At 41.7% G+C, this 72,089-nt stretch overlaps 1 long non-coding RNA gene across 1 annotated transcript; it reads right to left on the bottom strand.

The window, feature by feature from the left end:
- Positions 1-52,680: 52,680 nt before the first annotated feature.
- On the bottom strand, positions 52,681-65,959 carry LOC131517256 (uncharacterized). The gene is made up of 4 exons (XR_009264477.1): positions 65,710-65,959; positions 59,359-61,663; positions 55,660-55,776; positions 52,681-54,922 (listed from the first exon to the last, which is right to left on the bottom strand). It is a non-coding gene; the product is annotated as an uncharacterized LOC131517256 (long non-coding RNA).
- Between the last annotated feature and the right edge of the window lie 6,130 nt (positions 65,960-72,089).

Here is a 72,089-nt window from a genome sequence, read left to right as displayed (position 1 = left end):
TTTCCCTCATGATATAGGATGTGGAGCATTTTTTATATGCTTATTTACCATCACATATCTTCTTTGGTGAGGTATCTGTTAAGATCTGTGGTCCATTTTTAAATTGGGTGGTTTTATTTTCTTATTGTTGAGTTTTAAAAGTTCTTTGTATATTTTGAATAATGGTCCTTTTATCAGATGAGTCTTTTGCAAACATTGTCTCTGTCTGAGGTTTGTCTTCTCACCTTCTTGATACTGTCTGTCAAAAAGCAAAAGTTTTACTTTCAAGAAATGTCCAGCTTTTTAATTATTTCTTTCACGGACTGTGTCTTTACCACTATAGCTAAAAAAGCATGATCATACCCAAGGTCATCCGTGTTTCTCCTATATTGTCTTCTAAACATTTTATAGTTTTATATTTTACATTTAGGTTAGTGATCCATTTTTAGTTAAGGTTTTGAAGGGTAGAAGTTCTGTGTCTAGATTCATTTTTTTACATGTGGATGTCCATTTGTTCCAGCACCATTTATTGAAGAGACTGTCCTTGCTCCATTGTATTGCCTTTGCTACTTTGTCAAAGACCAGTTGACTGCATTTATGTGGGTCTCTTTCTAGACTGTATCTTGTTTCCTTGATCTGTTTCATTGTCTTTATTACAGCGTAAGAAGAAGGCATACAGTAGCTTTATGGGAAATCTTCAAGTTAGGTAACATTAGTCCTCCAACTTTGTTCTTCTCTCTCAATATTATGTTGACTATTCTGGGTCTTTTACCTCTTTGTATAAACTTTAGCATTAGTTTGTCAATACCCATAAAATAACTTGCTGGGATTTTGATTGGGATCTCATTGAATCTATAAATCAAGTTGGTAATAACTAATATTTTAACAATATTGAGTCTTATTTGAATATGGAATAGCTCTCCATTTATTTAGTTCTTTGATTTTGCTCATCAAAGTTTTGCAGTTTTCTTCCTATAAACTTTCTACATATTTTGTTCAATTTCCACCTAAGTATTTCATTTTGAGGGATGCTAATGTGAATGATATTGTTTTTAATCTATATGTATCTTTATATTTAAAGTGTGTTTCTTGTAGATGACATATAGTTGGGTCATGTTTTTTGATCCACTCTGATAATCTCTGTCTTTTAATTGGTTTGTTTGTTTATTTATTTTTAAAGTTTATTTATTTATTTTGAGAGAGACAGAAACAGAGTGAGCAGAGGAGGGGCAGAGAGAGGGAGAGGGAATCCCAAGCAAGCTCCGCACTGTCAGCCCAGAGCCTGACATGGGGCTCAAACTCACGAGCCGTGAGATCATGACTTGAGCTAAAACCAAGAGTCAGAGGCTTAACCTACTGAGCCACCTAGGCACCCCTAATTGGTATATTTAGAACTTTGACATTCAAAGTTGTTATTGATATAGTTGGATTAATGTCTGTTATAGTCATTACTATTTTCTATCTCCTTTGTTTTTATTTGTTGTTACTATTTTTGTTTCACTCTTTTTCCTTTTCTTGTTTTACTTGAGTATTTTATATAATTCCATTTTTCTCCTTTCTTAAAATATCAGTTATACTTCTTTTTTTCTTTCTTTTTTTTTTTTTTTAGTGGTTGTTCTATCCTTTTCATTAGTAATAGAAAACTCTCATTTTTAGTTACACACATTGCCATCTAGTCAAAAGAATATGCTCCTCAATTTCCTTGCAGCTGGATGTGGCCAGTGATTGAAAATAGCCAATGACATATAGAAAGAAATGTTATGTGTAATTAGGGGGAAGTGGCCTCAGAGGGAGGGGGTATACTCTTCTTTGATTCTTTTTTCTGCTTGGAAGGTGGACATGATGGCTGGAACATGAGCAGCCATGTTGAAACATGAGATGGCATATAAATGATGGTACAGCATCAAGTTAGAGAGTGCTTAGCAGCCATAAACTACTCTTGAGCAATACATCTGCTTTTTATAGCTCATTAGATTTCCATTATTGAGTTATACAAGTTTTCTTTTTCTTTTTTTAGGTGGGGAAAGCTAGGACAGATTTTCTCAGAGGCCTAGAACTTAGAAACTTGTTGGTACACTGACATATATCTAATAGCCCTCCTTTGCACAAAAATCTATGAAACAACAACAGCAAATACAATTGAATTTGACAGCTAAAGAAATTTAAAAATGAAAAGAGACCACCTAAATATAGATTTTTTTTCTGAAGGGGCAAATGATTTGCCAGTTTTAAATTCTCCTTCTCCCTATCATCAGTTCTCCGAAAGAGGAGCCCATTCTACTATCTTCTGATTCTTAGCAACAGAGGGTGCTAGCATTAATCCTAGTACTTTGATTCTTTTTTTTTTTCTTTTTTTTTTTTTTAAAGATTTTTTTTTTAACGTTTATTTATTTTTGAGACAGAAAGAGACAGAGCATGAATGGGGGAGGGTCAGAGAGAGAGGAAGACACAGAATCTGAAACAGGCTCCAGGCTCTGAGCAGTCAGCACAGAGCCTGACGCGGGGCTTGAACTCACGGACCGTGAGATCATGACCTGAGCCGAAGTCGGACGCCCAACCGACTGAGCCACCCAGGTGCCCCTTTTTTTCTTTAAATCAATGCAACTCAGGTGCCATTTCTTCTTGCACTAAGTGAACCAAAGCCCTCAGCTGGCACATATCACACTTTCAGATGTGTGAAAAACTGATATGCACAACATGAACCACCATTCCTTTCTCTTCTGAGACAAGGCAGGTGACTCAATGTCTGTCAGGAACATGCCAGCTCGTGTTAGGAAAACAATCCAACACTGTCTCCCAGACACCAGGTGCCATTCTTCAGAACATTCCTTAAAAGAAGGTTACATTTTCTTCAAGCAGATGGATGATTAAAGTAGTAAGTTGGCTAGCCCCTAAGAATGGGCTTTTCAAAAGAAATCCAACACAATTGTCAATGTCGTTGATATTTCTTTAGAAAGAAGATTAGTGAATAGGGTATTATTCTCCAGCGGAGAGTCCTGGGACAGGTCAGCAGGATGGGTGGGACCCAGTTTACTCCTCTAGAAGGCAAAGGTATCTCATCTAGATCATGAGTTGGTGGTTCTAGGGCTAGAAGAAGGGTTCTTTGGAGGACGAATTTTATAAGAAAACAAGTATACTTGGGCTTGATTCTGACAAAGAGTTAAAAAAAAAATAACTAGCAGTTAGAATGTTTGGTTTTTAATTTACGTTTATCTGTCTTTCTCTAGATCAGTCATGGTGAACATGTGGCACTTTTTTCTTTCTGTTTCCCTTTCATGCCCTTGGAAAACATTGTTGATTCTTTATACTCCTGCTTCCTGAGTCCAGAGGTAATTTCAGAATACTTGTCAACACAGCGGCTAAGCAGCTCCTACCAAGCCGTTAGCTCCTGCTCTGGATGCTTGCAAGCAGTGAATGTTATTTTATCTGACGCAGTTGGATGGGAGTCGAGGCCTTACGGTTGCATCTGAGTCTGCTGGTTTCATTTCTAGGGATGTAGACCTGGAACACACCTGGAGTGCCTCATCCGTGGTTTCCAGTTTCACTTTCTTTCAAGTGCAGTGGAAACATAAAGACACCTGTATAGCAACCTGTGTTCACAACCCTTTTTCATTTTGATAAACGTGACTTTGTTCTCACCTAGTACATCTGCCGTATTTTTTTTTAGGGCTCACCTTCATCGAGTTTTGCTAAGGTGTTCCGCTTGGTTTTCATAGAAACAACCGTTCTCTTCTTTGTGAGCTCACATTTCATCAGCTTACATAATGTTTAATTAAGTCACATAATTAAAATCGCCTGGTGTAAACAGGCTTGGGAACAATCCTAACTGATTCTCAGGAGGCAGACGACAAGCCAGTGGGAGCGGAATGCACAAGTATAGCTTTAGGACCTGAGCTTTCAGCTTTTCCAGAGCCGTGGTCAATATATTCTACAGCTGTAGCAGCGAAGTATCTGCTGACCCTCAGTCAGTTACCCAGAGGTCAGTTAGAGATTTCACTGTCAAACATATGCCCCTAACTCTAACTATAGATAACTATGGCATGTTTTCCTTTTTTATGCATGTTTTCTTTAAAAAGAGCAACCAACTCGCTCTGAATGTCCTCATCACTTTTTGGGAGGCATGGAGCGGGGGAGCAAATAATTTTTAATGGGGTGAGTGTTTTTGTTCTTTAACACATACACTGGAGAATCATGCAATATTGCCAGCCTTGGACACAATCCTGGGCCATAAGTCTGCACACACCTTTGTAACCGGCCCTCTGATGGCAGAAACTTTCATCTACCTTTATGGTTCGCTATTGTTTACTGGGGTCCCTGAGTGGTGGTCATAATAAAGGAACACACCATCTTTCTCCAGGATGACTTTTGTTGTTGAATTACTACTCTTGGCTGAACCTTCTTTCTGAGCTCTGGTTTGCCTTTCTTGACTGTGACCATCCCCACGTCACCCGCACCAGCAGCAGGAAGTCTGTTTGGCCATCCCTTGACCCCATTTCCCAGAAGTGACATACAGAATTTTGGCTCCTGTGTTGCCAGAACAGTCTGGCTCCTACCAGAAAATGGGAAAGAAATGGGGAGTTTTGCACTGGAGGATCTACCACATCCTGGCTTCTACATCTTGAACACAGAAAAGGCCACATTACTTTTTTTTTTTAATTGTAGTAAACCATATATAACATAAAATTGACCCTTCTAACCCTTTCTGGGTGTATAACCCAGTGGTTTTAAGTATACTTTCGTGTTGTGCAACCATCACCACTATCTATCTTCAGAACTTTTTCATCGCCCCCTAACAGAAACCCTTGTACCCATTAAACACCCATGCCCTCCTCCTCCAGCCCCTGGAAACCACTAGTCTACTTTCTGTCTCTACACATTTGATTAAACTCACCTCATATAAGCGGAATCACACAATGTCTGTCCTTTTGGGCCTGGCTTCTTTCACTTAGCCTCGTGTCCTCTATATTCATCCAAAGTTGTTTCATTGCTTTCCACATAGACCACACATCATAGTCTGGAGTCTTCTGTACGTTCCCATGAAGAACATTTTGAGGTTGCCTTTCTTTCATCTGCCTCCTGGAAAGTGGTAGTCACCTGCGCCACCCTCCCCCACCCCGTGAGTGCCAGCTGTGGGCTTTTTATGAAGACAGTCCTCCGGACATGGTGGCTGGGCCACATTTGTCCTTTCCAAGGTTCTAGGATTTTCAAATGCCTATTAAATCTTCTGCAACAATCAATTCAAATACACAAGTTTGGCTATTCAAATTACTTTTTCCAAAAGTACTTTAAAATGCATTAAGTTATTAATTGCCTGCTGGCACTTTAATCAAATGGGAAAATTGACATAGCCAGAGGCATGTATTTTTGCAGAAAGAAAATTTATTTAAGAAGAAACAGCAGCTCTTACTGCTTAATTTAAACTGAGAAAACTGTGGAAAATCAACTGCTATGGAAAATTAATAAAACATTTCCAGCTGCAAACAGTGACTAATTGTACAAGATGAAGACTGCCCGGAATTAATAACTTGCAGTCTTCTGTGTGAAGAACCCCCCACCACTTCAATTTACTGGGAGATTAAATTACTTCTAAGTTTGCCATATTAAAACAGAACATGAATAAAACGTTAGTGAATGCACATCTATTATTTACTGTCTGTGATATGGATATAATTATTTCCAAACAACTACAATGTGACGTGACCAGTAATATTTAAATGACTCTTTTAGCAAGAGAATCTCCTGCAACATTTTTTAACCAAAGGAAAAAAAAAATCCTGCTCTTCTAAAGTCATAAAATGATGACTAATGGCTTCTACTGATGGTATGTTCCTGCCCCAATAAACTGAAATGTGCCCAGTGTCCGAACCTATATGCTTCCCTTTCTGCATCAGATATGGCTTTGGGGGAGCATGTGGAGCAGAAAATCTTAGCAGCTCATTTATAAGCTCTGAGCTTAAATAGAAGCTGGCCCCACATCCCAGAGGAAACCAACGTAGATGCTTCAAGGCTTCTTCTCATGCCTGATGTGACCATGTGCACATGTGCCCAGCAGAATAGATTTCTTTATTGGAGGTGGAAGGGAAGGCCAGAACTATTCCCTGAGATAATGGGGTTTATAAGGGGTGTACACACCACGGACCCCCCCCCCCCCCCGCCAACACCTTGGGCATATCCTCCCACCTTGCTTAAAATGGTGCATTCTTTGTAGGCCTTGGTGATAGAATGAAGATTAAATAATATAAACAAAATTTGTCCCTTTTTCTATCTTTTGTTGCAGGATTGAATTATTTTCTTGCTTCAAAGAGCCACCTGTAAGGTCTGTCAATTTTCTTCGTGCGCTCAAACTCTGAGATCTTGAGAAATAAGATGGTGTGAGAGGACATCATTCAGTAACCAGGACAGATCTGTTCCGATGAGAAGGATAAAGAAAAGATGTTTAGAAAGTGAAGAATTCTATTTTTAGGGAGTGATGGGAACTTTTTAGGTTTTGTTTAGTTTGTTTTTAAAATTATAGACATTAGAAACAAGAAGCCAAGAAGGGAATGAGCCAATTTGATATGTGTGTTGAGAAGACGTATCAAAGATGGAGATTTTTCTCAGCCGAGAGGCATTGCCTCCTTGGGCTCTTTATCCTTTAAGCTCACACAGAGGGTACATTCAGCCTCTTGCCATTTGATATCGCTGGCAGGAAGGTCCGAGTATTGGCCTGGAGAGAATAAAGGCATGTTGTTTAGAAATGCAGAGGCTTAACCTGAAGCATAACTGGTTTGGGGTTTACCCCAGAAGTTATCTGGACATATCATTTGATTTCCAGGTTTTAAATGTAATTCTAAACACGATCTGGCCACACAGCTCTCTGCTGTGTGACATAGAGAGACTTTATCTACCACAAAATGCCATTCAGGCTTAATGCTGTAGCAGTGAATTGTATAAATTGGGGCATTCTTTGAGGCCTGAAAGCATTATGGCCCCTTAGAGGAGGAGAGATGAGGCCTGCGTCCTCCTCCTGGCCGCTCAGGCAAGACACTTTGGAGGTTGTTCCTCTCCTCGTATTTGGGTTCATTTTGGTTTTCCTTTTTTTTTTGGAAACACTTAAAACTTGCTTTAGCAGGCCAAGATTTATCTACAGGCCTGGCAGGCAGCTGCAGATAGCACTGGACTGGAGGTGTCGTGGGGAAGGTTCCTTAACCTGGGGAAGCCTGCCCTCCCTGCGGGCACATATGAGGCAATGAATTGATTTGTACTTCTGCCAGTGATAGCTTTCCAGCAGGGTTTGAAGGTGCAGACCACTAGATCCTGAAGCGGGAAGTGTTAGCAGGGAAGGCACCAGAAAGAAAGTAAGGACACAGAGTCAGACTGCCCGGGCCCGGATTAGCCAATCCCTTGAGAAGGGGAGGGGATGACCTACCCTCTCGCCTCACATATCATTTCATGTATGGTGTTGGCTCCAGCTTTGAAGTTAAACAGAATATTTTAAAAACCAATTTCCCCTAAAGAGTTGTCTATACTCAGTGTCCCCAACAACCCTCATTTTCCTTGAACCCACTTAAGTCATCCTTTGCTGCCCCTTCAGAACTGCCTTCGTCAAGGTCATCATGACCTTCACATTGTCAAATCCAGTGGCAATTCCTGGCCCTCGTGTTATTTGGGTGGCAGGATCACCCGATACCGTTGGTCTTCCTTTCCTCCTTAAAATATTTTTATACTTGGCTACCAGAAGGTTACACTCTTCTCATTTTCCTTATACCTGCTTGAGCACTCTTCAGTCTGCTTTTCTTGGTCTGTTTCCCTTCCTAAACCATGGCACTTATCACCACGTCATATATAACATATTCTACTCATTATTTGCTTATCATCTCTTTCTCCACAACTAGACTGTAACCTCTCTTGGGGCAGGGACTTTGTGTTTTGTTCATGTAACCCCTCAATGTGGTAGGCACTTACTAAATACTAACATAATGTCGAAGCAATAAAATGGTTTAGAATACTCCATTTAAATCAATGTAGTGATGTCCTTTTTTTGCAGGGCATGTGAAATTAATACAGTAGAATCATATCTGACATAGGGATTAGGCACTAAACTCAGCATCTAAGGAGAAAATCTCATACAATCAAAAACCTATCCTAAAAAAAATCTCTTGAGAAGGGCCGTGTTGGTTTCTCACACACTAATATCTGAATAAGCTCAACCCAGCCAGTCTCTCCCCTGGAAGTGGAAAAGGAATTACAACTTCCTTAGTTGGGCACCAGATGAAGTTGTTGGTTTGATTTCAGAGTTTTGAAGTACAAAAATGTACATATTTTAAACACTTGCTTCTCACACTCAGAGTGGCAATGTGTGCACACGCTGAGAGGCAGACGGCAATCATAGATGAGTGGATTCCTGGCTTCAGTCTCCTAGTCACACATGCTCCAGGGCTTATGCACATGGAGAAGCATAATGAAAGAAACTACCAAAACTCTTAAAATTGTTGTTTCTCTCTGAGTTCTTAGAGTTGCACTCACCTGTGTTAAGTTGCACATACAGACAAATCCACTGTGTAAAGACTTGGCAGTGTTTCTCGACTCTGGATAGACGCTGGAATCGTCTCTGGAACTTTCAAACTATTCAAGATCCCACTCTGGACTTACTCTTTCAGACTCTCCAGAGATAGAGCCCAAGTCTCTGTGTTTGTTTTTGAAGTTCCCTAGTAGAGTCCGATGCATAGCCAGGGTTGAGAGCCACTGCTAGGATACTTGATTCTATTTTGCATTATCACAAGTGGGTTTGAAACCATTAAAAAAATTTTTTTTAATGCGTATTTATTTTGAGGGAGAAAGAAGTAGAAAGAGAGGCAGAGAGAGAATCCCAGGCAGGCTCAGTGCTATCAGTGCTGAGCCTGATTCGGGGCTCGATCCTATGAACTGTGAGATCATCATCTGAGCCGAATGCTTAACCAACTGAGACACCCAGGTCCCCCTGAAACCTTTTAAATGTAATGATTTCTGAGCTCACTTATGTCTTAAGGCATTCTTGTTTTAGGAAACCTAGTTTAAATTCTTGCCGTGCATTACTGTGGGATCCAGGTAGTGCCACCAGGCAAAAATTATACAATAAGCATCCCTTCCCTATTAGGGTCCTTCTCCATGAGATCTCTCTCATCTCTATCCCCCCAGTACCTGAAGATTGCCTATAGACAGAGAGAGTCTACCAGAACAATATATATTCCAGAAGTATGCTGTTGGGTGAAAACCTGAACATTTCTTTCCCCTTCCTTCCCTCCAATTCCTACTTGCCTTTAACATTTCCTTCTAGCTAGTCGGAAATTATTCCTATAAATCAACATCATTATGGGCCGAATTGTCTTCCTCAGAAATTCATATGCTGAAGCCCCTAATCCTTTGTAATTCAGCATGCAGTTAGATTTGGGGATAGAGCCCTTAAAGAGATGATTAAGTTAAATGGAAGTCCTTATGGTGAGTCCTATTCCAATCTGACTGGTGTCCTTATGAGAAGAGGGCACACAAACAGCAACTAAGGCAGGGGTGCACACACCAAAAAAGACTTGTGAGGCTACCGTGAGACAGTGGCCGTCTGCAAGCCAAGGAGAGGGGCCTCAGAGGAAACCATAGCTGACAAAACCTTGGTCTTGGACTTCTGACCCCCAGAACTGTGAGAAAATTAATTTCTGCTATTTAGGCCATCCAGTCTGTGGTATTTTGTTATGACAGCCCTAGCAAACCGATATACTTGTCAAGATGCTAACTACCAATAAATTAGGTCCTAATCAAGTATTTGTCCCTGTAAATTATATTAAGGTAAAAAGTAAAAGACAGAAATGTCAGCCTCAAGAAGCTTGCCATGTGTTGCCCAGGTAGGAGTATTTACATTTTTCGGGATTATTCTGGTTATTTTCCATTTCCCTCTCTAGTTCCATCCCACATTGCCCTGTTCAATCCCCTGGGATGCCCATCCAGTGGATTACATTACGTGGGCTCCCTTGCCCTCTGGCTTCCAGTTGGGTTTGTCCAATGGAAATTAATAGCAGTAGATTGGAGGTAGACAAGAAAGGTAAGTTATCTATTGAGGGCCAGGTTTTGCCAATGTCTGAGTTCCTCCTGGGCTAGAGCTTTCTCTAGGTTCTGTTATCCCTGTTCCTTCTCTTTGTCCCTTTAGGCCTACAGGTGGTCATGGCTTCCTGCTTTGTCTAGTCCCCCCCGGGGCTTCCTCCTCTTGTCAATTTCCTTAACCTTACCCACACCTCTACAAAGAATTCTTTACTGAAGCCCTTATCAATGTTACCTCCTGGAGTATGCTGTTTGCCGTCTGTCAGAACTCTGACTGATACAGAAAGGCAGAATAGTATGGTGAGAAAAACCATCACTTGGTGTCAGACAGCCCTGAGTTTGTATGCCAATCCCATTCATAAACAGTTGTATGACTCTGAAAGTTTCTTTACCTCATTGATCCTCAGTTTCCCCATTTTTAACGTGGGAACAATGACACTTGTCTCATAGGGTTGTTGAGATTAAATAAGATAATATGTAGTGCCTGTCCAGTGGCAAGCGCTCAACAGTGGTATTAGAGAAGTAGATGTAGTCTTTGGTTTTATTGTACAAGACACTCTTAGAGATACAAAGCTTAAGCCCAAAGAAATGACTCTGTCATGAGAAAGTTTTATATACCGCAGCAATTTCAAAGACTAGATTGAGGTCCTGGCAGGTCCCCTGCAGTGGGCAGATTTCTAAAGTGGTATACAAGTTTCAGCCATTGGTGTGTACGCCCTTTCTCCCAGTTATTCAATCTAATACGAACATAGGTATTATTCTGAAGGGATTTCACAATTGTAATTAAGGTTCCACACCAATTAACCCCACGATAGGGAAATAATCCAGATGGGTCTTCCCCAGTCATAGGAGTACTTTAAAGTCAGAGAGTTTTCTGGGGCTGGTCACAGAAGGGGAAAGCAGAGAGTTGTGCTCTCACTGGGAGAAAAGAAAACCATCCCCACTGGAAACAGAACTGCAGGCAACCACTAGGAGCTGAGAGTGGTCCCTCACCCACAGCTAGCAGGAAAATGGGGACCTCAGTCCTACAACCACAAGGAAATGGATTCTGTCAACAAGAGGACCTCGGGCCCTGGATGAGAAATAACAGCCTCAGCTGACACTGATTTCAGCCCAGTGGTCCCCAACGTATAGAAATTATGAGATCATAAATGTGTGTTGTTTTAAACCACTGAGTCTGTGGTAAATTGTTTCATGGCAATGGAAAACTAATTCATTCCTAACCACTATGCCAGCATATTCCTCTCCTAACTATAAAGACAATGCATTCTGGTCCCAACTCAGTCCCTGAATTCCTTGGCTTTCCCATCAGCAAATGACACATGCTCCCCCTATATTTCCAGCTCACTTATCTTGAATGTTCACCCTCCAGGAGCAAGATTTCAAACAACGTTAAATAATAACAACCACACATCAAGCTTCTACCCATGCTGGGAAACAAAATCATCTGCACAGCTATTGGCCAAAGGGATAAACAAGTAAGGAGAAGCAGCACAGAAGAGGAGTTTTTTCTGACTTCAAGAGAAATTTTTAGTAGGCTCACTTCATTTTAAACATGATGATGGAGGATTTTAGAAAGTTTCACGGTTCAAAACCGGAAAAGGAAGGCTTACCAAAAGGTGAACATACTGCTACATAGGTTCTTGTCTGTGCTACCTGTTTCTTTAAGCTACTATGTGCTCTCTTTCTCAGGGGGCCGTAGAGCAAACACCAAAAATAGTTAAGAAACAACCAAGTGAAATAAAGCACATAGAGAACCTTGTTTATGTAATAGAGGTATGCCTGAAAAAAATTTAAATTTAAATGACTATCTTGGTAAAGCAGAGCAGATATTAGCCATAAGAATCAAGTCTACTGTTTAAGAAACTTTTTGAAGTCTGTACTTATAAGGGATTATAAACTCTAAGGGAAGAATCTTACTTTGGTGACACATATAAATCCATTTAATTAATCCATCATGTATTTTTTTTCTTTTCTCCTTGTAGTAAGGCACATATTTGAAAATGTATGCTTTGGGTAGATTTTCATGATTTGGATCAATGTTTTAAACATTTCGTTGAACATTTCAGGAAATCTAAATTATTTTCTGAATCTTTATTGTTTCTCTGTTGTTCTATGGAATAATGTGCAGGACTGAGCTTTGCAATACAGTGCTAAGGTCTTTGTTCTCTCATGGGGCTAATTATTACCATAGGTCATTATAAGATAAGAAGCCACAAATACTTTAGTAATGGCAAAGATCTAAGCAGCTAATATAGCGCACATGCTTGGATGGGAATATACTCTTGCAAAGATGTCTTTACATTTCAGTAATTAAGTGTGTCATATTAATTGCATGGCCCTTTCACAAAACCTTGCAAAACAAAAAAAAAAACACCAAGAACTTTTCCTCTTGATCTCAGATTAGAACTGATTGCATAATTACATTACCTGGATAATTAAATACAAATTTAGTAGCCTTAGAACTGTACAATATTGTGGTTTCATTTTCTAATAGAATTACCCTGTCTTTGGTGTAGAATTCTTGCTAAGCAATGGAGATCTAATTAGTTAGTGACATGACATTAACTCCTCAGGGACCTTTCCTTGGAGAAAAGGCTCAGATTAAAAATGATTCAGGGAACTTTCTCATTTCATTACTGGGATCCAAATCACAGGAATTAGGTATGTGAGAGATCTATTAAGCTTTCTTCTCTCTTATCCAGGGGGCAGGAGAAGAATGTTCATCACACATTGTGCTTCTGGGTTCGGTTAGGTCCAATTTAGATAACAAAGAACCACCTCTGGATGTAACACATTGTTGGGATGAGTCCCTCTGCCAGCCTCCGAAAGACACATAATTATTGTTACCTCTCAGATCCTGTAATGATGATCTGAGGACAGACTTGTTTGCCAAGGTACGAGGTGATAACACGGCTGTGTTGCTGACAGAATGATAATTACCTCATGTCGAAATGATTTTAGGCAGAGCTAACACAGAAATATTCTTTTGTGAGGGGTACCTTCAATAACTCAGAAAACTGTAAAATGTGAAGGCCATCATTGTTTGGTTTGATAAACACACCTTGAAGCCACTTCTGCAAGTCAGAGCCCAGATATTTTCATAGTTGTTTAAACTTACACCATCTTCAACTTTCTGAAAGTGTTTAAATCAGGGTGTGCAAAGAAATACCATCCATGGCTCTTACTAGTGGGAATGACCGGGTAGAGCATGTTTTCCATGTTTACAGTTTGTGTTAGTTTGTGTTTCTAGGTCATGCATCTGTGGCCATCTGGAAGTCAGTTAGGTATCTCTGCTGATCTTAGTTGGGCTTGGTCCCATGTCTGGAGCTAGCCTGGCTGTAGGTTAACTTAAGCTGGTGTGACTGAGGTTGACTCAGCTCTTTCCTGCAGCAGGCTAGCCTTGGCACATCCCCATGGTGTTGGCAGAAATGCAAAGGAAAGCCAACCGAATATACAAGCCCGTATCAAGCCTCTGCTTGCATCCTGTCTTCTAACGTTGCATTCACCAAAGCAAGCCACATGGTTAAGCCCAGTGTCACAGTATAGGATATTACCATAATGCTCATGATGGAGGGCTAAGACACATGACAAAGGGCATGGATACAGATAGGAACAAATAAATTGGGGCCATCATTGCTACTTACCACAAAGTTCCATCAGCAGCTATGAGATTCCTCTTTGGTTTAATCTGGAAAAGATTCCCTCTTTATTACGAAACTGTCTGTTAGATGATCTTTAATCCTGGAGTAGGTTTAGAAATGAGCCATTGCGTAGGACATTGTAGAGAAAAGTATGCAGTGTCTTCATTATCTCCGAGTCCTTCAGTCATTATTGAAATTGCTAATTAGAAAGATCAATCTTGGATACAATTGATATCTTACTTCTCTATCTTTATTAATCAGAAGGATTATTCCCTAGGTTTGACCATCTTGGTCTTCTCAGGCTGCTATAGCAAAATGCCATGTATTGAGCGGCTTGAACAACAGGAATTTACCTCTCACAGTTCTGGAGGCAGGGAAGTCCAAGTCACCTGGTGTCAGGTGGTGGAGTTTCCCAGTGAGGGCTCTTCCTGGCTCATAGAAAGCTGCCTCCTCACTGTACTTTGCCTTCTTTCAAATGGGAGAGAGAGGGAGAGGAGAGAGAGAAAGTGTCTTTCTAGTGTCTCTTTCTCATAAGGACACAAATCCCAACATGAGAGCCCCACCCTCATGACCTCATCTAACCCTAATCGCTCTCCAGAGGCTCCAGTTCCCATACCCTCACACTGGGCTTCAAAATAAGAAATTGGGGCGGGGCATAATTCACTCCACAGCAATAGTTATCACCCAAATCGATCCTTCATGAGGGAGCTCCGTGAAAGCTTTGTCTCTACTGTTTACAGTGAGATGTGGATTGTAACGGAAACAGGGGGAGGGCTGAGTTGCGACAGGATACTGAAGTGTGTAGGAAGGAGCAGACTTCACATTGTTCACTCCACGATTAGCACCCATCCAGAGGTGAGTTACATCATCTAAGATTTGGCAAGACAAACACTGCCTTTCCCTGTGATCCCAGGGAGATCACACTAGTGGTGGTAGTGGTGATGGTAGGGAAGGTAACAGAAAATGTCTTCACATTTCCAAAAAGACCCCACACATCATTATTTTATAATTGCGTCGGAAAAATGAAACATCATACTGTCATTACAGAGATGATTAAGACAGCAGTTGTTCATATATTTTGATTTTACAAATTAAATGTGAATTTCTTTTTCTAAGTGCAGAAGATACTCTTCAGAAGACAACTTTGGTTTTAAAACAATAAAATTGGATATGCTAAAATTACCAATTCAAAAACCCAGCTCTGCCATAAGCTTGTAGGTTTGGCTTACAAGTTTTATTTTTCTATTCATTAGCCTAGCAAATTTGAACAATCACATTTTAAGTTGGCCTTTTGAATAAACTTGTTTAATTAATACATTTAATTAAATATCTTAAAATACTTTCAATTATATTTATTAATTTATGTACTTGATTTCCTGTAAAAGTCCTTTAATTGTTTGATAAGCAAACTTCCCATACTCAAATTATTCTTATAAACCCAGTAAGTGAAACTAATATGTGGTGATTTTTTTTCTTGAGAGAGAGAGAGATTGTGAGCGTGTGTGCATGCAAATGAGGGAGAGGCAGACAGAGAGAGAGGGAGAGAGAGAGAGAGACAGAGGGAGAGAGAGAATCTTAAGCAGGCTCCACACTCAGTGCAGAGCCCAACTCAGGGCTTGATCCCATGACCCAGGGATCATGACCTGAGCTGAAATTAAGAGTCAGATGCTCAACCAGTAGAGACCCAATCATATATGGTGATTCTTCAACTCTCTTAGTCCAATGCTATTGATAAACTTAGATTTCAACTTAAAAATCACAAAAACTTAAAATCAATTACCGACTCACACATTTTAATACTGAAATTACAAGGCTCATCAGTTACTCTAGTAGGATAGATCTCTTAAGTATTACGAGTAGTAATAGATACCAAATACGAAGGTTCCCTTCCACTCAAATATATTGAAGCTACAAGTTTGAGCCTCTTAACACTTCTACATTTCATTCTGTCTTCTCAGAATTGAAAGACTGAATTAGCTCAAGCCAAGTTAAGAACTGAGATTGGCCAATGCCCAGGGGTTCCAGGTAGGACTAAGATTGGAGTCTTATCAACAGTCCTGATCGAATGTACTGCTTCTGCCTTATAGTCACTACATTTAAACTCTAAATGGGTGATCCCAGATAGGCCATTGCTCTGGGTTCGAATTATGTATTACCTAATTCTTCTGTAATCGCAGAGTCTAAACGCTGAACCCTCACCCTGGGAAAATCACTAGATTATGTTTGGTATATTTTTGGGCTCTTAATTGTATGTAAATTTACTTTCTCCCTAATTCTAAAGATCTTTAAACTTACCAGAAGTGTGCATTCTTTCCATATACATTTTATCTCTTAAGACCATGCCACTTTTTCAGATATAAAATAATACCCAGTTCAATTGTGGAGTTATCTTATGGCTTTGTTTGTCACAGCTTTCAAGGTCATTCTTTAAAAAAAAATTTTTTTATGTTTATTTATTTTTGAGAGAGAGAGAGACAGAGACAGAGTGCGAACAGGGGAGGGGCAGAGAGAGGGAGACACAGAATCTGAACCAGGCTCCAGGCTCCAGGCTCCGAGCTGTCAGCACAGAGCCTGATGGGGGCTCAAACTCACAGACTGTGAGATCATGACCTGAGCCAAAGTCAGCTGCTTAACTGACTGAGCCACCCAGATGGCCCTCAAGGTCATTATAATGACACAGCTGTTTTTCAGAAAATCAAGACCCAAATGCGATCAGGTTTCTTCATTTCAAACTGCTGATGGCATCTTCCAGATGCTGCATTTTTCACTGCACAGAAGATCACAATGTGATTTGAAGTTTTATGAAGTATTCAAATGTAAATGGCAAATAATGTTTTCAATGCCTAATTTGGACTCTGTGTATTGACCAAGAAATGTCAGTGCTTCATAAGCAAATTTTGAATATGTTCAAATGTTAAAGTTTTCTTACATTTGTGTCTTGTCTCAAATAGATTGTAAGGTCCTTCAGGAGAAGCACCTGGTTTTATATTTATTAGCTGGGAAATACTTGTTCACTAGATAATGAAGACTAATTATTTAATTGAGACCTGCACTCTTGCTTCATAACAAATGAGGAATAAATCAGATGCTCAGTCTGGTAGCAAGACAATAAATTCTGGGGACAAAGACACTGTTTAGCCTATGAAATTTATTTAGAATCCTTAAGTCGAGGACCAAGGACATATTCTTAGAGGATGTTGCATTCTCTATAGAAAGTTGTTGACTTTATGTAGAAAACTATCTTTGAAAAATGTCACATAATCAATATTCTGAATCATCTGAATAACACTTAATAGAATCCTGCCATGGAATTTCAGCACCAAAGTCTGTGATCATAGCATCATTTGAGCTCAGGAGTACTTTCCCTGTTTCAGGCTAATGAGTAATGAATACGGGCAAATTCAATACATAAATCACATATTAGGTTTTTATAGTTGCATCAGAAAAATGAAACAGAATATTTATTACAGTTGAAAAAATTATTATGCTAACAAGTATTCAAAGAAGTAATGCAAAAATCAGGATTAAATGGCATCATGGTGTTTGGTTTGAAAAATGCTTTCCAGGAGTTCCAATAGTCATACTGGCATGCCAAACTCCAAAGAACATGGGAGGGATGGGCAGCACCAAAATCATGTTATAAATGGTAATTTAGGGGCACCTGGGTGGCTCAGTTGGTTGAACGTTGGACTTCAGCTCAGGTCATGATCTCGCAGTTTGTGAGTTCAAGCCCCGAGTTGGGCTCTGTGCTGACAACTCAGAGCCTGGAGCATGCTTCACATTCTGTGTCTCCCCCTCTCTCTGCCCCTCACCCATTTGTGCTTTGTCTCTCTCTCTCTCAAAAATAAATAAACACTAAAAAATTTTTAAATAAAAAAAAATAGTATTTCAATTTCAAGAAGACATTATATGTCACATTAATTTAATGTTGTTAAATTGAATTTTACTGTTTTTGCAATTTGTAATTAGTGCACATACTTTAGTTTTATAATTGAATAAGAACTGCAACATAAGGAGCTCATAACTAGTTTTATGTTCATACATGTTTAAGTAATATTATTATAGACATAATTGAAATCAGCATCTGGGCATCAGTGGGAGTTTCTTTTTTTCTTTTAAAAAAAATCTGTGCAGCACTTAAGTTGAGAAACTTTGATGCAACATTTGCAAACTATTTCCATTTTCCACTTTCATCCCAGACAATTTAAGGTTATTTAAGTACAATAATTGATAAATACATAGATTTTATATACATATGTATGTGAGTGTATATATGGATATATCTTACCATAAACTACAAAATGCTTTAAACTCCTAGAAGATAAATTATGTTTACATATGTATTATTATAATAAAAGTTACTATAACACTGCATCAGGGTGTTGAAAATAAAACCCGATGTGGCTAATCCTGATCCTGGATTGTAAACCTATTCCGTGAGGTATGTTAATTCCTCTCATGGAGTAGAGTTATCTTTAACCCATTAGGATACTCTACTTTTTGTTTGCATTTGTCTCTTTGGGATTTTCACACCAAATGAAAGCACCACAACGGAGAGTTCAGTCTGTCTGCTCTGTTGAAGGGATCTAAACAGAACTCCCTATTTCACCTGCTCATTGTCACTATTACGTGTTTGAGTGATGGGGACCCGGGAGGTGCCCGAACACGAGTGTCATTTGATCAGGGAGATGCCCAGTGACTGGTCTTTAAAAACAAACAGGAAAAAGCCTTCTCAATCTGATCCTTTTAACCAGAAGTTCTTACCCTGGGGAGGACTCCAGGAGCTGGGGGGAAAAAGGAGAAGAAGGGGAAAAAGCCTCCCTCCACCATGGAGAGCAAATTGAAAGTCACAGAGGGGTGTGCCTCAAGGCAGTTTGTAAATCCACTTCCTTTGTCATAACAAGAACAAATCCCACCTTTGAAGTTTTTCCTTCTTGTTACAAGGGGAATGTCTTTTGTTTAATCCATTTTAGCCCTTAATGCCTGACCTGGATCAATCCTGTTGGTTAGATTACACAGCATTCATGCTGATTTTAAACTGGCCTGGGGTGGGGTGGTCGGGGCACCGGGTTCTGCCTCACTGGTGTGAGAATCTCAAGAAAAATCAACATGTATACGCAGACCACTTTTATTTTGGAAAACAAACTGTCCTTTTACACTTAAATGCATAATCATAATGACTATTGTTAAACAGATTTTGATGTGTTCTATAAATGGTGTGTTTTCAATGGGCCTTTAGAAACTTACTCTACTCACTCATTCAGAGTGGCGTGAAAGACTGATGTTCACCACATAGTACATAATGCCTTCAATTACAATTCAAGAACCATCTTCTCTCCCAGGCCCCACATCAACTGTGGGTTCAGGGGCACCTGGATGGCTCCGTTGGTTAAGTGTCTGACTCAGGCTCAGGTCATGATCTCTTGGTTGGTGAGTTCCAGTCTTGCATTGGACTTTGCACCAACAGTGTGGAGCCTGCTTGAGATTCTCTCTCCCTCTCTCTCTCTGCCCCTTCCTTGCTCTCACTCTTTCTCTCTCACTCTCTCAAAATAACTAAACAAACAAACAAACAAACAAACAAACTTAAAAAAAAACTGTGGGTGCAGTTTTGAGCACTAGGGGACACTTAGCTTCTTAATCCTAACCTCGGTGTCCTCTCTCTTTCTGATTATTGAATAAGAAAGAGAGAAAGCCTCTTTATAAAATGCAGTCCTATTTCCTCAATTTCTAAAGAGACTTTAGCTCCATCCCTTAAGAATTTTTCAAAGCCAGTGACAAGCAAAGGTGAGGAGTCCCCAGAGGAAGGCTCAAAAGGGTGAATTGCTAATTAGGTATTTTTCTAGGCATGTGGCCATTAACTGGTTCTTAACAATACACATTGTCACTCAAATCACTTCAGGTTGGCTGAGTGCAGAGGAATCTTCCTAGAAAGCCAAAAGGCTCAGTTCAGAGGAGGGGGGATGGGGCATGTTGCAATGACCCCTGGAACTTTCAGTGTCTTGAAGGAGCATGAGACTCACAACCACTGCTCCCCAACCTGGTGGGTTTTGGAAGAAGTCAACCATGTAGGAATGACCAGAAAATGGCCCAGTGAGTGGGAGCAGGAATGCACATTTGATATTTGGGTGCCACTGGTAAAAAAAAAAAAAACAAGACGGGTTGACTCCTTGTTTCTTCATTTTGGCTAGTTATGTTTGCTGTAATAGTCACCCAAACTTCCCAGGGGCAGAAACTGTGCATATCCCTCTCTCCAGCTACAAGTCACATCACTGGACTTGGGGCTTTGTAAAGTCTCAAAAGAGGTTCATGGGCAACTGAAGAAATTGATTTTGAAAGTGCATGGAGCGTGCCCCTCCAGAAGAAGGTGAAAACATTTGTTTTGTCACCAATAACCCCATCAAGTAACGAATGTGGTACATGCTACTTTTTTTCTGTTGCAGTCAGGAGAGAGAAGTACTATTTAAATTATGGTATTTGAGAACTGAAATGGCTCGTTGGGTGTCCTATTTATTCCTCTATTCCCATGATGCCTTTCCATCTCAGTCTCTCTCACTGGCAGGGAGAATGTACTGTTGCTTACAGAAGATAGTAATGATCCTGAGAGACAAAGCAGAGTGTCTTGAGTAGCAAGGATTAGATTTCAAAGTTACCGACTTACCAATTTATCTTTTAAGTTTATTTATTTTTGAGAGAGAGAGAGAGAGGGAGCACAGCAAAGAGAGAGAGGGAGAAAGAGAATCCTAAGCAGGCTCCGAGCTGTCAGTTCAGACAGAAATCGGTAAGTTGAACCTAAAATTCATATAAAAATGCAAAGACCTGGAATAGCCAATACAATGTTGCAAAAAAAGAACAAAGTTAAAAGACTCAAACCTCCCTATTTCAAAACATATCACAAAGCTACAATAATCAAGTGTGGCGGTGCTGGTATAAAGAGAGACATAGATTGCGATGGTCAGTTTTGTGTGTCTGTTTGGCTCGGCCCTAGTCCCCGTTATTTAGTCAAACTCTAATCTAGGTGTTGCTGTGAAGGTATTTTGTAAATGTGACTAAAGTCTATAATCAGTTTACTTTTAGGAAAGGAAGATTATCCTAGACAATCTGGATAGGACTTATTCAATCAGTTGACAGGCTGTAAGAGCAGAACTGAGGCTTCCCTGAAGAAGAGATTCCGCCTGTGGACAACTGCTTCAGCTTGTGCCTCCCCTTTCTGACAGCCAGCCCTGTGAATTTCAGAGTTGCCACAATCACATAGGCCAATTTATTGCAATAGATCGATCTCTATCTTTTTGTGTGTATGTATGTGGGTGTGTGTATATATATATATATATATATATATATATATATACACATATACATACATATATATCTATCTGTATATATGTATGTATATACATGTACATACATATATAGATATACAAATCTATATCTATATTTCTATCTATATCTATATATATCTCTATTTCTATATATCTCCTACTTGTTCTATTTCCCTGACTGATGCATACATCAACAGAATAGAATTGAGAATCCAGGAATAAGCCCTTATATTCTCACCTTTATGGTCCATTGATTTTTGACAAAGGTGCTGAGACAATTCAATGGAGAAAGAATAGTCTGTTCAATGAATGGTGCTGGGACAACTATACATTCATATGCTAAAGAATAGAACTGTACCCTTACCTCATAACATTTGGCAAAATTACCTGAAAATTAACGAAAGACCTAAGTATAACACCTAAAACATAAAAAAGTCTTAGAAAAAAACCTAGGAGTAAATTTTGTAATTTTGGATTAGGCAATGGTTTCTTAGATATGACTCCAAGACACACGAACAACAACAACAACAACAACAACAACAACAACAACAAAATAGATAGATTGGCCTTCATCAAAATTAGAAACTTTTGTACTTCAAAAGACACAACAAAGAAAGTGAAAGAGACAACACACAGAATGGGAGAAAATATTTGCAAATCATATATCAAATGAAAATTTAATACCCAGAATATATAAAGAATGATTACAACTCAACAATAAAAAGATAAATGGCCTAATTTAAAAATGGGCAAAAGATTTGAATAGGCATTTCTCAAAAAAAGATATTCAAATGGATAAGAAACTCGTGAAAAAGATGCTCAATATTTTTAGTCATTAGGGAAATGCAAGTGAAAACTTCCATGAAATACCACTTCACATTTACTAGGATGGCAGGAAAAAAAACAAGCAATAACAATTGTTGGTGAGGATGTGGAGAAACCAGAACTCTCAGACATTGCTGGTAAAAACGTAAATATAGCAGCCACTTTGAAAACAGCTTAGAAGTTCTTCAAAAGTTAAAAAAATTTTTTTAACACTTTATTTATTTTTGAGAGAGAGAGAGAGAGAGACAGAGCACAAGTCAGGGAGGGGCAAAGAGAGACAGAGACAGAATCTGAAGCAGGCTCCAGGCTCCAAGCTATCTGCACAGAGCCTGACATGGGGCTCAAACCCATGAACCATGAGATCATGACCTGAGCTGAAGTCAGATACTTAACCAACTGAGCCACCCAGGCACCCCCTCCCCTTTAAAAAAATTTTTTTAAGGGTTTCTCAAAAGTTTAAATACAGAGTTAGCATATGACCCAGTAATTCCACACCGAGGTATAGACCCAAAAGAAATGAAAGCGTATGTCCACACAAAAACCTGTACACAAGTGTTCGTTGTAGCATTTTCATAATCCCCCAAAAGTAGTGACAACTCAAATAGTTATCAAATAATGAATGTATAAACATCATGGGGCATAGCTATACAATGGAGTATTATTCAGCAATAAAAAGGAATGAAGTCCTATAACATGCTACAACATGAATAAAACTTGAAACAATTATACTAAGTGAAAGAAGCCAGACACAAAAGGCCACATATTGTACGATTCCATTTATATGAAATGTCCAGGATAAGCAAATTCATAGAAATAGGAAGGAGAATAGTAGTTCCCATGGACTGGGGCTCAAGGGTGGGGAAAGAGAATAGTGTGAGTGAGAGTTAATGGGGTTCAGGGTTTCTTTCTTGGGGTGATGAAAATTTTCTGGAGTTAGATCATGATAATAGTTATTCAACTCAGAATATACTAAAATCCATTGAATTGTACACTATAAATGGTAAGTTTTATGGTATGCAAATTATATCTCAGTGAACATATGAATAGGGGGTAATTATAAATTCTTTTACATTCATTTAGAATACACATGATCTTACCATAAATAATTCTTTGCACTTATATCAAGATTGGTATGTAAAACACACACTGATTTCTATGGGGTATTCTGTGACCTTTGCTTAAAACTAAAGATAGAATTATACTAGGTTTTTAAACTATACAGCTGTCTAGATATGTATATGAAATGGAGCTAAGAAATTTCCCAAATTCACTGTGTGATACAAAACTTCTCGGCTCTTAGGCTGTGAAATCATGTGCAAATAAGAGAACTTTGACCTAAGATACATTCATGAAAAAGGATATTTTTGGGGCGCCTGGGTGGCGCAGTCGGTTAAGCGTCCGACTTCAGCCAGGTCACGATCTCGCGGTCCGTGAGTTCGAGCCCCGCGTCAGGCTCTGGGCTGATGGCTCGGAGCCTGGAGCCTGTTTCCGATTCTGTGTCTCTCTCTCTCTCTGCCCCTCCCCCGTTCATGCTCTGTCTCTCTGTCCCAAAAATAAATAAATAAAAAAAAAAAGTTGAAAAAAAAAAATTTAAAAAAAAAAAAAAAGAAAAAGGATATTTTTAAAGCATCTACCACGTAGTGAGCAATTTACATGTGTTATGTCATTTGTCATAATAACCCTATGGAACTATTATTCTCATGCTCTAATAGTGAGCAAATGAGGTTAGTTAACAGGCCAAACATGTGTTGCTCTTTAGTAGAATGTAAGAATGGCTGAGCAGAGATTCAAACCTCTAAACCGCAGACTCTTCTCCGTGTGACACTGCCTTCCCAGAGATGGACCACGGATGAGCAGTCTTATTGCACCACATACATTTGGGGAGCTGAAGTAGATATGGGGATGGTGAGATGCCTGCTGGCACTAGAAGCCAGCAGTCAAAGGTAGAAAGACAGGATCATCTTCAATTTGAGACAGAGCCCTTCTTTCTTGAAAAGTATAGTCTACAACAATCCCAAATAATGAAGTTTCCTGTGTGTGCTTTATCCAGAAACACCATTTCTTAAGGGATTACAGCAAGTACAAAAACCTCTTTTGAGTCCTCATTGATACACTCTGTGCTCTGTCTTGGGAATATGAATATGACCTATATAAGTAGGACTTCTCATGGAGCCCAATCTGATGACAAACAAAGATAAGAAATAGTCACAGTTCATCATAATACACGGCAGGGTGAATTTGTTATGGTGGCAGGGATGGACATGTCTAACGCGGGGACATAGGTCCAGGAAAGGTCTCATGAAGATGATTCAGTAGGATCTTAAGGAAGAGCAGGAATTTACTAGAAATCTATCTGTCCATATAAGGAGAGGTTAGCTCAGAGGAGGGAGGGAAGGAGAAGAAGCTATGGGAACATGCACAGAGTGGCGGAGGCTACTGTATTTCCATCCCACACCACACTGAGTCTGACATAGCTCCATTTCATATACATATCTAGACAACACTCAGTTGTTTACCCAATAGCTCTTCTCCTTTGTTGGCAGTGGAACCCCAATGTTGTTTGTGCTAATAAAATGGCCCTGCCCTTGAAGATGAATCATGGCTGACCGAAACCAGTCACGACAGTCCTCTTCCTCTTAGACAGACATTTATTTCCCCGACTCCTGGCCTACAATAAGTAGTGGGAAAAGTTTCTTCTTTCCTGATGGAAGGGTCAGAAGTAACTGGCACCACATGAAGCAACAAATATCATCAGAGAAGCCAACATGCTAAGAATGAGGAATAGAAATGATGGAAATGACCGGTATCCTTGATGCATCGCAGAGAAGTTGTAACTACAAAATCCATCCACTTAGGACTTCTTGTCATGCAATAATATAATAAAGCCTTCATTATTTGGCTTGCTGTAAGTAGCAATCAAAAACATGTCTAGAGGACTTCCAACTAAATCCTTTAGCAAGGTTTTCTCCCCACCCATCACCAGCTTTTCTTAATTTGGTGCATGGACTTCATCTCTGATTGATCACTATGTATGGAGAAATGCTGAGCTCTGTGGGTGTCCTTCCTAATATTGATTCATTTCTAACTCCATTCGCTCAGGAAAATTACAAGAAGAACATGACCATTCTGCCTTGGCATATTCATGATAATGGAGCACCAATGGCAGCCATCATATAGTCTGAAGTCCCTGGGGCCATGGCAGATAGCAAATGGCTATGGTGGAGATGGTCCATGATCCTGGGGACATGCACATGTCAGGTTGCAATTACCAGAAAGATTTCAGCTTTAGCTCCTGGCAGAGAACCTTGTTTATCTTTGTCATTGGCACCATTGCTTCCATCTCTAGGCCAAAAGCTTATTAGCCACTGGAAGTTGGCATAGAAATACAGACCAGGGCAACTGACTGTGACATGAAGAACTGATATTCTTGCAGACTTAACAGTGTCTCCACTGCTGCTTCCCACTGGCCACATTTATGATGACTCACCTCGAACAAGGCTATACTTAGTCATGTGTGTCAAATCCAACTGCAGTCCAAAAGTCAGAAATAATTTAATACTAGACTTGTATGGATTCTTTCAGTTTTGTACTTCATGTTCAATGTAAGAAAAACCTACAAGAAAAACAGCCCCAAATGACTTTTACCCCCAAGTTGAAGCCACGTAAATTTTATACATCAGTGAAAGCTCTGAGAAATGACAGCCTTGTGAAAATATACATGCTATTTTCCTGTGAGTACTGGAGACTTGGTTAGGTATGATCTTCTTTAGGAAATTGTAGGCTCAGCAAAGGCAGAAGCAAGCCTTTTATTTTAGCACCTCCCATAATTCAGTGTGCTCTCCTCATTACTTCCATTTGTGTTGATTCTTTTCCTCACTCTGTCACTCTTCTCTATAGCCTTCCTCATCCCACCTTCTGGATCTTTCCTTCTCTTGGAGTTTCCATGTTCTTACATATGGAGATTGGTTTAGCTCATGTAGGTTTCTCCACCTCTGCATCTCCACCCGTTACCCTCAATTACAACATAGGTGCCTAGCCAAGTAGTGCAAACAGGGTTTCTCCTTAAAGGATGAGGGAAGACAAATGCTGTGAATGTTTCTATCCATGTAATTCCCATAAATTATAATACTGACAAACTTACTCTCCCCCATAAAAAACCTCTGCCTCTCTCTTTGCCTACCAAATAAGCTCCATCTTGTTCTTCTGACAGTTGATGTCCTCCATTACCAAGACCAACCTTCCTTAAAAACAGGGTTACCTAATATCGGCACTGTTGACATTTTGGGCTGGACGAGTTTTGTTGTGGGGGCCTGTCCCATACGTTGCAGCATCCCTGGCTTCTACCCATTAGATGCCAGTAGCATACCCCCATACAGTTGTGACAACCAAAAATGTCTCCAGATGTTGGTAATGTCCCCTGAATGGAAAAAATCTCTCTGGGCTGAGAAATATTGTTTTAAAGCCTTATCACCTACTACTTCCCATACTTTGGCTGTACTCTGTCTATAGCCAGCACATTCTGCATTATTTCACATTTACATCTCTGCTTACTCTATCTCTTCGGTTTTGGAGTGCCCTCCCTTTCATCACACAACTCCATCAAACTAAAATCCTACTCATCCTTTAAGACCAAAATCATTACTCTGTAAAATATTGTTTTGTTTCCTCTTACTTGAAACTTTAAGTGTTTTTCCTTTGAATCGTCTGTAGTATTTTGTCCGTATCTCTCATAACTTAATTCTTCATTTCTGTTTGACTCCTTGAGTATAGTACCTATTTTGTGTGTGCTCAACAAATGAGTGTTTTCCAAATGGATATATGAATGCATCTTTTGTGGTGGGAAATTAGAACATGGGAATAGAAGATAACAGTCTCTCCTCTGTGAAGGAGGCCACATGAAAACTCATTCGCATGCTTTTTGAATCCTTCTTACTGAGTTAGTGGCAATAGAGTAGCACAGATCTGAGGATTCAATCCATCCTGTCCTACTCAAAAGAATGTAAAGAAAGAAACCAGCAAGCTGATCTTGAATATTTCCTCCCTCCAACACAGATGATGGGTGCCCTAAACTACTTTCATTGTTGCTAAGTGGCTAGAAAAATCTAGGCCAGTCCCCTCCTGCAGTGGATCCCTGGAAAGGCCTTGTCTGACCAACCCTGGCTCTCACAGCCATTAGCACTCACACTTGGGAAGTCTTTTCTGCCAGTGTAAGTAACATCAACAACAATACAAAAATTAAGTTTTTCCTATACAGGCTTAGTCTTTTCCTCTATAAGTCATTAGTCACCTCCAGAGACAAGGCAAGTAGAAACTCAGTGAATTCCAGTACAGCCTTCCAGTTGTCATGGCTACCGACCCAACGTGGTTTTGAAAACTGTCCTTACAACCAACGGACCATTACAGGAGTCCTTCGCGGAATAGTTTGACCTTAGCAGGGGAAATTCATTTCAAGTATCTCTACACTGCCACCTTGAGTTCACCGAGAATAGTGTGTCCTTGTCACTGAGCAGACAGATAGCTGTGGGATTTGCACGTTCTCTGCGCCTTAAATGACAGGCACTACAGCAGGCTCAAGAAGCAAACCTTGTTCTTATCATTGGACTTTGGTCCCTCAAGCTGGGCAGACCTGTCAATGGAAACATCTGACGTCTTATTGGTTGATAGAATAACCTAAACATATCTAGGCATATGCTTTCTTTAAGAGATATTAGAAGTAAAAGCTCAGAATTAAATGGAATTAAATACAAAAATAGAAAAAAGAAAATCCCTTTCAGATTCTCTATTCCCAGGAGACTGACCAGGATTCAGACTTTTAAAAGCAAAAATAATAATAGGGACCAAGGAATGTGTGTGTGTGTGTGTGTGTGTGTGTGTGTGTGTGTGTGTGTGTAAAAGATGGAGAAAATATGGTATTGCTTAATTTCCTCCTGACTGTCCAAATAATTTCATATCACTGAAGTTAATATTTTCTCATTTTAATAACGAGATTTTTAAAAACCCGAATAACATCTTTAAACAGGAAGTCTATTTAAAATTAGTTCACTATTTGTAACCCTGGCATAAACTTTTTCTCCTGGGTTTGTACCTAATGGCTGGTTGGAAAATCTAGAGGATCTGTTTCTTCTTTCCTCACCCCATTTGTGGAGTGGGAGTGTTTTTCTTAAATTAATGTCTGTCACATTAATGATTAAATTCAATTAAGTTCATCTTGGAAGGTGATGTAAAAGACAGATTTCCTCATCCAATTAGGTGATTTATTGCCCTCTAGTGGTGTGAGATACTAAATATTGATGTAAAGCTAAAGCAGAATGAATTTGAATTAATTCACTCAATTATTTATTGAGTAGCTACTGTATGCCATGCATAGTTCTAGGCTCTGTGGCTATAGCAGCAAAGACGGTAAGCCAGAATCCTGACTTCAAGGTGCATATATTTTAATAGGAGAGACAGAAAGTTAAAGTTTAAATATGAGTGGATTCTTTAGATTGTAGTGTCTAGAATGGCCTCCCTAAGAAGATGATATTTGCCTTCAGGTGTGAATGCCAAGAAAACCAGACAGAGGAAGATCAGGAGACAGAACGCTCCAGGCAAAGAAGTAGCTAAAATAAGAATCTTAAAACAGCAATAAGCTTGGAGTATTCGAGGAACAGAAAGATTCATATTGGCTAGAGCATGGTAGATGGAGAGAATGGTGTAAGATGAAGGTGGCCAGATCTTACAGGGTCTTGAAAAACCAAGGAAAAGCAAGTTGAAGAACATCAATTAGGGGGAATAACCTAATCTGATTCACATTCTTTAAAAGCTCACTCTGGTTACTATGTGGAGAATCATAAATTGTAAATGAGCAAAGGAGGAAGCTGGGAGACAGTGAGGAAGCTTACATAGTAATCCTCTATCAGAAATGACTGTGTCTCACTCCCGTGTTACGGTGGTGGAAATGGAGAGCCCTAGAGTATCTGATATGTTTTTAAGGTAGAATGAGCAGGATTTGTTGAATGGCTTGGATGTAGGTGTGAGGGAAAGTGAGGGCGTGAGAATGACACCTCAGTTTTTAATTGAGTAACTGAGTGGAAGGAAATGGTATATACCAAGATGAGGAAGATTGCCTATGGGTTAGGTCTCAGAAGCAAATCAGGTCATGGCTTTCATGGCTTGGATACAAAATGCAGTACAATTTTTTAAAGAATGCGTAATAAAAAAAGGGGGGGGTGGAGGGGGGTGCACATGGGTGGCTCAGTCGGTTGTGTGTCAACTCTTGATTTTGGCCCAGGTCACGATCCCAGGGTCTTAGGATCGAGCCCCACGTTGGTCTCCACGCTGAGTGTGGAGCCTGCTTAAGATTTTCTCCTCTCTCTCTGAGCACCTAGGTGACTCAGTTGGTTAAGCTTCCTACTTAGGTTCAGGTCATGAAGCCATAGTTCATGGGCCTAAGCCCCGAATCAGGCTCTCTGCTGTCACCACACAGCCCACTTTGGATCCTTTGCCCCTCTCCTGCTCAATCTTTCTCTCTCTCTCAAAATAAATAAATAAACATATATATATGTTATATATAAATATATGTTATAAATGTTATAAATATATATATAAAGATTTTTTTCTCTCTCTCCTCCCTCCACCGTTCTCCCTCTGCCCCTCTCCCCTACTCTCCCTCTCAAATACATAAAAAAAGAATGTACTATACAAGGATGCCAGAACAATACATAAATATTTTTAAGTTTCAAGAGGTACAGGAGAGCTATAGAGTCTATCAAAGGAAATTAGGAAGTTCCCAGATGGCAGTGTGAGGCAACCCAAACAGGTAGTGAAAGAGAATTTAACACCATGGGACTAAGAGCCAAGAGCTGTGAAGCTTTCTGTGGGGAACTTCTCTCCCGGTTCCTTTCCTGTGATTTGGGGAGTGCCATTATGTACCACAAGAGAGTGTCATGAGAATCACAGAGTATGAGGTGAAAAAACTTGGAGAAAAACCAGTCTAACTCCTTTCTTTCACGAATAAAGGTGTTGAAGCCCAGACCCAAGTGGGTGGAAGGCACACCAGCGTCTGTGGCTCTCCCACAATGTACCATATACCATATGAAGAACTTTGTGTACTTTATCTCATCAATTCTTTGAACAATCTTGCAAAGTATGTATAAATCCCCACTTTCCAGCAAAGAAAACTGAGTCTTTGAGAATCCAAAGATCCTATAGATAGCTACTAGTCGAGATGGAACTAGAACTCTCAAGTTCCAGTGCTTTGGAATCCATGCAATGTGCTCTTCTAAAGAATATTTTTTGAGGGCTGATGGGAGGGTGGGAGGGAGGGGAGGGTGGGTGATGGGTATTGAAGAGGGCATCTTTTGGGATGAGCACTGGATGTTGTATGGAAACCAATTTGACAATAAATTTCATATATTAAAAAAAAAACAAGAGAAAACAACTGATACACTTACAACCATTCTGTTTTTCACTTTCAGTATTCAATAAATTACATGAAGTATTCAATACTTCATTATAAAATAAAAAATAAAAATAAAAAAAGTATATTTTTGAAAATGTGAAGAGAAAAATGAAATTAATTTGGATAACTCTTCTTAAAGTTTAACATCCCATTCTTCCACCCAAACATATGAGGGCAAGCCACATTACAAGGTTTCCATAGAGCAGCCAAGCAATTCTCCTGCCTGGCCCAGAACCAGACTTGGAGGTGTTGATGATGATGATGTAGCTGCCATTTTCCAAGTGCTTTCTAGGTCCCAGTGTTTCAAACATATTCTCTTGCTTAATCCTTGTAACAAATTTGCAATCAATTATCTTTATTTTAGAGATGAAACTAAGACGTGGAGAGGTTAAGTAATTAGCGCAAGGTCATATGACTACTGTACTCTGTGCAGAAGCTTGGATGTGGGCAGAGGGAAGATCTGTTTTCCTTCTAAGAAGTTTTGACAACTTCTCTTCCCTCAGGTCCTAGTGCAATGGCCCACATAGGCCTCTCCTCCTTTGCTGAGCTGAGGATGCGGGAAATGGGACCACTGAAAGGGCAACCTTTGACCACCATCAAACATCACGCACAGTATAGATCTTACCTCGCATTGTATTATGACCGTATAGGACAAAGTAGAAAGGGGAAAAAAAGCAAATGTGAGCCAGCAGAGGGTCTGTCTGTAAAACTGGGAGCTCTAAAGGCCCCTTGTGAGTCGGAGGAAGGACCCTGTGAAAGATAGCGGGCATCCCTACAGGCTTAGGAGAACCCCCCAGGGTTGTCCCGGAGAGCCAATTATACCCAGTTCAGTGAATAGGTGTACAGGCTATGAAGCTAAGAACAGAAAGCAGGCAAGGGTGTAGGCCTTTTCCAAATAGAAGTCTCTGCAGATTGTAAAGTAGATTCCATGGCTAGTCGAAGGAATGCCATAACAACCATGGCTAGTTGTTAATATGATTCAGAGATGCCTGAGTGACCATTGCTTGTTGTAGTTGTGTAGTTTGAGTGAACCTGGACATTGTTAGCCCTGAGAGTCTGAGAACCAAGTTCCTGAGTGTGTTGGGCCGTGCTGTGCTGTATAGTTATGCTATGTATTGCATGTCGCTGAGGTCGTTGCACTACATCAGACCCAGGAAGTGGTTGCTAGCCTTACTGCAGAATTGTTAGTGTGCAGAATTCTCCAATCTCGTAAAATTGGAGGAGGACATTTCATCCTCCTGGGATGCTTAGTCACAGGATATTTTTAGCCCAACTATGTACTCCCGTCCCTGGCCTTTTTAGGATTTGGGGATCGGAAAACTTGTACTTCTGCTTGCCCTAGATACTTCCATTGTTTATCCTGACTGCAACGCTACTTGCTTTATCCAAATGGTGTCTGAGTCTAGTTTTTTCACCCATCCAAGTTTGGTGTTGACATTTGTTCCTGCAGTCACCTTGCAGATCAGAGGCGGAGGCAGGGGTAATGACATTACTCCAAACCCAGGAGAGATGAAAGGACCAAGATGGTATCTGTGTTGATTGATCAACAGGGCATCAGCGATTTGAGATAGCTAGGGGCACAAGATGTGTAACAGGAAGAAACATGTGTGAAGCATGGCCTTTATCCCTCTGGATCTGGCCCCCTAACTTAAAACAGAGCAAGGCTTCCCCTGCACCCCCCCCCAACCCCCAAAGTAATCTAAAACTAGACATGCCATGGCTATTATTTGCTGCTCTGATGAAAATCACTGAGCCAATAGAGGGAGCTAAAGCAGCACAAATGGGACTTCTGGACACACACTCATTGCAAAGAAATGCCCAAATATTTGGAGAAGGGCTTAAAGTTACCCTTTTCTATGGCATTTGGAGGATGCAGCAGAAAAGAGGCAAAAGATCAATAAAAAATATCGCTACCAAGATTCTGTTGATAAGTGGTGATTGCTTCAATATCTACATATTTAATTCAAATGAATATCATGAGGGGCGCCTGGGTGGCTCGGTCGGTTAAGCATCTGACTTCGGCTCAGGTCATGATCTCACGGTCCGTGAGTTCAAGCCCCGCATCAGGGTCTGTGCTGACAGCTCAGAGCCTGGAGCCTGTTTCAGATTCTGTGTCTCCCTCTCTCTCTGCCCCTCCCCTGTTCATGCTCTGTCTCTCTCTGTCTCAAAAATAAACGTTAAAAAAATTAAAAAAAAAAAAGACAAATGAATATCATGAATGAGAAACTTCTTAACTGTCATCCAGGTGACTGGGTAAAAAAAAAAAATGTACCCGCTTTCCTATTTTCATTGGTTGTGCTAAATGGAAATCTCTGGATTTGCCAAAGCTGACAGGTGTGATAAATGTAAAATAGTGCAGACTTTCAAAAAACAATAGGAAATAGAATTTTTAATTTAAAGAACAGTGAATGCATAGGCATTAATAGACACTAACTTTACACATTTGCCCAATTTGGCCATGAAAACATCAAGTGGGACCTATTAATTTACTCCAGGATGAGCTCCATAGTTGTAATAAAGAAAGTTCAGCAAGGTGGAGAACAGGATGCAATGACTGACCTTTATATTGCCTTGATGGTGCCTTCTTCTCTACCCTGAAATAGAGGACAAGAAGGAACTATTTGCTTTTACATGGAACAGAATACAGTATACTTTTACTGTACTGTCTTAGGACTATATTAATTCTATTTTTGCTAATACAGTAAGAAGAGATCTTCCCATGATAATCACAATCTATCTTTTTTTAATAAGAGCTTACTATTTTGAAATCATTTAAGACTAACCATATTTTTTTTAATTGGTGATAATTAAGAAAAACATTCTTAGCCATAGGAGATAGACAATATTACATCAGCTTTTTGGCTGGTGAATACATCTAAATATAAGGATTCATAAAAGTCCTAAGCATATCTTAAGCATATCCTTAATTACAAAAATAAGCTGAGAAAATTTCTAATTCTACCCTGAGACGGGAGCAAATGGCCTGACAGAATAATTTGGATACTAGAGAAGTCGCCCCATACCCGGGTGTATTCTGGGATCTGTTTGCCAAATTTCACATTAGAATACTGCTTTTAAGTGAGGAGGAAGCCAGCAGATGCCACTGGGTCCTTATGAGCTTGTTGATTTTATAATATTGATCGTCTCCACAACAGAGACCTATCGCAATTTGAGACTGACAGAAACCTGGGGTAGCATTAGCCATGGGACTTTAGAACTTGACTTTAGAACCTAATGCAGCTGCCTATTGCTCCCCTTTTGAAACACTTTTAATTGTCTGCTATTGATCACTGGTTAAGATGCATCTTCTATAGAAGGACACCAAAAATAATTGTAAGATCAGAAATTCAAAACTGCTTGGGTAACATTTGAAAGATATTCAGATGTTAGAGGGAACACTCAAAAAATATAATTGATTAAACAGAAATGGTATAGTAAGGAATATACAAAAGGAAGTGAATTGATAGTGGTCCATAGGATCCACAATTGGCAGCTGTAGCCTAGATCCCAAATGGTCCTCACCATATTGTTAGGTATTATTAGGTACATGAGTATATGAATACAAAAGAACATGGCTGTGGCCAAGTTGATCACTGCCCAATTAACTCAGAAGGGTTATGGAAGGTGATGACCATCTACTCAGCCACCATAAAGACTCTGGTGGAAGACAAGTATAAGTCTGGTTCAATGGGCTACGTAGAAAGTATTTTGGTTGACTCTTACACACCTCTCAACACAAGAACTCTCATATTACTGTTTAATTTTTATGTAAACTCATAGCTAGCAGCAAGGACCTTCTATAAGCTCTTGGGCTAGAATTTGTTTTGTCTGGCAAGTATTAGGGTACCATAATTCAAAGACAAGATTTATAGAAAAAGCTATGGGCTTTTAGATCTCAGATATGGCTTGCTCATTTGATGCCTATTTGTTACATATGGATGAGAAAGATGGTGATGATTGGAACATCAAGGAAGATCTATTGGTAAGGGTTTTAAAGGTAGTAACTGGGGTCCACAAGATGAATAGACCATGAGAGACCATGAACTATGAAACATTGGGTTCTACACGATGTATCCCCTTGATCTCATCTAAAACTGTTTCTGTCTCCCAGGATTGCTCAGGTAGACAATGACAAAAGACAAATCCACCTTGTTCAGAAGACAGAGCCCAAAGGGATGTGGGCCTCTATGTATCATCAGACTGACTATATTGAAACTTTACCTACAGCCCAGGTAGTTTTAAGTATATTGCCTGGTATTGACACTTTTTTCTGATTTAAACTTCATCCACCCTCAGCCTAGTCTACAATTAATGGACTGGAAATACAGACTTCCATTGATCCTGATGCTTAACTGACATATTAGCAGAAAAGAGAACACATCCTGTAGAATGAGGAGGGCAGGAATGGCTGAGAAATACAATACAAAGCAGTCTTTTCATTTTCATGTTCCTTAGGAAGTAACAGTGTGACCGAAAATTAGGATGGGCAATTGAAGCAATTGTTATACCAAGTGATGCCAGGGACATGATGGACCACGGGCTTTCTAGGCAAGGAGTAACTGAACACGCTAAGCCATAAAAGCAGGTCACTGGTTGAACTAATTTCAAAAGCATGGAATAAAAAATGAGCAAGTGGGAAACAATGAACGGTTTCATACCACTCATACCATTTTGTATGCTTTTGGAGGGGGCAATCCATAAGCAAGTCCTATTAATTTGGAAGGGTTTTTTGGCACCCCGGCTTTATACCACCATGGGCTGCTATATCCATCTGGCTACAGATACCGCCAAGACTACTACTGACAATATTAGTAACAAACACTTAGTGCTTATTACATGCCTGGCACTATCCAAAGCACTTTACATGTTCTTTATGTTAAATGTGGGATTAATTGACTCTGGCAAGTCACTGATTTCCAGAGAAAATTGGCTTCTTTTCTCAGACGTGTTTAGGCAAGTATCTTTACACAACTTTTCAAAGTGGGAGAGTGAGAGAAAATATGGGAGGAATCAGCGGATTATTAGCATGGTGTTAGTCAAAGTGTGTGGGTTACACAGCACAAAAACTTTGACTCAAAGAGCTTAGGTCAGAGAGAAAATGTATTGGCTTATGTAACTAGAAAGATCATGATATTGCTTGAAACAACTCAAACGTGGAAATAAATATCATTTAGACCCTTCCCTCACATTCAGTCCTTGCTTCTTTCTGAGTGACAACTTCATTCTCCCCTACCACAAATCGGTTTTCTCCTAGGCGCTAGTGTCACGGCCTCTGTTGCTTTCGGAGCTCACAAGTTTGCCATTCGAGAAGGAAGGGGTTTCCTGACTTCAGGTCCAATGTCAAAAATCCCAGAGAAGGGCTCTAATTGGACTAGCTTGCCTCACCTGCCCATATCCTGATCCAGACCCCATGACCAAGAGAATGGAGTCCAGGGGTCGGCAGCCCCCATTGGGACCACCTACTCTATCCATACAGGGCTCAGCTCCCTTAGTCAGCGAGACCGGGAGAAAGTGCAGCATGCCCAGTGGAGCCACAGCAGGTTCCCAGGGGACAAAGGATCTACTAGTGTGAGAGCAGCAGAAGCTGCTCCACACAATTCCAACCGCACATTTCATGGTACTCCATGTGAATGACGCCCTTCAGGCATGCGATGGCATAGCTACGGCAGAAGTCAGAGGAGAGTGGCAATGAACACAGCAAAAACCAGAAAATTGTAACTGGTCCCTTGGTGAGCCCATGGGGTGGTGGATTCTGAAAAGGAACGGAGAGACACTTGGCAGGGGTGAGGTTAGCATTTGGAGCCCTACTGGTCTTGCTGTGAAGATAGGGTCAACGTCTACTATGACTGGTGGACACGTCCTTATTTGCAGTCCTGGCTGGTGTGGCCAGGGGGAGCTGAAGTTTACATCTCTCTTCTGAGTCCTTGGGAATAGAAATCCTAAGGTCACTCAAGATGGCCACACTTGGAACGGATGCTACTGACAGAGGGAAAAAAGAGGACTAAAAAGTCCACTGGGTGAGGTTGACATTGTTCTCAACTACTTCCCAGCTACCTCCAAGAACAGAGGAAGCATAACCACACACAGCCTTTCACACGTGAAGCAGATGGAAAGACAATAGAGCAGACCCTAAGCTTCCCAGTGCAGCCAGGGTTTTTATTATACTTTAACATTATTACTACTACTATTACTATTTTAATGAGCATCTTCTTCTATTTTGTTTTAGGGCTGTCATCAGATGATATACCAAGGCCAAACAGTGCCAGTAGGCAGTCACCAGCCCTGTGCCTGCCAAGCATTTCGATGATTAATGTTCTTGGCCCAGAGAAAACAACATTCTCTCTCCAAATGCAGAATTTTTTTTTTTTGGCATATAATTTTGGAAGCTAGGCCTAAAATTCTGTGTGACCATTTTGTCTTTTCTAGCCTAGTCATAGGCTTCATGGTTAGTGTAGGACTTATTTTTACGACCAAGGAGAAATAGTAGAGTTCATCTATTCCAATCCATCCATCCTTCCTTACTTCTATCTTTTCCTCCTTCCTTCTTTCTTTCTTGTGAATTTACCAATATGTTTAATTTGAAATTACATTTTATCTGGTTATAAAAGTAAGCTACGTTAAGATAAAAAAAAGCTGGAAACAGAAAAATTCTGTTTCCAGAGATAAACACTGTGAACTGTTTTTTTGTATTCATTTTATGACTTAAACTCACTCCTTTCTTTTGCTCTTTTCCCAAACTTGACCTCCTTCACCAAGGAATGGTGGCCCTTAAACTTTTGATCAGACAGAAGCAGCTATTCAGTAGGAGGAGTCAGGAAGAACCATCCCAAAGATCTTGGGGACCTGAAGACCTATTAGAATGAACCTCTTTCATTTTCAAATGGAAAAATTGAGTCCCAGAGTCATTTGCCAAAAGCCAATGGCTCTATTAAAGCTTTTCTAATGTAGTAGATAATTACTTCAAAATTCACTGTACTCACTTTCAAGTGTGAAGTCCAGGAAAAAGACAGAACACATCATGTGAAAGGATGCCAGAGGGGTTCCCAGGTGGCTCAGATGGTTAAGCATCTGACTTTGGCTCAGGTCATGATCTCAGGGTTTGTGAGTTTTAGCCCCATGTTGGGCTCTGTGCTGACAGCTCAGAGCCTGGAGCCTGCTTCAGATTCTGTGTCTCCCTTTCTCTCTGCCCACCCTCCCCCCCCCCCCCCCGCTCATACTATGTCCCTCCCTCTCAAAAATAAATAAACATTAACAAAAATTAGGTTGCCAGAAAAGTTACTTAGTTTTCTTTTTTGAAGATATATGTCTCATCAGTGTGTGAAAACAATGCCATGGAAATATTCCATCATCAACTTTTAATTTACACTGCAGGTCATTTACTGACAGTTTATATGAATTAGTGTTGGAAGGTATTCTGAACCCATCGTGTATGATCTTTCCCTAATCCTTGTCTGTGTGGGAAGTTGACATCTGGGCTGGTGTTTTATCGAGAGTGGTGTTGGCTTTGTGCTGGCCCAGATGACCCTTGCCTGCTTCCAATTGCACCAGAGGCACAGGGTGGGGGGCTAGACAGTGCACTGATGTGATCTGCTGACCCCAAAGAGCCTTACTTGGCATTTGTCTTCTTATCAGGATGGGTTATCTCCCTGTCGTTCAAAACTGTCAACTGAGGACCCCTAGCATCAGCCTTGGGATCATCGGATGAGCTTGAAAGAAATTCAGAATCACATCTCACCCCAGAACTACTGAATCAGAACCTGAATTTTAACAAGGTCTGTGAGTGACTCATGAGAACATTAAAGTTTGAGAATCATTGGGCTAATTGATCTTTAAGAGTTACAGTGTTGGGGCGCCTGGGTGGCTTGGTCAGTTGAGCATCCGGCTTCCGCTCAGGTCATGATCTCGCAGTCTGTGATTTCAAGCCCCGTGTCGGGCTCTGTGCTGACAGCTCGGAGCCTGGAGCCTTCTTCGAATTCTGTGTCCCCCCTCTCTCTCTGCCCCTCCTCCACTCATGCTCTGTCTTTCTCTGTCTCAGAAATAAATATTAAAAAAAAAAAGAGTCACAGTGCATCTGTTCGCCCTCCTCTGTCTCCATTGCTCAAACAACACGTGTATATGCAAGCATGCAAACACACACACAATTCAGGTTTAAAATTAAAGGGAAGATACATAGGTCAATCATAGATTCCTAGTATTTAATCGCTGGATGCAAGGGTAGCCAGTAAAGGTCTTAAATAAACACATCTTGTACAGATTTAAGAGTTTTCAGGCATAGTTGGTTATGTGGGATGTGGTTATGGATCTATGTGTTTGCATTAGGTTGGAACTATGGTATTACTGCATTACTTTTTCAGCATTACTTTTTCCTGTTTGTTTTGTGGTCATGCCTTAATAGTCATTGAACCAAAGTTGTAAAGACAGTTGCAAGTACCAGTGCATAGTATTGTCTACAAGAGGATGGTTTATTGGCACCACAGTTCAGACATTCTTTAATTCAGGGAGCCTTTGACTAGCACAGACTACTTAATAGGTTTTTCCAGAACCATATTTCTCCTAATATAAGTTAAATTGCCTCCTACCATGCAAAGACAAAGACTCTCAGCCAGTCACCCAGTTATATTTATCTAATTCTTTTTAAAAAATGACTATATAAACTAGTTATAAAATAGAAAACATAATGTGTCAAATGGCCACCCCAGATTGTCCTCAATCAGAGGTAATCCACTATAAGGTTGTCCCCTGGGGAAAAGTCTGAAAGGATGGCACGCATGGGTCTGTGAGCAATATGTAGACTCATCTTATTTTTGTTTGTTAATAGTTGCTCATCACTGACACAATGGACGGGAGAACATCTGCCTCATGATGTGTTTATAATACTGACAAGAGCTCAATAAATCAAATATAAAGTCTAAAACTGATAAAATAATTTAAAAATCTAATGTAAACAATGTAAACATTTAAAAATGTTTTAAACACATGACAAAATATTTATAAACAATTCATATTGCTAGTTAGCTTGTTTTAATTTTTGCTGCATGAATAAATTATATCCCCCAATCTATCAAAGTCTCCTGTTTACACTGGGGTTCTCAATCTTGGCTGCATATTAAAATCACCTGGGAACTTTAAAAACTTTCCCCAAGCCCAGGGCAAATCCAAGAGATTATATCAGGACCTTTCTCTAGGGGTGGGACCTCTACATCAGTGTTTTCACCTTCATTTGGATGTAGGGAGATGTTTGGTTGGTCAACAGGTGTAATCTATTAACTAAGGGAGACAGACATTCATTCAAGATAAAAGGACACCAGATGTTTACCAGGCATTCCATTCCAAGAGCCATTAATTTCCATCTGAAACACATTTGCTTCCTCTGTTATTTCATGTCTCTTTTACCAAAGTCACCAAGAGGATTTAGTGCTCTCAAAATAGAGGGGCCCTCTTCTGAAAAGGGCTCTTCTGAAAAGTTAAACCTGAGTGAAATGAATAGTTCCTTGTCCTCTGCATAGAACTTCCATTTGGCTCATTATACTACACAAAGGTTTTTAAATAACCAGGTGATATCTTCAGCTGGTGTTTTGTAGCCATTAGTCTTCCCCAATGACCAGCCTGATGCAGGCAGTTCTCCCATTTGCCCTTGAGCTCAGAGACTTCGTTCCTGATCTGTCAGCACAGGAAATTGCTTGCAGGTATCTTCTTTCATGCATGAGGCAGGGAAAACAAAGAGGCCATAATGCTCTGCATTTTGAGGATGTGTTCAGTTGGGACTGGAAAATTTTCCCCCAAAGCAAAGCCGTTCCATCTCTGGTGAACCAGGCCACCCGTGTTAAGGACCACAGACAGCATTCGATTTTCAGAATGTTTCTGTGCAGAATTGAAAATGAGCAACGAGTTTAGTAAAATTAGTAAAAAGCACATGTGACATAGCTTCTAACATAAAATCATTCAAATTTCTAGTCACCGACTTTAGTTTTCTCAGTTGTATAACAGACTACACTTCAAAATATCATTTTTCTTGATATCCCTATTCCGAACTAATTGCTTAAAACTAGATTCTTAATGTTGGGTGTTTAGTATCACTAAATCACCATGAGCTGAACCATAGTGAAGAGAACAGAAAGGTGAGGCTTTGGCTGATCAAGGTCTCTTTAATTCAGTAGCCATTTGCCGGCAAACTCAAGTATGTATGAGGCATGTGTGTGAAATGAAATGGTTTCTCCTTCAGCTGCATCAGTTCCCTGTCATGCTCAGAAGGTTGATGCCAAGCTGATGAACAAACCTCTTCACTTCATGGTTTTTGTTTTCTTGGATTACTCAAAATCTTCACTTCCCTGAAACCCATTCTGCTATAGTGTTCTTCAAAGACTCCAAGGCATATCTATCAGTTTTTACGTAGTCTACCTAGTTTTTGAAAAATTTTTAATGTTTATTTATTTTTGAGACAGAGACAGAGCATGAATGGCTGGAGGGTCAGAGAGAGAGAGAGAGAGAGAGAGAGAGAGAGAGAGAGAGTGACAGAGACAGAATCCTTAGCAGGCTCCAGGCTCTGTGAGCTGTCAGCACAGAACCGATGCGGAGCTTGAACCAATGAACCGTGGGATCATGACTTGAACAGAATTTGAATGCTTAATTGACTGAGCCACCCAGGTGCCCCTAAGTAGTCTACCTATTGCTCAAATATCTATGCATGACATCCTTCTTGACTTTTCCTCAGGGAAAAATCCAATTTTTTTCCTCCTCTCCTTTGTATTGCTCCTTGGTTCTTATTTTCTATTCTCCAGCTTCAAATATACAAACTCTCTCTTTGGCATTACAGCTATTTCAAAGAGGACATATTTTCAAATTTGTAAAATTTCCAAAGGAATATAATTTTCAAATATGTATTTAAAAATGTGGTGGCTAGCTTTCTGAGAACCTGTCATAATGTTCTTACTACAGTCTTCACACAAAATATATGAGAGCAAAACAAAATATTCCTTGACATTCCTCGTTTCAGAAAAGATCCCTTAATATAGTTCGTAACAGTTTATGGAGTACTGTGGGAAATCCTAAGTGTAAAATACAATACAACCAGGGGTTTCTATTTTTATTGCAGAGACAAAATATGAAGCACTTAAAGTATATATATCTAAAAAAAGCATATATATCTACATATTATATAAGTTTAAATATTTATAAAATATATTAAGTAATATATCGAAAATATAAAATACATCTTGTTAAATATATAATATGTAATGTCAGTATGTATAGTAAGTTTAAAGGGTTGAGATAGCAACAAAAGTTTTGATAGGCTTTCCAGGAGAGAGGAAGAGAATAGGAGACAGGAAAAGAGGGAAAATCTTAGACTGAGTTTGGGGTGGGTTCTTTGTGCATGGGGAAGTCTTCTTTAGCTCATCTGCTCTTCAGGGGAAGGATCTTTATAATAATGCTTATGTTAATAAGAGCCAGTATTCATTGAGTGTCTGTGCCCCCCAGTTTTGACATAAAATAGTTGTTTGTGTACTGTTTACATAAATGTTCACATTACACACACACACACACACACACGCACGCGCGCACACACACACACACACACACCTTTTTAGGTATTTAGGATAGTGAGGAATGTGCAGATGTGGAAGTGGGAGGGTAGGAGATAGCTAGGCAAACAAATAAATGACCAAAGCTGTAATAGAAGCTATAAGAGGCACTGAGTGTGGCCATGCATTTCCTCTTAACTGGCAACATGTTCTTGAATTTTTAGATAGAAATAGAACTCAGTGGGGGGGACTTTTCATTGATGTCTCAGAACCTGAAGTAGAATGGGATGTGGTTTTCATCTCTGTGGTATTAACTTTGGTCAAAAGATGGCAGCAAAGCTCAGCTAGTTCTTCACAAGTCACTTCTCAACCACTAGGGGAGGAGAGCATGGCATGTTCAGATCTTCGAAAGGTTAATGGGTAAGTGGGAGAAAGATTATCTTGGCAATTACACATGGACTTTGTTTTCTGATCGTGTATCACAATATTTATTAAATATTAAAAATATCACAAGTCCAATATCAGCCAAGTTACAATATTAAAATCACATTTATTCATTCATTTGTTAATTTACAAATGTAAATATCCATTATTTTCCCAAATGTTTGAGAACCTGATGGGAGCTGGCTCTGTACTGAGGGCTGATGATACCTGCCAGCAAAAACAGAAGCAGTTCTAGCTCTCATTGTACACACTCAGTATGGGACAGAAATGAATTTATAATTATTCATAGGAATATGATTGCCATAGGATAGGAGCCCCACAGGAGGGGAGATTTTTGTCTGTCTAATTCTCTGGTGCATCACAAGTGCCTAGAACAGTCCCTGGCACAAAGTAGGTCATCAGTAAGGAGTTGCTGACTGAATGAAGGAGTGTAATTACAAATTTGAGATGCATGTGTCCAGAACATAATTCTATGTGAGTGTCTAGCAAAGAAATACAACCTGGGTTTGAGGAAATGATATTGGACACAAGGCCAGAAGGATAAGTAGGTGGTAGCCAGGTGGCTGGGCATATGCATGTGTATTGGGGGTGAGGCGGTCTCAGGTACAGAGAAGACCATAAGCAAAGGCCCTGTGACAGTAGTGGCTTTTGGGGGAAGGGAGGAAGGCTTTTGGGGGAAGGCTTTTGCCTCAAGGAGAGGCATGAACAACATGGCTTAATGAAAGGAACTAAAAGAGAGCCAATGTGGCCACAGCGTGGAGTAAGGGGTGGTCCAGGGATGCATGGTAGATCAGATGAGCGGTTTGAAGAGCCTCTGGTGTAAAGAATGAGTAAGAGAAGTACAGGAATAGATTTCAGGGGGAACTGTTGACTATTTGTCACAGGTCCACATGAGAGGTGAGGGAAGCTTAGACTGGGGAGGTGCTGATGGAGTGGAAGGAAGCTGTCAAGGCCACCAGATAGTCAGCAGGCAAAACCAGTAGGACTCGGTAGTGCATAGGTTCTAGAGGGTGAAGGAGACGAAGTTCCAAGCACGACTTCCGGATTCCTGACTTGTGCAGCAGGGAGGTGGGGTAGACAGGAAGTCTTGCAGGAAACCCGGTTTGGGGGAGAAGAGAAGATCAGGGGCTCTGTCTAGGATGGGTTGGGAATTTGAGACATCCTAATAGAAATATTAAATGCAGGGTTGGATTTAAGGGCCGGAGCTCAGAGAGGTCTGGGGTAGAAATGGATTTGGGAGTTATTGGCCTGTAGATGACATTTGAAGGAGACGGCATGGTTGAACCCTCCTAGGGAGAGAGAGCAGGAAAAGAAATGGGGCCTAAGACTAGCCTGGAGAGGTTCCCCCAGTCAGTGGTCAGGGAGAGAAGGATGGACCTACACACAAGACAGAAGGAGTGGCCAAAGGAGTCAGGAGGAAAATCAGAAGAGTGTTGTGTGCACAATGGACAGAGCTCTCCAGAAGCAGGAAGATCCTCCCTGTGTCCTGAGAAAGACAGGTCAACATGTCCTTCCCTTCAGTAAGCTCACTCGTTCACTTGTTTATCCATTACTCCTTCTAGGCCTTGGCTCCTGATAGAGCCAGACCCAGGATACACTCACGGTAGAGCCACCAGAACCACACAGCAGGGCAAACAGGACTAGGGAATAACGGCATGGACAAAAATACCAGTTAATCAGTGAAAGAAGTTAACTTACAGATACACAGAAAAGGAAAGACCCCTGGGCTAAGGGTCAGGAGACCTGAGATCCAGTCTGAGTTGACCACTGACTGCTTTGCCAGTTCTGGGATCTCCCTCACCAGGTTTGATTTCGGGGTGAGTATCATTAAATTTCAGGGGAGAGGACAGAGGGTGGGGAGGTAGGTGGAGAAAGAGGAGGGAAAGGGAAAATAATGGTCTGCATACCTTGTGGGATTTGTATGCAGATCTTATGAAATCAGGTGTGTGTGCTCTGGAAAACATATATCATCAGATATGTTTCTATATGGCATTAGGATTTTTTATTAGTCTTATAAAATACGGGGCGACTGGGTGGCTCAGTCAGTTAAGGGTCCGACTTCGGCTCAGGTTGTGATCTCGCGGTCCGTGAGTTCGAGCCCCGCGTCGGGCTCTGTGCTGACAGCTCAGAGCCTGGAGCCTGTTTCAGATTCTGTGTCTCCCTCTCTCTGACCCTCCCCCATTCATGCTCTGTCTCTCTCTGTCTCAAAAATAAATAAACATTAAAAAAATTAAAAAAAATAGAACCATATAATTTCTAAATCTGAAGCATTTCCAGGCGTTTATTCCTAAAAACCTGTGTGGATGCCATTGATTCCTTTCTAGCCTGCTGCCAGCAACGTATTCGTTTCTAACTAAAAATTTAAAAAAACAAAATAAAAGAAAGAAAACCTCTAAAATCTATTACTGATGCAAGGAAAAAGATAAATATAGAATTTTAACAAGACAGATTCAGGGCCGTTCACGCTAATGGATTTCAGGCCAAACAGTGAAAACAAAAGGATTACCACTAAATCCTCAAATCTGCTTTGAAAGCTGAGGAGAAGGGAGAGGGCTCATCCAACCATTACCTGGCAACCCCTGCCTATGTGTGGTGGCTATTTGGTGACCTCTCGTCGGGAGGGCCATCTGGTGCCTGGCTTTTTAATCAGCCTCCTTCGGAGGGGTGGTCCCGTGCCAATGATGGTGTGGCAAAGCCTTTTCTTATTTCAAGCAAATTATCTCTAGAGCAATGCCACATTGGCCAAAGTAATCGCTGCCTTGGAACAAGAACCCAGCTCTGGCACCTTCTGTCATAAACCCCTGTGTTTGAACTGCGCTGATAGGATTCAAGCTTTCCTTTTCTAAAGATAATGTTGACTTGAGAGGGTAGACGTCTCATTCATTTCCTTAAATCCTGCCTTAAAAGTACCTCCAGTCCAGAAGATGCTGTACCATAGATAAAGCTTCAGCTTCAGGCCTTTTCAACGGAGAAGCCTCTTCTCAGACCCTGTACCTTGTTTTGCCTTAGTAATTTGGTATTCTTTTCTTTAAAAAAAAAAATGTTTATTTTATTTATTTTTGAGAGAGAGGAGGGGAGGGGCAGAGAGAGAAAGAAAATCCCGAGCAGGCTCCACACTGTCAGCACAGAGCCAGACATGGGGCTCAAACCCACGAACCTGTGAGATCATGACCTGATCTGATATCAAGAGTCAGATGCTTAACTGACTGAGCCACTCAGGCACCCGTCTATTTCTTTTTTTTTTTTCCAATATATGAAGTTTATTGTCAAATTGGTTTCCATACAACACCCAGTGCTCATCCAAAAAGGTGCCGTCCTCAATACCCATCAACCACCCTCCCCTCCCTCCCACCCCCCATCAACCCTCAGTTCTCAGTTTTTAAGAGTCTCTTATGCTTTGGCTCTCTTCCACTCTAACCTCTTTTTTTTTTTTTCTTTCCCTCCCCCATGGGCCATCTATTTCTTAAAGAGCCAGTTCCCCAAAACCTGCTCCTCCCCTGCTCTCAACTAGCAAGAATATGCTAGACTTGCAAATTACCAAGACAGTAATGGGGTAAGTTTTGATGACTTCGATCCACTTTCATGGCACATTTCACTCCAGACTTTTAACGTATATTTATATAACCAGGATTCTCAAATTCTCTAGGATTCTGGGATCATTCCCTCTTTAAAAAAAATTTTTTTTAACATTTACTCATTTTTTTTGAGACACAGAGAGAGACAGTGTGAGCAGGGGAAGGACAGAGAGAGAGGGAGACACAGAATCCGAAGCAGTCTCCAGGTTTTGAGCTGTCAGCACAGAGCCTGACATGGGGACTCAAACTCACGAACTGTGGGATCATGCCCTGAGCCAAAGTTGGATGCTAAACCAACTGAGCCACCCAGAAGCCTCATTCCCTCTTATGTCAGAAAAATGTATTGAGCCTCTTTTTCAAATAAATATAGGGAATCCAGCATGCTTCCCCCATTTCTAAAGTTTCTTGGGAGCTGGGTAAAGAGGAGGAGAGGGGTGACTTTTTCCTCTTACCTCTCAGGCTGAATTCCTCCTCCTGGCCATCTCTGCTTCTGTGGCTGTGGTCCTCTCTTCTCATTACTTCTCACATATCAGCTCAGCTCCACCTCCTTCAGTCCCCCAAACGCTCCTTACACAAGACCATTGCTGAAGGTAACAGATTTCTACTGAAAGCCTGAGGGGACTGAGGGCCATTCTAGAATGGCTGGAAAAAATTGTAAGTCAAATACGGGACACAATTTTTCTTCAAGATGTTCTCTTTATGGAAGGTTCTGCCTTTGCGGTATCAGGACCTGTTCTCTCATGGAATCTGACCTCTCTTCCTCTAACTTCCCCAAGGTCCCTCAGGGGCCACACACTTTCTCCCTCTAGAGAAGCTACAAGGAAACTCTTGTACTTTATTATACAGACCAACTTCTCGCTCTTCATTTTAATCTTCTCCTCTGGTTCAGGCCCAAGGAGCTTTGCCTTTCACAACCAGAAAACCATTCAGTGATGCATCTCATCATGAGCCTCTAAGACAGAAGGAGTTTTGACTGTTCTTCCTGCTTTAAATATAAAAAGTTCCTTTCCATTATATTCAAAGCTACGTTGACCAGGCTACAGTTTTTGAGAGTATACAGCAGAGCTCACACCTTTTTGGGTTTGCGTTAGTAAGTCTTAGCAAACTGTCCCTCACATTCTGGGTAATTTAGTAAAGTAATTCTGGACAGAAGGGTCTTTGCACTGTGTTTTCCCATGCATCTCCCCTCTCCTGCCCGCACAACCATCTTTCCCTCTGAAAGTGAATTTAGAATGTCTCAATTCAATACTTGGGCAAATTGTTGGCAATTTTAAACCCACCTGGACTTTGGACATCTTGAAAAACAAGCAACGTTGATGTTGCATGGAAACTCACTTTTTGGCCTCTGATGTTTACTGAAAATTGGGGCTTCTAACCAGCACTATCAGTTGACCCTTAGTTAGTTACTTGCCTTCTTAAACTTTGGGAAGCAGATCAATGTCAAAGTATAGTTTTCACAAGGTCAAAAACATGACCATTTTATGAAATAAAATGAGCACACACTAAAGATTTTCTTTTCTCATTAATGAAGGACCAAAACGGGTTCAAAGGAATATAGGAGAATTAAATGTATTTGTAGTCACTGAAAGAAAACACATTGGAATAAGTGAGTAAGTTACACACAAATTTGGTTAATGTTATACAGGGCAATAAAACTTAGACCTTTGGTTGTAATCTGTTTTTACCAAGCAGATATAATTTCGTTGTGGGCAGAAATCCATTTGCATTGCTACCAGACTAGAATCATTTGCATTGCTTTAAGTTTACTATGAGTTAACACATATAAATTAATAGTAAATAGTAAGTCAAACAAAGGGCAGAGCACATCTCTGGAGAATTAGGTAATCGTCAGTTGGGCCCATTGGACACATTCCAGTGTGACACAGAAAGGGTCATTCTTTTTCCTATTTTCAAGTTTTGGATAAGTTTTGTCCTTAACATTAGGAATCAACTGTATTTTCTTCTCACCTTCTCTAGGTATACCACTTACTTAAAAAGTCTTTGCTCAACAATGGTTTCCATGATAAAGCCAATTATTTTAGAGAACAATGTATATACTTCACACAGTTCTAACATTTAAGCCCTCCCTGACTCCCCAGAATGCCCTCTCATTTATAATACTCTATGACTGGCTTAGGTACATTTACCTTATCCCCTAGAACGAGATATTTACACACATGCAGGAAGTTGGAGAGCACTGGCCATGGTTTCTGCCATAAGACACGTAGCATGACCAGACACTGGGCTAGAGGCATCATAATTACGTTTTCATTCAAGATACAAAGATATAGTAACTTATTTCCTCTCCATTAATTTTGACATATTAAACCAAAGGTACAAAATCTTAAGAAGAGTTGAAACAGGGGCGCCTGGGTGGCTCAGTCAGTTAAGCATCGGACTTTGGCTGACATCACAATCTCGCAGTTGTGAGTTTGAGCCCACATCAGGCTCGCAGTTAGAGAGTTTGAGCCCTGCATAAGGTCTCTGCTGTCAGCACACAGCCTGCTTTGGATCCTCTGTCTGCCTTTCTCTCTGCCCCTTCCCCGCTTGCGCACTCTCTCTCTCTTTCTCTCAAAAATAAGATAAAAAAATAAAATCAAAGAGTTGAAATGACAGATTCTTCTAGGGATGATTTAAATTTATTAAAGGGAAGAAAGTATAAAACGCATTGATCTTCTGACTGCTTATCTTGACATAGTCAGTGGGTCACCAGAGAGCAAATGTTCAGTCCTGAAACAGGGAGGGACTTCTGTAGTTTGCCGGGTTTGTGGTGCTCAATGCAGTGACTACAGGTGCTTCCCGTCCACCTCAGGGACACCACCCTGTGATAGGGGAAGGTGACTTGTTAGCACTGCAGGAGGGAGCTTCTTCTGAGATAAGGTAACATAGGCAAGAGTTAGCTGGGCTTTGGAAGCATTCGTGTAACAAATAGCTTAAATGTCCATCTGCCTCATCCCAGCCTCTGTGCAAAAGTTCCAAATTCCAGCCCTAATCCTACAGAATTCCCACCGCTCTCCTTTGGCTGAACTATTGCGAAAATTCTTTCTGCAGCTGTTAGGGAAGCCGGTTGCAGTCAGGGCAGAGCAGCAGTGACCACATTGAGCTCCTGCACGTCCAAAACATATTATCTACAATCACTGAAGGTCAGTAGACTGAGAATAATTTGAAATCTACTGATAATCCCTAAACTTAAGTATTGATTGGGCTGTTATAAGGCCTCTGTTGCAAGAGGACCATGCATGAGGCCAATAATCAGCAGTATTTATAAAGTTAAATTTATCTTCCCTTTATTTCCCTTGCTAATTCTTGTTGAGAAACAGCATGAAAAAAAAAAAAAAAACCAGCCAAAGGGTGATGGGGCAGTATCTCTGAGCGTTTCAAAATCACACGTGTCTATTTATATAATTTGTATATGTGCTGCCGAAGCGAGCACATCTATTTATATAATTTGGATTGCGCTGGCATCATACAGGAAACACTGCTTTTTCTTTTGTTTTGTTTTTTACATTTTTTTTTTTTTTTAATTTTTGGGACAGAGAGAGACAGAGCATGAACGGGGGAGGGGCAGAGAAAGAGGGAGACACAGAATCGGAAACAGGCTCCAGGCTCCGAGCCATCAGCCCAGAGCCTGACGCGGGGCTCGAACTCACGGACCGCGAGATCGTGACCTGGCTGAAGTCGGACGCTTAACCGACTGCGCCACCCAGGCGCCCCTGTTTTTTACATTTTTAAAAATTGTGGCAAAATATACACTACATAAGAGCTACCATCTCAACCATTTTTTGGTATATAATTCAGTGGCATTAAGTACATTCACCATGATGTACAACCATCATCACTATCCATTTCTAGAATGTTTTCATCATCCCAAACAGAAATGTTGTACCCATAGAACAGTCTTTCCTCATTCCTCCCTCCAAAAGTCCCTAGCAACAACCATCCTATTTTCTGTCATGAATTTACTATTCCAGGTCCCTCATGTAAGTGGAAGAATACAATAATTGTTCTTTTGTATCTGGCATATTTCATTAAGCATAACGTTTTCAAGTTTCAACACTGCTTTTTTTTTTAATGTTTATTTTTGAGAGGAAGAGAGACAGAGTGGAGGAGGGGCAGAGAGAGGGAGACACAGAATCTGAAGCAAGCTCCAGGCTGTGAGCTATCAGCACAGAGCCCAACGCGGGGCTCAAACCCACAAACCGCGAGATCATGACCTGAGCCGAACTCACAGGCTTAAACAGACCAAGCTACTCAGGCATCCCAACACTGCTTTGCTTTTAACAAAGTTACTTTGAATACTTCGTTTGTCTCTTATAGAGAGAATAATTTAGTAGTACCTTGTAATATGATTTAATATGTCCCAAACTCTAAATCCCCATTTTTGCCTTATAAAACAGCTGGCAGTGGGTCTCTGATTACTTTAAAAAAATTTTTTTTAACATTTATTTATTTGAGAGAGAGAGAGAGAGAGAGAGAGACAGAGCACGAGTGGGGAGGGGCAGAGAGAGAGACACAGAATCCGAAGCAGGTTCCAGGCTCCCAGCTGTCAGCACAGAGCCCAACGCAGGGGTTCGAACCCACGAACTGTGAGATCGTGACCTGAGCCAAGGTGGGATGCTTAACCCACTGAGCCACCCAGGTGCCCCTGTAATTACTTTTTTTTTTTTTAAAGCTAAGTATTGGCTCTGTAAAATATGAACAGGGAAGAGAGAACAGGAAAAATCTTCCCTAAGTGACTAATTGTGGCTGCAAGTTTGACTTGAAATTCAGTACTGAAATGAAACCTGCTCGTTGTACCTAGACTAGAAAAAAAAAATCAACAACAGTATGTTCTGTGCATTGCTTTTCTTGTGAGCTGCGGAGAGATGGGACCACGATGGATGCCACTTGTTAGAGGACAATGGCATGCAGTCGCTGTCCAGCACACCCAGCAGAAATACTCGTAGGCACATGAAAAATACGCCCAGATGGTATTCTCCATTTTTCAAGCTAAAAATGCCAATTGTCTCTCTAGTCTGTGCCCAGAATGCTGCCTTTTCTAGACAGAGGCTCAAGCATTGATTTCCATGCCCAGTGAAACAGGGTGCTTATTAACCAGACAATCAGAGCTTCTTTCATCCCAGCTCCTTGCTCATCATGCAGGGCCTTCAATACCGGATCGAGATGCAGGAAGGAATGGAGCGAGAGAACAACATAATGGGAAAATAAGATCGACTGTGATCATGGAGGAACCACCAACCTAGTTCCTCCCAGCTGTAGTCCAATTACAATCAGCAGCTCCCAGATGTACAGCAAAGCAACTGTCCCCAAAAGTAAATTCTTCTTTAGGATAAGCTGCTCGTGAGCAGTTCCCGTTGGAGCCAAACTCATGCCATCAAATGAAAGCCTCAAATTATGTAAAGCTTAAAACACAAACACACGCAAATACACATTCAAGGCCAAAATGAGATACAGTGAAGAGAATAAATTAGCACCAGCTGCAGCCCAATTAAGCAAAGGCTTCCACAAGGGAAAGCTTACTTACAATTTACCTAAACAAACCCTCTTCCTTTTTGTTGCAATTTGCTGCTTATTAATTTTTCTTATTAAAATGACTACACAGAGTAACCAAGAGCATCGTTATCACATCGGGGGAAAAAAAAAAAAACAAACAAACTCAACCATTTCTTCCGACCAAGAGAATGCTTTGGAGGGGTATTTTTGGCCAAATATTTGTGTTTGTAACATTTAAAAAATATTTAAAATTAGAAAAACTCGAAGTTGCACATGCACACAGTTAAGAAAGTCAACGCTCATGATAAACACAGCAATTTCCAGCTCCATCCCTCCTTGTCTCCTCAGAGCCCACACGTTTCAGATCTTTCAGCTATTTCTTCTGGTATTTGTCTCTGTATTTCTAGATAATGTGCCTTCATTATAATTTCTGGGTTTATGAATTTTTATTTTATCTGTTGTCTTTCTACATGATGAAGATTTTGTCACCTTTCATATGAGTCCTAACACTTCTAACCTCCCTTTCATCCCCCAAATTTCCAATATAATTATACTGAGGGGCAGAGGGAGAAGAGGGTAAAAAAAGTCTGAGGGAATGTGGTGCCTGGGTGGCTCAGTGGATTAAGCGTCCAATTTCCGCTCAGGTCATGATCTCACAGTTCTTAAATTCAAGCCCCGTGAGCCCTGTGCTGACAGTGCGGAGCCTGCTTGGGATTCTCTCTCACCCTCTCTCTCTCTACCCCTCTCCCCCTCACTCTCACTCAAAATAAATAAATAAACTTCGGAAAAAAAATAAACTCTTAGGTCTTGTTCCATTGCATATTGTGAAATGCATACGGAAAGACAAAGAAAAATAAAGTAAAAGCAACCTCTTATACAGGGCTTGCTTTGGCCAGCACCTTACCTATAAGAATTCACTGAACCCTCACAGCGATCCTACAAAGTGTGTACTGGGAGTATCCCCATTTTAAAGATGAGAAAACTAAAGCACAGGTAGTATAAGTAACTAGGAAAAGCTAGAAGTCATCCATTGTCTCTACACTAGATCCAGGATCACAGATGTGGCAGCTCTTTGAAAGATTAGAAGCAAAGGAGATAATGATAATGTTGATGATGCCTGGCCAATACCAGACACACACATACAGCTGGGAACCAGAGCAAGAAGGGCGTACAAAAGTTAACCCAGGCTTGGTGGGGGAATGATGTTTACACAGTTTGGAGGAGGGTCGCTCTTTAAGTAAAAGAGTATGAATTTGGGCACCAAACTGCATATTTATTTAGAGTAAAGAAAAGAAATCAAAATGAATTAAAAATCTAAAGGGGTGACAAATACCACAAACATTACAACATGCAGAAAAACAACATCACATATTCATTAACAGTCTGATATTCCTCTCTAGTCCTTTCCCTACCCCCATTTCAGCTGCATGCTCTTTGATTGCCTTTTCATATATCAACAATGTTGCAATATCATTTGCTAAAGAGTCCAGAAAGTGAATTCATTCTTTCCTCTACCATGATTGATTAAAAATGTGTTTTTAATATTAATGGTTTAGTACTTTATTTTAGTTTTATGACTCATTGTTGGAAATACCATGTGAACCTTAGGATATTGTCGAATTTGAGAAAATCTCTAGTATATACATTTTTCATAATGGGCTGACAATTTCAGGGCATTTCCAGTGTCATTGCATTGTGACTGTCTTCCCTACTCTTTGAATTGATGACATTCATAAATGAATGGCCAGAAAGGGACCCAGAGTATGGAGCCTTCCAGCTTGCCGCCTGTGCGGGTGTAGACCCCAAGGCCTTAAGCTCCTGATCTCTACCACCCAGGCTGCTTCAGCTCTCACCTCACAGCTTGGATGTTGCCACTCAGTTCCAGGCGACAGAGTCTGTTGTTTTTCCAGGAAGCTGACATCCTGCCCCCAAGAGCAGTTCAAATTTCATCTCCGAGGTTGAAGACTGAAGGACATTGACACAATGGCCCTGTGATCCAGGCCAACGCTGGCAGCCCAGGGAAGCAGCATCAGAGGGGCAGGAGGCTCAGGCAGCCTCTGGAGTCAAAGCCATGACTTATCCTAAGAAGGAGGCCAGAGCTTGATGGGCAAAGACTGAGCCAAATGCAGTAATGAAAAGACTAGCTAGGCTATGCATGAGTGGAAAGCTAAGTATGCATTTCATCCCTCAAACCAAACGCCTGAGACATCCCACCAAAATAAAGTCATAAATCTTCATTTGAACAATTTTCATTATAAAGCCATGGGAAGAGCGGAAGTCAGGTAGCTAACTGGAATAACAGGAGAGCGGAGTTTTGCTGGCTGTTCTCGGCCGCAGAGACAACCTTTTCATCCCCAGCCTACAATTCCTCACTATACATGGGAAAGCTGGAAGGGATCACCAGCTTGGTCCCTTCCAGGACCCAGGACTAGCCAGACACGAGTGGGAATTGGAATCGCTACTCCTCATATACCAAACCAAACAAAACAGGCAACCAGCTGTGTGGAAACCCAGTTCTGGTCACATTTCTTAGGTTCAACTCAGAGCGGCAGGGGTCATGCTCCAGCCTGGGAATTTAAATGGAAATCCAAAAGAGGGCACCATAAACCATTCTATAAGAAAAGAATAGTTTCCACTGTCATCCCAAAGTTTTAGAAAGTGTACAAATTCATGAAAACTTGGTGCCTGAAGAGTTAAATAGAAAAGAGAGGGTCTGAAAAAAACTACAAGCACCTTCTTCTAGCTGGAAGCTTGCAGAATGCATCTCCACTGATGGAGGTAAAAAGGAATACCATTTCCTGAATAGAGCATCCAATTGCTTTTCTGCGCCTCCCCTTTCCTCCTTCTCCCTCTCGCCCCTCTTCCTCCTTCTCACTAATGTATAATAAAAAAAGCTTGTCACTTTCTAATTTGTGTTCATGTAAGCATCTTAAAACAACTTGTGGGCTTTTCTAGTGGAAATCTTAGGAAATAAGCTATTAGGCTACTACTTCTCCAACCCATGGAAAAAAATATGTTTTAATCATGTGCAGCAGCATTGCACTACATAAGCAAGAAAACCAAAAACCAAAAAACAAACAAAAAAAAACAACCCAAAAAAAACCAAAAACAACTTTCCCAAATCCAGTCACTGGTGTGCAAACCTGTTCAGTAGAATCCCTTGATTTTCAAGAATAACATCACAAGATCTCTGGTGTCAGTTGTTTTTAAGAATGAGTGTGCAGTACTTTCTTCTGATCAATATTTTTTTTCTTATTTTAAGAATCATTGTTGTTATTTCTGATAATAAAAGTAACACATGGCTGTAATAAAAATTACAAAGTGCATGCCATAAAACAGTGAAAGTCCCTATAACCTCAGAGATAAACACTGCTTGGTTTATATTCATCCAGATACTTTTTTTCAGCGCATGCTATTATGGATCTTTATAGTACATATAAATTGAAATGAGAACATACGTAATGCTGTTTTTACTTTGCCTTTTTCTTTTTAAACTTGGCTCTCAGTAGTGGACATCTTTGGACATCAATACATGGAGAACGGCTTCTCTCTTTTCTTAACACCATAGAGTCCCCTTGTATGGAATTAGCATGATTGTTTAATCTGCTATTGATATGCATTTGGGTTGTTTCCAGTGCTCCTGAATAGAAACAGTAATGAATACAATTCTCCTGTAATAATCTGTGTGCACACCTGCAAGTGTTTCTGCAAGAGAAACTTCTAGAAGGCAAATTGCAGGGTCAGAAACTATGCATATCTTAATTTGAACAGACCCTGCCAAACTGTCTTCTGAAAGGATTGAGCCAGTTTATACCACCATTAAACAAATCAGCCTGCCTTTTCCTCTGACACTTCCGCCAATACTTGTACTCCCAAACTTTTAAGGGCTTACCAATGTGATAAACAACACAAAAGAGAGGTCTTTTTAAAATTTCCCACATTTAGGGGCGCCTGGGTGGCGCAGTCGGTTAAGCGTCCGACTTCAGCCAGGTCACGATCTCGCGGTCCGTGAGTTCGAGCCCCGCGTCGGGCTCTGGGCTGATGGCTCGGAGCCTGGAGCCTGTTTCCGATTCTGTGTCTCCCTCTCTCTCTGCCCCTCCCCCGTTCATGCTCTGTCTCTCTCTGTCCCCAAAATAAATTAAAAAAACGTTGAAAATAAAATAAAATAAAATAAAATTTCCCACATTTGAATTTATCATAATAGAAAATACAAAGACATTAAGTATGGAACCACTAATGACAAGCCGCTAAAAAATAAACAAGTAAAGCAGTAGTGAAAAAAATTCAGCTCCATACTTTCTTATGCTTTCTCCAAAGTTCAGCATCAAAATTAATAAATCATCAAAGGAAAGTGCAGGTGACTAAGGGGCCAATTACCTATTGGGAGTAGCCAGGGTCCACTTCATTTTCCCAGGCTTAGGACGTTCCAAAATCCTTGGTGCACTCGGAGTCCTGCCTCCTTCTTAGCCCTGGCTAATCCCCATGAGCCCACAGCTAAAAAAAAAAAAAAACGAGAACTACTCACAGAGAGCCAAGCTGGGCGGGCAAAGAGGCTAACGGTACATCACAAGAGCTTCAAGGGAACATGTCTCCTTGATTCCTTCCTTCTGATTTAAAAGAGAGCTCTAAATTGCATGTCTGTCTCTTTCCATCAGTGAACAAAGGTGGTCTTTTTTTTTTTAATTTTATTTTTTAATATATGAAATTTACTGTCAAATTGGTTTCCATACAACACCCAGTGCTCATCCCAAAAGGTGCCCTCCTCAATACCCATCACCCACCCTGCCCTCCCTCCCACCCCCCATCAACCCTCAGTTTGTTCTCAGTTTTTAACAGTCTCTTATGCTTTGGCTCTCTCCCACTCTAACCTCTTTTTTTTTTTTTTTCCTTCCCCTCCCCCATGGGTTCCTGTTAAGTTTCTCAGGATCCACATAAGAGTGAAACCATATGGTATCTGTCTTTCTCTGTATGGCTTATTTCACTTAGCATCACACTCTCCAGTTCCATCCACGTTGCTACAAAAGGCCATATTTCATTTTTTCTCATTGCCACGTAGTATTCCATTGTGTATATAAACCACAATTTCTTTATCCATTCATCAATTGATGGACATTTAGGCTCTTTCCATAATTTGGCTATTGTTGAGAGTGCTGCTATAAACATTGGGGTACAAGTGCCCCTATGCATCAGTACTCCTGTATCCCTTGGGTAAATTCCTAGCAGTGCTATTGCTGGGTCATAGGTTAGGTCTATTTTTATTTTTCTGAGGAACCTCCACACTGCTTTCCAGAGCGGCTGCACCAATTTGCATTCCCACCAACAGTGCAAGAGGGTTCCTGTTTCTCCACATCCTCTCCAGCATCTATAGTCTCCTGATTTCTTCATTTTGGCCACTCTGACTGGCGTGAGGTGGTATCTGAGTGTGGTTTTGATTTGTATTTCCCTGATAAGGAGCGACGTTGAACATCTTTTCATGTGCCTGTTGGCCATCCGGATGTCTTCTTTAGAGAAGTGTCTATTCATGTTTTCTGCCCATTTCTTCACTGGGTTATTTGTTTTTCGGGTGTGGAGTTTGGTGAGCTCTTTATAGATTTTGGATACTAGCCCTTTGTCCGATGTGTCATTTGCAAATATCTTTTCCCATTCCGTTGGTTGCCTTTTAGTTTTGCTGGTTGTTTCCTTTGCTGTGCAGAAGCTTTTTATCTTCATAAGGTCCCAGTAATTCACTTTTGCTTTTAATTCCCTTGCCTTTGGGGATGTGCCGAGTAAGAGATTGCTACGGCTGAGGTCAGAGAGGTCTTTTCCTGCTTTCTCCTCTAAGGTTTTGATGGTTTCCTGTCTCACATTCAGGTCCTCAAAGGTGGTCTTTAAAACGTGATTGGCCAGAGGGCAAACGGTCTCTCCATTACAGAACCAGAGCCGCTAATGGGGTGGCAGCAGCTTTTGTGTTGGAAATGGGGTTCCCCTTGAAAGGGGCCTCCTTGGTTTGTTTCCTAGTGTTTTTCTCTAGTTGCAAAATAAATGCATGAGCAGGATAAAATAAATTCAAGCAGTGTGAGATGAAATGTTAGTGATGAAAAGTTAGCTTTTAGTAGTAGCTTAGTAGTAATGAAAAGTTAGCTTAGGAATGAAAAGTTAGCTTCTCTTGCAGTCCAGACCTGCAGTCCTGATACACTTATTAATAATTTCTGGCATATCTTTCTGGTAATTTTCTGTGCACACACACATACCAATTTTTTTTTTTAACGTTTATTTATTTTTGAGACAGAGAGAGACAGAGCATGAACAGGGGAGGGGCAGAGAGAGAGGGAGACACAGAATCCGAAACAGGCTCCAGGCTCTGAGCTGTCAGCACAGAGCCCGACGCGGGGCTCGAACTCACGGACCGTGAGATCATGACCTGAGCCGAAGTCAGATGCTTAACCGACCGAGCCACCCAGGCGCCCCTACCAATTTTTTACATAAACGGAAGCACACTGTGCACACTACTGTGTAACTTTTTTTATTGTGTACCTTTTTTTTTTCAGCTAATATGCTGTATGGATTGTCCCAAATCTTCACGTGTGGATTTACCTCATTCTTCTTAACAACTGCACAGTGTCCTACAGTGCCCACGGTCTATTTCACCTGTGGCTCTACTGAAAAGGACTGAGGTTGAATTCATGGTCTGGGTGTGATATTTACACACAGCCCTTTATGCCAATATATGTGCAGAATCTACTCCTAAAATGGAATGGCTGTGTCATAGGACTTTTTGCATTTTTAATTTGGCTAGCTATTCCAAAACCACTTTTAAAAAAAAGTTGTACCATTTCACACTCCCACCAACAGTATATACAGGGGCTTTTCTTCATTCTCTCAAAAGAAGCTTTTTAAAGATTAGCAACCCCACATATGCTACACAAAATGAAACTGTCCCAAGGAAATGGATTTGTAAATGAAAGACCCAAATTACATAAATCGGAAGCCTTCACAGTGGCCACATTAGGTCCATTGATATGAATCTCTATGATGACTTTATATGTCTCCATTTACCCTGAGATCTTTGTGAACCACACCAACTTTGGCAATTTTACCCGTAAATCACTGTCTCTGAAGGAGATAGCGGTTTCAACACCACTTACATGTCATATTGAAAAAGTTTTCTAGTACATTCTCCCATTCTGGAGCTTGAGTTTGCCCCCTTTCCCAAGTTATTACCAGGATAACTTTCCGTTGCCCCTAAATAACCTCTGCTCTGAGCTACTGGTGGCACAAGAGACAACGACCACGTTCATTGTCATTAATAACAATGCTGCCTTCAGGTTATATAGAACTTCTCCACCAAAGTGCTCTTAACATTTTCATATATGTTATCTCATTTATCTCCACAGCCTCTTATTGAGGTTGGGAAGGTGTTGCTGAAATCTGTGGAGATACACACAGAAGTTATTGTGGTATCTTCTATAGCAGCCACGAAAATGAGACCCTGTGTCAAGATCCCAGAATAAATAAAGGGGGATCTCGGGAAACTAGGTACCGGGACTTAAAAGAAATTCAGGAAGTGATATTTCTTTTCTTAGTCTCTTTTGGGTTTCCTCAGAATCTGTGGGCGACCTTTAAAAATGCAACGTCAGGGCACTAAGATTCCAGACCTGCTTCCCGTGGGCCTGAGTGTTGTCGGCAGATGACCCCATGCTCTGACCTGGCCACTCTACATCTAGGAACTGAGAGTGCAGATTCCCGTACTCTTATAACCTATGGATAAAGGAACAGCAAGGTGTTGTGAGGATGGCTAGGGAGGGAGAGCATGTGGCAGTGGGAAGAACAGATCTGGCAGTTTTAACCCTGCTGCCAGCTGATCAGGTACATGATTCCAGTGTGTTCAAGCAGGCTCTCTTAAGCATTTTCAGAGGTAAATTTACATTAGGATTCTTCAGAGGTCACAAAGCCCAATTCAAGTAGGGCAGCAGTTTGCCTGAGAAGCCCCACAGCTCTGAAAGGCGCTGCGTATCTCGTACAGAGCCTAGTTTACTTGGGGGAGCGCTATATAGCGAGGGATTTTATTTTGAGTTCCAGAAACTGATGAGGAGGTACCTGCTGCAGTTGTAAGCTCTCCTTTCCAGACAACTGCAGACGTCACTTGCCCTTTGCAAGGCTTCCGCCAGCCTTTCCGGATGTCCCAGGGCTGAGCCCAACCAGAGAAGAGCCCAACTCAGAGTCCACTGTGCCCTGGAGGCCACCATTGCCAAATGCAACAGACCCCTGGCACGGGAACTCCATTGAGTGTATTCTGAAGTCTTCATACTGCTCAACGATCCCCAACCTGAAACAGCATGATATCCTCAATACCAATCAAGGCAAACCTGGTACATTCCCAGGCCTCCAGGAGAAGGCCAGGAGCAGGAAAAGGAAGCAAGAAGAAAGTTAACAGTTATTACACCTCCATTCTGTGCCTTGAGCTTTGTGTAGCTTCCTTGGTGGCAGGTACTCGTATAGCCATTCTATAAAAGCGGAACTTGAGGATCAAAGAGGTTAAACAACTTGCTTAGAATCAGAGTCCTTTAATGTCTATGTAGACATCTGTTGATTTGGCCTGGCTTGCCTCACTTCCTCCTTAAGTAACAGTATCATCTCTTCCAGGTTTAACTGGGAGTCCCCACCAGCCCCATCCCGCCCAGGGGTGAATATGTGATTTAGAATTGGCCAATCAGCAATGTCACCAAGTCTTTGTTGTACCCCTTGGAAAGAGACTCTCTCCTTCCTCCACCCATCCTGAGCACTAAGGATCACATGAGTCTATAGCTACTGAGGAAGACCCCAGAGTGAAGCCATTGGAGAAATAGCATGGAAAGATAGAACACAGATTTCCAATAACATCTTTTGAGGGCCTTGATGTTGTTGTGCCTGAAAGCATAACAACTCCTTGGATTTTTCAGTGACATGAGCCAATACAGCCTTTGCTTATACTATTTTGATGCATGCCCTAAAAAGCTTGAATTGGAACCCAGCTTTGTCTGACTCTAGTGCCAATGCTCTTTCCATGAAATCGAACAGCTTCCCCAGATACAGCCCTCACTGAGCTGGTATCTTCTAAGGCCAACATTCACACTCTGGTTGCATACTTCAGGGTGGAGAACAAGTCCCACGCAGCCCTGGGCTCGAGGACATTTCTAGTATGGACCCTTTGAAAAAGTTACCCCTCAACAGACATACACGCACACACGCATACACATACACACTCACACACACATATTCCTCTAGGGGTTGATGGCTGAAAAAAAGCCTCCCTTAGTATCTGGTCCTCAGTCATCCTCTGGGGCCTTGGGCTGTGTTGCATCCTCCTCAAGCTGTGGTGGTGTGGGCCCCTTAGAGAGCCAAGATCTCTCCAGTCGTACCCATGTGTGGGGACGCAAGCAGTCCTTAAGGGGGGGGAGGGGCACCAGCAATTGTTGCCTGGGAAAACATTGCTGGGGGAGGGGGGGGGTCTTAATCTGTTTGGGCTACCATAAGAAATTGTCATAAACTGGATGGCTTAAACAACAGAAACTTATTTTCTCACAGTTCTAGAGGTTGGAAGTCCCAGATCAAGGTGTTGGCAAAATAGGTTTCATTCTGCGGCCTCTTCTCTTGGCTTGTAGGTGGCTGCCATCTTGCTTTGTGTTCATGTGATCTTTTCTTGCCTGTGCTAGGGAGAGGGAGAGGGAGACAGGGAGAGAGGGACAGGAGAGTGCTCTGATGGTGCCTCTTCTTTTTTTTTTTTTTAATTTTTTTAATGTTTATTTATTTCTGAGACAGAGACAGAGCATGAGTGGGGGAGGGACAGAGAGAGAGGGGGACACAGAATCCGAAGCAGGCTCCAGGCTCTGAGCTGTCAGCACAGAGCCCGATGCGGGGCTCGAACTCACAGACTGCGAGATCATGACCTGGGCCAAAGCCGGACGCTCAACCGACTGAGCCACCCAGGCGCCCCAATGGTGCTTCTTCTTATAAGGACACGAATCCTACTGGATCAGGGTCCTACCCTATTTCCAAATACAGTTATGTTGGGGCTAGGGCTTCGACATACAAATTTGGGCTGGTGGGGGGGACATAAACATTCAGTCCATAAACACAGATGCGCTGGAAATTTTCAGTCAAAGGAGATGTGAAGAAAACGTAGAACAGAATACCCAGAAGAACTTGAAGGCAGTTGGTGCTTTTTCTCAGAGCCTAGGCTTAAGCACTTTGCAATCATCAGGATAGATATCTTCTGGATATATGCTTTTTTGTTGTTCGTTATAGGATAGAACGCTGGGATTCCTCTTGTTTGGGCAGCAATGTATGTCAGGGCTTCCTGGTTTCAAGATAAATCCACATGCTAAGGTTGTGGTATCCCAACTGGGAAAACGAAATTAGTTAACTGAAAATGAAAAATAGGAAAATTAAGCCAGCAAGTTCTCTAAACATATTGGGCCAATTTAAAACCCAGGTTAACATTGATTTATTGTTTTAATAAGATTCCCGTGTAAGGAAAAATGAGTGGTCTACACCATAAATAAGTATAGGAATGTGTTTATTGGGCGGCAATATGTAGGAGCAACAGGGCAAATGACTCCTCAAGTTTTCTGTATTTTTCCCCTTATCTTTAAAGTCACTGGGCCTGAATGTATTATTTTTACCTAAGACGCATGTCCCCAGAATAATGTAAAAGACAGTTAATATTCTGAGTACTGTCTTCACCAGAAATGACCCATGACAGGAGAACTCAGATGGGGGCCTGAAGAAGCACTTGTCCACAGCTCTCCAGCTGGGACGATCATGCTCAAAAGAAGCCAAGGGGAGAGACACCTGGACATTCACCCAGCCCCAGGACCGGCTCAACCTGGGGTCAGTCTGCAGCACACAGTTGTCACTGTAGGGCTGAGGCTTCAGGAGCCAGTGGCACCCCTTTCTCCTCAATAATTCAAGTCTGTCTCAAGTCCAGAGAGCTTGCCCAGCAACCCTTGGCCTCTTTGGCCAGCCGTAATGCAGAACTATGGTTAAGAGTTTGGGGCTCTCACACTGAACACTCTGGAAGAGGCAGTCATGGGAAGATATGTGCACTTCCATCTGACAATGAGGCTAGAGGAAAAATGCCCAGAAGTCATAGCCAAGGTGCAGACACTACATGGCGAACATAAAACCTCAAAAACCACATGATCACCCCTGACTCTGTCAGCACAGAGGCTGGAGACACAAGGGTCATTTCCATGGCTTTGCAAAGAGGTGCAGAGCCAAGCATCGAGGTCCCCAGTCTCTCAGGAAATAACCTCTTAGGAATAACAGGCTCTATCAAGAAGGCATGGAACCTACTGGGAATTTAACTTTGTTCCCAGTGTTTTATTTTGTGAGCTGAGTGGTGGATACAGGAGTAACTTTTATATTTTTTTCTTGTTCTTTTTTTTTAAATGTATTAAATACTATACTATTAAATTAGATACTATATAATACGTTTAAGAAATAAAATTACATTACATTAAAGTAGGACAATAGGGATATCTTTTAAAATTCAATATGATTGGGGTGCCTGGGTGGCTCAGTCGGTTAAGCGTCCGACTTCGGCTCAGGTCATGATCTCGCAGTCCGTGAGTTCGAGCCCCGTGTCGGGCTCTGTGCTGACAGCTCAGAGCCTGGAGCCTGTTTCAGATTCTGTGTCTCCCTCTCTCTCTGACCCTTCCCTGTTCATGCTCTGTCTCTCTCTGTCTCAAAAATAAATAAACGTTAAAAAAAGAAAAAAAATAAAATTCAATATGATTGATGAACTTGAGGTGGCGGGGGGTGGGGGTGGGGACTGAAGAGTTACATGTTTATAAGAAGTCCAGATAAGATACTTCCCATCCAGGACCTACAGCTTTAAATCCTTTCCCAGAGTAAAAGAAATACAGTCTACCAGCTATTGCATCAAATCCTAAAATATTAGCTACAGACCATTCTGCTCCTTGTTTGGACCCAAAAGGATAGAAAAGCCACAACTGTTGTCATTTTGCGGGTAGAGTGCATTGAATCCCTACACAGCTCATTTTCATCCATGTAGTTCCTACACACACAGCCCCAGAAAGATGATGGCTATTTGCGTTTTTCACTATGGAGGATGAAATATGGACACATCAGATGAGGCTGAGCACACTCTGGAAAGGGACAGGAAGGCTAGAATCAGAAACAAAGGCATTTTGTTCCACAGACCCTCCCTCCCCACCAGAAAGTCTTTGCAATTGCACTCAGCAATCTGGTGTGTATCAGATGTTAGATAAAATTAATTGGGAACAGACATTTATCATTATTGATTTGTATTTGATGGGCATTTATAACACTACATTATCAACAAACAGAAGATAAAAAGGCTGAGGAGTAATGGGGGCTGGCAAGGTTTCATGAAAGGATGTAATCTTTATCATGAGGCACTTGCTCACATTAACAAGTCCATGAAATTGATTTCCATGGAAAATGCTTTAGAAGAAAACCCAAGGAGATCTTGCAGAATTACCGAAACTGTTATCTTTTGGGGAATGTCTATGTGTATGTACATATGTTTGTGTCTTTAATTGAACTATTTCTTGCCTTGGATAATAAGATCTAAATGAAAAAGTTAAGGCTGAAAGGCCTTATTATATGCAGTAAGCTCGTATTTCAAATAAATTAAATGTGGCTCCATTCATTGCTCCATTAAAAGTACGAACTTCAATGCAATTAGGTTGATTAATGACATACTAGTTAATAAACGAAAATAAAGTGAATATTATTATATGAGAAGGGTTGGTTTGGGAAGGGGGGGTTAAAGGAAAACAGTGGGCTTGTTTGATCAATATACAGCCCAAATGCCCACCTGGAGAACTGTAGCCCCAATAGTTTACAAGAAAACATTCAAAACTATGGTGTGATATGGTGGGAAGGAATGGAGCCAGCTCAGCAGTCAAGTAGATGTGAGTGGAATTTGGATACACCCTTTACTAGATGTGTGACCTTGGGCATCAGGCTCCTCACCTATAAGATGGGAGTAATAACTACCCGCCCAGACGGTGGTCGTGAGGGGGAATGAAGCCATGTATATAAAACTCTGAGCCCAGGTGCTGGCACATAGTAGGCATTGGACTCAGAGTTAATTTCTCTTTGAACCTCGGGAAAAGGTTCAAAGAAGTACCTAGAAGTTTCATTCTTTCAGGAGAAGAGAGTCTGGGTTTTAACTTGCTGTAGTAACAGTGAGAGAAAATAAAGACAGCGAAGGGATGTTATCAATAGTTTCTCCCCATGGCTCTCAAGCCCTTTATGAGCCACTTTAGAGTTCTTGATTAGAAACTTCAGCAGCCAGTATGCAAAGATGTAGCTTTTCCAGTTGTAAAATACCGAAATGCTTTCCTACTGATTGCTAAGTTACCACTGCACCGAGTCCCTATGTGACCACCTAACCACCTTGGAACCCCTTCTCCTCACTGATCCAGCAACCAAAGGGTTAATGCTTACTCCTCAGTGGGGGAAAAGGGGGAGGGTGTTAGAAAATCTTGAGAGTTCTGGCTAGTTGTCCAGGCGGATACACAGGAATGTATCACCACACCCTACTGGTTTCTAAATACTTTATCAGTCTCTTTTCTAGCTAGATGTTTCTTCACACACCTCTTTGGTCCCCAGCTTATTTGTGGGATAGCAGAGAACTTGAAGTCACTCTCCCTTGGGGAGATCCCTTTGGTGGACTGGAGCTGGCTGTTCTGGCTGGGGTATCATCTACTTGGATAGTTTCCCCTCTTAGCTCCAGCTGCTGTGGGGTCACTTTTCCCTATAAGGTGTGCAATATAAATCAAAAGGGTATAACTGAAGTCCCAGCCCACAGGGTAGCGTTGTTTGTTTTGAAGGATTCTGAACGATGAAAGGAGAGATCTCAACAATGTGGTTTCCTGTGGGTGGGCCTGTTCGAAATAGGCAGTCTTTCTCCCGAGGGCATATACATTCTTGGAAAGAGCTGACTGACTGCTCTCAGCTCCAGCCCTTGCTCACACAAAACTGGGCAAGTTAGATCCCTGTTGCCCTCCAATGGATCCCCCTTCTGGTAGTCACTCCCCTCTAGGGTGTTGAGTTATTGTAAAGAGGCCCATGAATCCATTTTTGCAACAAGCACTGTCTTTATTCATCACCAATATTTACATACTTCGGGCCAGGTCCTGCAGCAGTCCTCCCCGGTTTGTAAATGTTATCAGATACTGTTGTGATTAACAAAACACAGACTTTTCCAAAAGCGTACCAAACTCACATATTTTTAAATCAACGGATATTAAAAGTACATCTACTATAGTGTGGGAGGCTGTAAAATTTGACATTAACAAGAGGTCCTCATCCCAGAAAAGTTGGGCAGCCCTGTGGCTCATTATGGAGATGAAACGAAGGTACATGACTGAATGATTAGCATATTAGTGAAGAGACATAAGAACGCCAACTCACCCCGCTTCTGCATGGGAGGCTACCATTCCTGTCAGTGGGGTGTTCCTACTTCTCCATCACTGCAAAGCGAAGAGGAAGTTTAGGGTAATACCAGAAACTCGAGGCACTCAGGAAAGCGTGCCCACATCGAAATCGGACTTTTACAAGCAAGACCAGTGATGGCCGCTGAATACAAGTGTGTCACCACCTCTGGGAGCATGGAGATCTAAGGGGGCTACAGGCCAATGAAATTCAATTTGCATTTTCTCTTCCCTCCCTCCTCAGCGCCCCCGCCCCGTCCTCCTGTTCTTTCCTCCTCTGGCTGGGCTTCAGAAAAGTGTTGGCAGGTGGCATCCAGCTGGGACGGCTGCCAGGTTTCTAGATGGAGGAGCTGTACTGCAGCTGTGTTGGCAGGGAGAGGCCCGGAGGAGCCAGAGTAAACGAATTAAGTCCTGATTCTCCATGGTGAGCTACGGGACATTCCTGACGCACGGGGGCAGCTGCTGGCTGCATGGAGTCAGCTCCTACCGGCGGAGCGGCAGAGCGCTGGAAATAGACCCGCGGCAACCCTGACCCATAGTCATCACCGTGCTAAAGCAACGTGGGGAGGGGTCAACTTGGTCTTAAACAAACCCCCCACATAAATGCTTTTTTTTTTTTTTTAATCTCATTGTTTGCCGGTGATGTTGTAATATGCCTTCAACCGAGCCGCACTATCTCGAGCAAACATCTCATAATCTTTCTCATCCAATCCCCAATTGGCAGTATTTTAAGGAGTGGCCGGGTTCCAAGGGCAATGTGCCAGGTCTCCACAGAATTAAATAAAAGGGGGAATTGGCAAAGTGAAGGCGACAAATGTATGTAGTCATCTATGTCTCAGATCCAGAAAACTTACTCTTTAAAAAAAAATTTTTTTTAGGAGTGCCTGGGTGGTTCAGTCGATTAGGCATCCGACTTCGGCTCAGGTCGTGATCTCCTGGTTCACAAGTTCAAGCCCCACATTGGGCTCTGTGCTGACAGCTCGGAGCCTGGAGCCTGCTTCCCATTCCATGTCTCCCTCTCTCTCTCTGCCCCTCCCCCACGCACACTGTGTCTCCCTCTGTCTCAAAAATAAAAATAAACATTAAGAGAAAAATTTTTAAACGTTTTTTATTTATTTTTGAGAGAGAGAGAGAGAGAGAGAGAGAGAGAGCATGAGCAGGGGAGGGGCAGAGAGAGAAGGAGACACAGAATCTGAGGCAGCTCCAGTCTCTGAGCTGTAAGCAGAGAGCCCGACATGGGCCAGAACTCGTGAACCACAGATCGTGACCTGGGCGGAAGTTGGGCGCTCAACGGACTGAGCCACCCAGGCGCCCCAACATTACCGTTTTTTTTTTTAAGAAGTCAGATGAGTTGTGACCAAACAATGGAGTGGCACGGGGCCCTCTAGACTAACCTTAGCCAGTCTTTAAATTTCCTCAGGAGTTAATTTCTGACGTATAAAATATGTTAAGTATTTAACATACTTAAAATACATAAAATTGTTTATGCTTCAATATCATTGAATAATGCTCCCCCCGCCAAAATGTCCACGTCCTCCTCCCTAGACCCTGCCCAGTATTACCTTACACAGCAAAGGGACTTTGCAGGTGTAATCAGGAACCTTCAGATGGGGAGATGGGTCTGGATTATCTGGGTAGGTCGGATGTAATCACAAGAGTGCTTATAAGCGAAAGAGGGAGCTAAGACAGCCAGTGTCAGTGATGAGATGTGAGAAACACTGGACCGGCCCAGCTGACTCTGAAGATAGAAGGGGTTCACAAGCCAAGGAGTGCAGGCAACTTCTACAAACTAGAAAAGGCAAGGAAACAGATTCCCTCCCAGAGCCTCCAGAACAGAAAACAGCACCACAGACATCTTGACTAAAAAATTCCACATTTCTTTTAGGATTAAATACAGTCTATTCCATTCTGAATAGATCCTCTGGCAATATTTATATGATAGCTTTCAAATGATGCTCTTTTCTTAAATCCTCTTCTCAACAGGGAGGTGAGTATCAAACCCTAATTACACGAGATAATTGGGTAAATGTGACACAAGGTGTTATTTGCAGAAACTAAGTCACACAAAAAGTAGAGAGCAGACAGAAGTGGACTTCTTAGTCTCACATGATCACTGCCATGGGAACTTAACTCCTGTGCCTTACTGATTTTGGAAATAAGCAAATGTCTAGATGAAACTCCCTTATTTTCCCCACCCCTAGATTCTGAAATATATCAGAGATTCAACCTTCAGAAATAGTTACTACATCAGTAAAATCAATATCCCCCCCCAGAACTTGAAGATCTAGAATTGTACTGGCAGAAAATGAAAGCGTGAAATTTCTCCGAAGTTACAGCTTTCGCAAGAGGAAAAGGAATAAAGACTTGAATTGTTCAAGTTAAGCTACCATTTTCCAAGGTGCGTTTCAATGGCCATTTTTGGGCCAGGTGTGCGTTTTATGTGAAGTGATCTTTAATTTCAAAAGGTTTGAGGGTGAGAAAAAAATACATTATCATTGTCCCCGTGTCAAAACATAACTCAATCTGGTATGTAACTGAAAAGTACAAGCCAGGGTAAGATTGCATGGGGGTATGTTTTCCAAGTGTATCCCTACTGAAATTTCTTTGCAAGCCAGTTGTGGACCAGCTACAAGTAATCCCAGACCCCCAGTTGTGCACTGTGAGGGAAGTGACAATAAGCTGGAATCCACAGGGTATGATCCAGCTACAGCAGTGGCCTCTCAGGAAGAGGACCAGGATCCCAGAGGTAATGCGTTGGGAACATCAGACATTCAGGTCCCCCTGGGATGGTATTACTATTCAAGTAGTCTAACGGGTGCAATTGTATCTCTGGATGGAGAGAACATCCCTTAGCACATAGATAATAGCAATTCCTTGTAAGAAGGGATGGGGTCCATGTGGACTGAAGCACAGCAGCTTCAAGCTGGGGTACAGGGAGGTGGGCATGTGTAAAAACAGTATGCAGCTCTGTAGGGAGAAGGGAGTAAGCAGATGGTCATGGAGTTGAACTAGAGGGCTAGGGTTCATGGCAGCTCCAGGCCAAAGAGGAAAGAGAAGTTCGTGAACCAGGACAAAAGCTCTTTGCTGCATGGAACAAACAAAGAAAGTTACTTAAGAAAACCGTGGCTCCTTAAGCAGCAACCACTAAGCTTAAGAACCTAATTCTAAATCTCATGCATATTCTGATTGTTCTGATTGTTCTGATTGGCTTAGGGACTGGCTCTGGTTGGACCTTCCTGTTGGAAACTGTCAGTCTCTGCCCCTGGGCAGAGCTGGTGGCAGGGTAAGAGATATTTCCAACAATGCTGGCTTCATCCAAGTGGATTGTTCTATTTTTTTCAGTAAGAAGCTGTAAGAATTTGAATTTCACATCCGTGTGTGTGTGTGTGTGTGTGTGTGTGTGTGTGTGACACAAGACTTGACCACTGAATTATTAGGTGACAGACCAAATAATAGCTCCTTTCTTTTTTTCTGGTTTCCTATCGGCTTAGCTTACACTGGCCTGTCTGTCAGACTAAAAGTCATACGGGGCTTCGTAAATAAAAATGCCAGTTATGAAAATACATGTGGCGATGATCTCAGGTGGGGTCTCGAGAAAACAGAACCTAAGACGGAGATTGCACACAGGTGATTTATTGGGGGGTGCGGCCCATGGAAGAGTGGGGGAGGTAGGATTGGCAATGGGAGAAGCCTATCTGCCATGCATGCACAAAGATGGTCTCAGCTCCTCCCCCAGGGAGCCCTGAGGCTGGGCTGGCTCTGCAGAGTTGCCCTGAATTGGGGTGAAGGGGACTGGACCTCAATATTCCCGCATGGCCAGTCACTGAATGTGGGCTGCCTCTGAGAGGGGAATGTGACCTTGGTCCAGGTGGCTGTCTTCGCAGCAAGTCCTAGAGAGGGACTTGGCTGAAAGCAGTCAGCCTCCAACACAGGAAGAGTGAGTGAGAGCAGTGGGTCTGGAGGTGGTGATCTGGGCGGGGCATCACCGCACCCTCTGCAGCCCAGGCTTCCCACTGCTCCCACCCCCTCACTTCCTACACTATCCTCTGGAGCCAGTTCATCCAAGATGCGGAAGGGACAAACTTGGGAAAAACTGGACAGTTTTTCCTGGGAAAAACTTCAGGGACAAAACTTGGTAGCACGAACTACAACTCCTGCCTCTGCGTGGGTATAACTGAGACTCATCATTCCCCTCTTTCATCATCCATTCTAGAACCTCTCTACTCTAGCATCTCTCTAGCATTACCTGGTGGGTGGCCCATGCCCTCCTCCCCGAGAGGCTCAAGCTCCTGGTCACCACGCACTTCTTGAATGACAGATGCTGCACCTGTCCACTCACCATCAAAATTGGGCAAGAAAGTATCAGGAAGCAGGAGATCACCTGGGTGTCACAGCAGTTCTCTCCTGTCCCCGTCATGTGATAGCAGCCTTATGTCCTCTTGATGGTGAGCATCAATTACCCAGCGAGCATGGTGACTCCTCTCCTTGTGTGCAGGCTTCTTGGCATAAGAAGCTTGCAGTAACCAGGTGGAAGCCATAGCCCAAGTTTTAGTGGGTTGCTTGCTATGTCCTGTGGTGGTAGCATTTCCCCCTGAGAACTCTAAACCACAGGACCCAGAGCTATGGGGTCAAAACCTACACGTTTTCTAAGTCATTGGTATTGAGAGAAAGTGGGGCCACTCCCACTTCTCGCTCTGGGTTCCTAAGACTTTGTGTATTCTGTTGGCTTGCATGTAGGTGGTTTCCTGGGGAGTATGCTCAAGATCAATGCCTATGCGGTAGTGAAGGAAGCAGGACTGGGCAGAAAAACAGTGGAAGAAACAGGACTGGAAGAAAAACTGTGATACGGTCACCAGAAAAGCCTCAGGTAATCCCATGGTGAGCTTTGGGGCTGGATGGCCCTGTAGAGTTCTTCTGAACTGGCCAGGCCAGACCTTTACAATTGGCATGGCCATTGAATGGTTGTTGATTCGGGATGTACCCTACATCCTGGAGGCTGGTGCCCCTTCCTCACATGGCATTCTCTCTTCCAGCTGGCCCCCTCCTCCTCAGACTTCCTTGTCCCCCATTTGCTCTTTCCCCTTCTAGGCCCCTGACCAATCAGGCAAGCATTCACCACTGTCTAGGACTCCATATGTACTCTCACCTCAGAGCACTTCTCTTTCTGCCTAACGTGGACAGGCAGGTGAATCACACAAGGGATTTCTCACTTGTGTCTCTCTAGTGAGCTGATCCATTCATGAACCCAACCCACTAGCCTTTAACAGGGAGGAATGGGCCACATCTGTGGGCCCAGAGGGTTCCCAAGAATATGGGGATCCACATTTTTCTAGCACATCAACCTAGACATACCTACCCCATGTCTCAAGGCGTCACTCCTGGCTTTGGCACCCAGACTTCTCTGGAGTTCTGCTACTTTAAGAATTAAACCCTGGGCCTATTCCTTAGCTTCTCTGCCCTCCAACTGCAGACGAGTCTCTTCATATGCTGTTAAGGAAGCCCTCTGGCGTTCACACTTAGCCTTATCACTCAGTTCCAGCTGTTGCAGATCTAGTGCCCAGGGAGGCAAAGTCTGAGAGATTTGCCCACAGAAAGCTTATGAGGAAGTGGAGGCGCTCTCAAGTTCAACCCATGTGCGGGGAGCAAAGGAAGCTGAACTGGGCAGAGGGAGAAGATGAATGGTGATGGGGTCCCACCAGAGGCCTCAGCTGATCCCACAGGAGCTCTGCACTGGGATGGCCCTGCAGGGTGGTCTCAAATGGGAACGGGGGCCAGGCCTTTATGCCCTGCATCAGTCACCTGGTAAGGGCTGCCCTTGGGAAGGAAGCATGACCTTGAGCAAAGTGACCGGCTCTCTTTAGCCCACAGCCAGTCCCAGAAAAGGACTTAGCCGAGAGCTGTCAGCCTCTGGGACAAAGTGTGAAGTGAGGAATGAATGCTTGAGTCCTCCAGGGAGATCTGGACAGAGAATCTTGATGTCTACTACCCCAACCTACCTACTAACACATAACGGGATTTTAGAAACCTTCACTGCACAACAAGAAATTCCTTTCAGATCCTTGGTTGAAATGTCAAGTGAAATAAGCCTTTGCGAGCCTCAAATACACATCTTAGGTCTTCTGGGGTCCCAAGGTTCAAAACATACCAAGTTTTTTCTTTTTCCTTTGTCACATAGACAACAAAAAGTATCCATCTGGCATTTCGAGTAGACAACCGTACTGATCTTCCTGCAGATGGTCTTAGGCTTTTAATCTTCTTGTCTACCTTCCCGTCTTTGCTGCTTGGAGCTAAAGGCCACACCAATTCTCTAAGCAACTCAATATGTGAACAGCCTCATGGCATGCAGATATGCGTTCTCTG

The sequence above is a fragment of the Neofelis nebulosa genome, chromosome 7, assembly GCF_028018385.1.
Source record: "Neofelis nebulosa isolate mNeoNeb1 chromosome 7, mNeoNeb1.pri, whole genome shotgun sequence".
Classification (NCBI taxonomy): domain Eukaryota; kingdom Metazoa; phylum Chordata; class Mammalia; order Carnivora; family Felidae; genus Neofelis; species Neofelis nebulosa.
The sequence above is the reverse complement of the archived record's forward strand: the minus strand, read 5'-3'. Positions and strand labels throughout refer to the sequence as shown.